Source organism: Diadema antillarum, unplaced genomic scaffold, assembly GCF_040938485.1.
Source record: "Diadema antillarum isolate AM-2024a unplaced genomic scaffold, OU_Dant_1.0 seq00001779_RagTag, whole genome shotgun sequence".
Lineage (NCBI taxonomy): Eukaryota > Metazoa > Echinodermata > Echinoidea > Diadematoida > Diadematidae > Diadema > Diadema antillarum.
In genome coordinates this window covers 565,979-634,652 of record NW_027272458.1, presented here as the reverse complement: position 1 = coordinate 634,652, position 68,674 = coordinate 565,979, and the positions used below count along the sequence as shown (strand labels likewise).

General features: G+C 39.5%; 3 protein-coding genes across 3 annotated transcripts; 1 reads left to right on the top strand and 2 right to left on the bottom strand.

Annotated features, from left to right (window-relative positions):
• Nucleotides 1–8,452: 8,452 nt before the first annotated feature.
• On the bottom strand, nt 8,453–12,014 carry LOC139712251 (succinate dehydrogenase [ubiquinone] cytochrome b small subunit A, mitochondrial-like). Its single transcript, XM_071624090.1, has 4 exons — nt 11,987–12,014; nt 10,795–10,905; nt 10,086–10,230; nt 8,453–8,681 (listed from the first exon to the last, which is right to left on the bottom strand). Exons 1-4 carry the CDS (start codon nt 12,012–12,014, stop codon nt 8,516–8,518), a joined length of 450 nt encoding a protein of 149 aa, XP_071480191.1. The 3' UTR covers nt 8,453–8,515.
• A 590-nt stretch (nt 12,015–12,604) lies between these two features.
• On the top strand, nt 12,605–58,421 carry LOC139712263 (uncharacterized). Its single transcript, XM_071624102.1, has 19 exons — nt 12,605–12,661; nt 22,030–22,136; nt 23,840–23,884; nt 25,967–26,053; nt 27,033–27,099; nt 28,008–28,079; nt 29,430–29,518; nt 31,777–31,933; nt 33,032–33,109; nt 34,825–34,919; nt 35,865–35,970; nt 36,611–36,759; nt 37,945–38,005; nt 39,668–39,742; nt 40,983–41,250; nt 43,757–43,814; nt 56,048–56,180; nt 57,288–57,359; nt 58,314–58,421. Exons 1-19 carry the CDS (start codon nt 12,605–12,607, stop codon nt 58,419–58,421), a joined length of 1,884 nt encoding a protein of 627 aa, XP_071480203.1.
• Nucleotides 58,422–65,655: 7,234 nt separating this feature from the next.
• On the bottom strand, nt 65,656–66,339 carry LOC139712261 (uncharacterized). Its single transcript, XM_071624101.1, has one exon. The coding sequence runs from the start codon at nt 66,337–66,339 to the stop codon at nt 65,656–65,658; it is 684 nt and encodes a 227-aa protein (XP_071480202.1).
• Nucleotides 66,340–68,674: the final 2,335 nt, after the last annotated feature.

The window sequence follows — 68,674 nt, the reverse complement described above, 5'->3', positions numbered from 1 at the left end:
TGTTTCTTGACCCTGGCCTAATCTAAGCATCAGTCATCGCCACATCGCCACAGGGGGGAGGGGGGGGGGGGGGGGACAACGCGAGAGGAGGAGATTGTTTTGGTTTTGGCATGGGCTATGTATAGCTCCATGGTGCGTGTGTGTGTACGTGTGTGTACGTGTGCATTACACATTGTCAGCACCGGCAAACTGACAATGCTCTCCTTCTTATTCCTGTATTTTCGTTATTTACGGGTCAATTTTTTTCGTTCGAAATGTAAAATGGATGACCATAGAATTTCTCAGTAGAATATAAAATTTAAAACTTTAGAAAGGATAGAGAAGATTGAGTTCACTTTGAATGGTCTGCCACAGGCAGATATCCTTATCATGCTCTTACGTAATACGACAGCTGCTGGAGTCATAAAACCCTGGCTTGGCCTCCAGGTTTGTCACGCCTGAGCAGAAAGTTAATTTGCAATGGACAAGTACTTCGACTCCCAACTCCCAAACGAAAAATCTTTAACGAGGTATAGCACCCCATCAGCTTCGTGGAAGTGGGGTCTCGCCTCAAACGAGGGATTGACGGCATGGACAAGTTGGATTTGCACAGCAGAGTAACAGAACGAAGCAATAAGCAAGTGTGTACTCTCTGGAATGTGTATTATGATCACAAACAAAGAAAGGGGAAAATACAATGTGCATTCTATATCATTATGTTTTTAGGAAAATGTTAAATTAATGATGTTATGTTACGCATTGTATCCAAAAGGGAAAAAACTCTGTCTTTTCAGTTTCAGTAAGTTTTAAATCTCCACTTATTATATAAACGAAATCGATATGGATGATAGAAGATTTTCACAATGAAATATAAAAATAAAAAAATGCTCATTTCAAAGATGAAATTGTATTGTATGAATACGTACGTGTTCCATGGTATTTGTTAAAGTATACAGGTAAAGGAGACCGTTGTCGATAAGCAAATCGTTTGACTTGGACAACGGCCTCTGTATGAACATTATGGTTTGTTATACTTCTCTCATGTCTTTATTAACTGAAAGAACAAAACATGTATCACACAAAATAAACAGCGTAAACAGTCGAGTATTTCCTACGTTATTTGACTGAGAAGAATGACACACTGTCACATTCGTAGCTAGATAGACAACCAGAAAAGAAATCCAATTGAATGATGCATAATTTCTCCACATTTCACCACTCCCCCCCCCCGTCTCTCCCTCTCTCTTCTTGCTTTGTATTTAGTAAAAGTTTATATGATCTCTCGATCTCTCTCTTTATGTGCATATGTTTAAGTGTATAGTAGTAAATAGTGTTTGTATAAAAAGATTTGTGATTGGTCCAATAACGGTACCACTTTATATCTATAGATTTCGTAATTCATTGATTCACGATTGTGAACTTTACTTTTTAATTGCAAGAGGAATGCCTCTATAGCTTAATCAAAGCAATATTATTCATACTTTATATCTACTGTAACAAAATGGTACATGGTCTTTCATGCACTATCAATTTTTAACTAGTATATTATACTCCACACTCATGATTAGCCCTATTGAGCAGTAAAAGTTCAACTAGACCATAAAACTGCATTTGGGGTAAGTATGCATATTTTGTGGTGCGTATAATGCATTCAAGATCATGCATTTATTTTACTATAATCGTGTGTATTCGTACATGACTCGTATAAAGATAAGGAAAGGAGATAAGGGGTAGATACTTATTCATCAAAATTGTATTTTTAGGCATTTGAGGAATCTCAGGCCAATATATTGGAAAAAAAAAGTGAAAATAAAGTTTGAATTTGAATTTGCATTTGAATATTATGTACTAGGAATAATAAAAACGGAGGAAAACTGGACAAAATAAAAGTAGAATAGGATAATAGAAACTATTGTTTTATAGGCGTAAGAATCGAAACCGCGGCATGGACGCCAGTACAGCAAAAAACCATGCATGTGTGTTCACGCAACGAACTAAGCTGCACTGCCATTGACCAGATTGGAGCGAGACGGCAGGAATAATATAACTGATTGTTCTTGTTCACAACTGCATTATTGGAATGCTGTTGGCCCATCTGTAATGTTGTTTGAGTTTGTCAAACATGTTGAAGATTTCCAGTACGAAATTATTGGGAGGGGGATGACTTGCAGGGTGAAAATCATGTGGAAATACATATTTTGCATGCTTGCTTCTAAATACTTGAAGAAAACGGTAACACGGGAGGGTGCTGTATTTCATTTCCAATATACACAGTCATAACAGTAATGAAGGGAAACTTCTAAGCTTAAATTTGCTATTTTAGTGTAATGATATTATGAGGAAATTAACAGTGTACTTGACACTTTTATCATCTTGTGATTATCTTTAAACCGAAAATGGAAAAGCGCCAAGTTGTGAATACCGGATTTGAAAAAAAAAAAAATGAAAGTAGGCTGCGCATCTCATTCTTTCCATCGCATGTGAAGTTTGTTAAGAGAGAGAGGGAGAGAGAGAGGGGGGGGGAGAGAAAAGAACTTTTAACTTCAGATACACACATACATAAACATAGGAACAAACACACACTCAACCTAATACATCAAACTATAGCTCACCATCTGTTTACCTTCTCATCTACTTGGCTGCGTCGTCTCCATCCACCACTTCGTTTCGGATGGTCAGAGGACTTTAATTTAGGGACTTTATTACACCCTGTCTCCCGGTCGTCGTCGCGGAACACGGAGCAACGGTCATGTGTAAAACTCTATTAGAGAGAACTTGTTATTGGCAGGTGTGGAGAACTCTGCTAATATTTGCAAATACCAACACAGACACTGTGCGCATTGCTGTGGCGTCCCTCCGGGTTTTGGTTGACTGGCCAGCCGCCGCCGCTGGGGAGCGGAAGCGAGGTTTTCTTTCTGCGCCACAAAGCTGACCGAGAAAACAGCTGTCATATTGCAATGTTGGTATAATACATGATATATACTTCAGAGTCAATCTTTCTATCCCTCCCTCTCCCTCCCTCTCCCTCCCCCTCTCTCCTCTGTATGTGTGTGTGTATGTGTGTATGTGTGTATGTGTGTCTGTGTTCTCTTCCACTCTCTTTCATATGACATTTTTACACGATACATTATGCTAATCATACAGATACATATTTCATATGTATGGAATATGAATACACACACACACACACACACACACACACACACACACACATGTATATATATACGTATATAGGAGACCTACATATATATACCTAATAAACGCAGAGGTATAGAGAGAGGAGAGATGATATTTAAACCTTCTCCAGTCACATAGTACACATTCAGAAGTCTTGAGTTTATGTGTTTTTTTTTTTCATAGACTTCTTCACTAAATGCTGATTTCATTTATGTATATATGGCAATAAAATAAGGTGATGATATCACGGTGTCACAAGAATTGCATTTGCATAAACACATATTCATATAATGTTATTCACCTTTTTTCCGATACAATTTTGTGATGACTAATTGAACAATGTTGAACGGTCAAGGGTAATATACTTCTTCCTGATTGTAAGATTGTAAGATTGTAAGATTTTATTGACTCTATCGACCCCCTCTCGGGGTATGAGAGTACAAACATATTTACAATATATGAATACAAAAGTATAAGTGATAATGTACATGTACATGTGAAAATAATAGATATAAATAAGTATGTTTACAAAACAAGGCGTAAAGGACGTTTAACTACTCTACCACTGAAGGAATATAATTATATTTATACTAGTTATATTATATTTGTTTTAGCACAGATCCTCCCTCTATTTACACACACACACACACACACACACAAACAAACAAACAAACAATCATTCTTTCATTTTAATCTGAAACAATCGAACAGGATTGTGCATCAGCTATCCACTATATCCTGCAATCCCTCATCAGTCCACAACCCAACCCCACCCAGCATTGTGCTCACCAGGCATTATGACTAATGACCTGCGTTTTCGACCATCCCGCCCTTCGTTTACCATACTTTTGTCCCTGTGGTGTAGAGTATAGGAATCTTGACTTTAGAACGCAGGTATACGGAGTTCCGAGTCCTTTAGAGTTCTTAAAGGAGATACATAATATAATACATAATATACAATATATAATATATAATATATATAATATATAATATATTATATATAGATATATAAATTATGTGGATGGAAGCACTGAAACTTTAAAAATTCTTTACGTTTTAAAGGGTGTGTACAGTTCTGGTCGGGGTGAGGATTTAGCTTTTAACATCTTGCGAGATATTCAGAAACCACTCTATGAGATGTCAAAGAGCATGCAATTCTAAGGGGTATCAAAAGTTTATTTGATGAAAATCGGTTTTGAAATGGCTGAGATATCCAAAAACAAGGTGAAACAAAGAGATCCTAATAAAGGTGGGGCATGTCGCCTTTTATTATTATCACTTTTGGGGATATCTCAGCCATTTGAAAACCAATTTTCATCAAATAAACGTTGAATCCTTCTTAAAATCACATGCTCTTTCATATTTCATAAGATGTTTCTCATTATCTCTCTTAGGAATGTTCAAAACATGAATCCCCACCTCAACCACTACTGTACAGTCCCTTTAAGTTGTCAAGGGATTATCTAATTTTCCTGACTTTGCTGACGTGTTCTACTCTACATTCTCTGCCTTCATAATAGAATATAATTACCATAATTGTTAAACTGTTATCATCACCATTAGATGGACAAAGAGGGCAAAAACGTCTGTAGTCAAAGGGGAATGAAAGTCAAGTATCATGAGGAATGAGTGAATGCAGAGAGATTTCTCTTAATACTTGGCTTTCATTTCCCTTTGATTACATACATTTTTGCCCTTTTTGTCCATCTAATAATAATTACAATAGCAATATTATAGCAATTATAATAAACCTATTGTCATTATCATTATTGTAATTATAATTACAATTATAATTATAACAATTTTATTACAGTATCATCATATTACTACTGTATCAGTTTTAGGTAGTAGCAGTAGTAGTAGTAGTAGTAGCAGCAGTAGCAGTAGTAGTAGTAGCTGTAGCAGAGCATCATTAGGCATTTTCACATCAGCCCGCTAAAAATCCAAGCTCGAGATATTTTCTTTATTTCCCCAAGTCAGAAAATAGCGCGCTATTTCGAAACATCGGGCTGATGTGAAAACGCCTATTGTCATCATTAATCATCAGCTTGAGCATCATCATCATAATCATCATTGATTAACAAGCAGGAGGCACATGTGACGCAATGAATGCACCAGTGGTAAAACCACAAATAATATCATACTGACCCCCAAGGACCAGTTTATTGGGATATATTGGCAATATATCACACGGCAGCATGCCGCCGTATCGCTGCCTCTTTAAAAATGTCATACATCATGAAAAATAACACACAACTGATACAAATACACACACACACACTCAGGTCTGTTCACCTTGTCATTCTTCAACCAATCTTTGCAAGATGAATTAAGATTGCCACAGGATGATACAAACAGTTCAACGTCCATGCCATGGCATAACAATAAATCATTCCGCTCGAAAAACCCTTTTCTTTCTTAAAAATGTGAGATAGCAGACTGTTTGCTAGAAAAGACATAAAGTTAAGATGTGCTGTGCCATTTGCTTTAATACCAACAGCCACACCCCACAGAATGGCACCGAACTAATGCCTAAATACAAATATTGTAAGGTCATACAGAGAAGAACCGTGAAACACAACCTTGATACCACCTGGAATCAAGCCCTTAACCATACCTCCCTATTCAAGGAAACAAAAGGTCAAAAGGTTGATTATTTCAGGCTGCTGTTGTACACCAATTATCAAATAATCACTGTTTTCATTATGACTTCAACTGATCAGACATTTTGAGTGATTCCACCTTGAACATCTGCAAACAATAAATGAACACAGACTTGGCCAATATGATGGCTGGATAGTAGGGAAATATACTCTAATCATTCATCAACAAAAGCAAGAATCAGACAAGATTTTTGCAATTCTCAGTGAGTTTGACAGTCATACAGACTTCTGGAAAAGTATTTTTCATCATTTTCCATTCCTTGCAAACACGTCCACTGTCTCATCGGTACCTAACATCATAATAAACTCATTTACATTATCCTGTACAGCTATTTGAAATCTTTTCCAAAAGTTTAAATTTGACTGTGCATAATGAACACAAAAAATGCTGCTAGGAGGTATATATACTTGTTATTTGCTGTAAGCTTGCAATTTCAAACATTTCAAAAGGAAAAAAAAAAGCTTATCAATGTCCATACAAGATTACACATCTTCCACAATAGCACAAACTTGTCCTTCAATTTTGAGTTTATGAAGCTTTCCCTTACATACTTTGATGGGTGATGTTTTGTAAGCCTCACATAATTTGGTCATTGGCCTGCAAAAGGATACAACTCGTTTCAGTATCATTAAACCAGCTGTAGTACATCTTTGCGAGGTGGTGGTAATCAGGAAATCAAACACAGACGTTGAGAAGAATACATGTTGCAATCATTTGTATGACATCACTATAATCTCTATTACATCACAGTCATTTACATTGTATGACACATACAAAAACATACATCATGGTGCTTGTGCCCCATACATTAGGTAACTTATTTAATAGTTTCCATTTCTATATTTTTGCAGATGCACCAACAGCTTTTCCTCTTTTTTTTTGTCCATCTTCCTTTCTTAATGTAAGCAAAACCAACATAGTGACTAACAACCTTTGAGTCTGTTTGGCTTCCCACAGTGTAATGTTTTCCACTGTAGACTCTAACTGACAGCAGACACACATAGGCCAAAAACTGTAGGATCACTGCTTTCATTCAGCAGTTCATTACGACAGTAATTAAGGACCATCGCTCATATACAAAATACATGCCTCACCCGCTCACATTCGCATTGTTATTTCTGTTTTTGTTTAAATACGTTCACACTGGGCTCCCCACTGGCTTATGGTTATATGACCTGTGTAAGCTTCTTAGATTGAAAGTGCGGAGTTAAAAGAGAAAATACAAGTACATGTCAGGAGACACAGATTTGACTGAATTAAATCTGTGTTTGCCCACATCCAGAGTATGCTAACAGACTTAACACCAATCTGTGATAATGTAGTTACAACGGGACTGTACAGTTTGAATATGCGCTGAAGATACTGCTTACAGGCTTGGAAGATGGGTGAAGAAATCAAAAGGTGATCTAAAAGCGAAGTTCTTCACAGAGTTCATGAAAGCTACGAGAACAATAAGATGAAGGGCTTGTCACAAACAGGGGTCAAACTACACCACATGTGTATTTGTGCCTGCATGCTCCAACCTAATACAGTAGTTTTCACCAAGACTGGGAAACTGGATAGAACATGATATTGTTGTCATTGTTTACTAACAGTATGTATTATACCACAAAATTATAAGAATTGATCTTACATGCTGATAAAAGCAGACTTCCCAACTTTTCTGACTGAAAAATTGTGATGATTTGGTTCAAAAGTAGGAAAGAAAGAGCAGTTCCCATAGGAGTGTGCAGTAAAACTATCCCGAAAAATAGGAAATTCATGTAGAAACAAGAGCTGGGATTGGTCAAAATTCAGATTCTTTCCTCCAAATTCAGGATGGGTGCGAAATCTGTAAAAGGCAAGATCATATTTATCCATTTTCTTCTCCTCATATTAGCACAGATATTATAAGGCATAAAAAACTGGGGTAATTTGGAAGAGTTCCCATCTTTGTTTAGCCCATATTTTCTACTGACAGATTACAATACATTTGTGATGATTTTGAGTCCATTTAACTGACAAATGGCATATGCAAAGGTATAATTAAAGTAAATCAGTAGCAGAAAGTCTGACTACTTTTCAGTATCAAAATCACTAGATAACAGTACTGAGGACTGCATTTCATTGCATCTGCCAGTACATTGTGCATTTTATAGTGAAATTCTGAATATAGGAATGAGTTCTGTGAAATGGGCCTCAATGGGAAAAAAACACTGAATAGGTATGCTATCAGGTTTAAATAGGCGAGAAGCTCTGTATATATGAGGGACGCATAGCCTTTAGAATGGAAAGAATCCAACAGTAATAGAGGTCATCAACAATCATGGACCTCACAATTGTCAGATAAAGAAAAGAAAATCCTCTACAACAAGTGAGCCAAGAATCTTTACTAGCGCAATCAACGCTGTCTATTTTCTTGCTAAAGGCATGGCGTGGAAAAGCAGACTTTCCAAAGGGCCAAGTGTCTTGTATCTCCATGTGTTCTCAAACTTGAAGTTGCAAGAAGAACGAGTCTTCACACGTACATACATCCTTCCACAGACCGACAGATCGAACCAATGGGGATTCCAGGGGGCAGCAGTCTCTTTTTAACTCATCCACACAAGAGCACAAAAGCACGCTGGGTAATGTCTACAAAATAATCTGGGTAATAATGCCAGTGGGGAGCCCTGCGCTGCAGCATCTGGGCATGGGAGGGAGGAAGACCACGTCACTATGACGACCAGAGCATCATGACGGCCTTCGTCAGCCCAACGTCGTTGTAGTTGAAGTAGCAGAGGCCGGCGAAGGAGAGGGCGGAGATGGCGACCAGGGAGTAGTTGGCAACCTTGGATATCGTGTCGCCGTGGACGTAGTCGATCAGAACTTGTTCCACTCCCCTGGAAGTTCAAAACAAAAGTCTTTTTAAACAGTACACGTGTACTTTAATATTTAACTCGTAAATGAAACTTTGGAATTGCATATCTTCTCTTAATAATGGATTTTAGTCTGGCACTTGTCTATTAAAGCACTTTGTGGAACTACAGATTGAAGATTATGAGAGTAGATGCCATCATTTGCAATCCCTCACACTTTCAACAAAATTTCAGGTAAATATATACAATGCATAACCTAAATTAGGATAGCTGTGGTGATACAGTAGTTTGGCTTAAAACTTCTGCTACATGGATTCATTGGTAAAGGACTAATATGCTCCCCAAGTTTACTTTTACAAGTACTTCCGAATTATCAGGATCTTCCAGCTGTCATGTCATCAAAATCATAGGCGGAAGCAAGTCACATGACTTGAGATTTGACATGTGACCATACATTCATTTTAACTCCCTACTTTGAATTTATTAGCAATCACCAGTCACTTCTGTAAAATCAACATATCAAACACAGCATGAGAGTTGGATGAAATGAGCACATGTCACAATATTTTGATAACATTAGATCTGAACTAAAGCAATACATCATATAATCAAATGAAGATACAATGAAATAAGATGAAATGAAATGAGAATACAGTTGTACATTAATGTGGGTTAAATTGCTTTTTATCTTGTTTTTTTGTTTTTGTTTTTTTGTGTTTTGTGTTGTTTTTTTTTTTTTTTTTTTTTTTTTTTTTTTTTTTTTGGGGGGGGGGGGGGGGGGTAAATCTAGTATCTTATGCACATACAACTCCATCGAGGCACACCAATTTCACACACCAGGTTCAACAAGATTCATTTGTTGTAATTTTTTTTGGATGTTTTGTTCATCTTTATTTTTGTTGGAAATTAAGAAGAAAAAAAAAAACAACCCTGAAATAAAATGTAATCAAAATTATGCTCTTTACTCTACCATGAAAGGAATTCTTGAATGATATAAAAGAAAGATTAACTTCAAATCATACTTTCATCATGCAGCACAGAAAAAGCCACAGAAAAAATAGTTCATGATCTTATATCGTCCCGACTTGATTTTGGTAATGCACTCCTATTTCAGCTACTTCAGCTATTTCTACTGCGCCTTGAGCACGTTAGTTATGTGGAATTGGCGCATTATAAGTACCCTGTATTATTATCATTATTATTATTATCATTATTATTATTATCATTAGTATTATTATCATTATTATTATTATCATTATTATTATTATTATTATTATTATTATTATTATTATTATTATTATTATTATCATAATGAGTAGAATGTAGAGAATCCTCATGAAAATACACTTCAATTCATCTTGAAGAAGGATGAGCCACTCCTGTGAGTGCTCCTACCAAGATTCACCAGACCCCTGAATCAAGACTTACCAGTGACCATGGAGAACGAGGCTGGCAGCGAGGGCATAGTCCATGGCAGGGTTCTGGATCATGAAAGCAGCTGGGATGATGCCCATGAGACCCACTGACAGCAACCTCTCTGCATTCCAGTGCTTAGAGGGCAGCAGACCAGCACCTGAAAAAAAAAAAAAAAAAAAAACACATACAGTGTATATATATATATATATATATATAAACAATATAAAAATATACATATCATATATATATAAAAATCAAGGAAAGACCAAACTTCTGTGAAACAAACAAACAAACAAAAAAGAAGTTACAACTTCAAAATGAAAGTATACATAAAGGTGAAATCCACCTCAGTTGAAATTAAAGTGAAAACTTACAGTGTAGTAAAAGATATACAATGTATATTTCTTTTAGTAGCTCATATCAAAACATAAAACTCTTTTCTTTAATCAAGGTCAAAATCTGGACACAAGAATGTGTTACAGTGTATGTACTTGGATTGCCAACATGCATAAATAAATGTGTAGTATTGCACACGTTTATGTGTGTATGTGTGTATGTACAGATGTGTGCATTTTTGCACAAGAAACAACCTGATTATCAATTTTCAAATTCTTTTGTATAGAAATTGTTTTTTCTAATTCATGCTTCACTTCCCACAAAAACACACAAAGAAACAATGAAAAAAAAAAAAAAAACGAGGTTGGCATGTTTAAAAACTCACTCTGCTGGTTCTGTTGGGTGGTGTGAAGGGCATTCAGCATGGCGGGTGAGTGAGCCTGGTAGGGCGACTTGAGGAAAGTACTCGTCATGAGACGAGGACCGCTCAGAAGAACTTTAGGGCGGGAGACAGAACATAAGATACACAAATTACAGTAAAAACTCTACCGGAACGGTAAAGTTGAAGAAATATAAATCAAAGGCTTTTTGTTGGACATAGACCCTAGTAAAAAACCTTGCGAAGCAGCTACTGTACATCACTACATAATAATTTTAATATCTTGTGCACACTAATAGTACATTGTACAACCAGACCATGTGTACATTGTAGATGTCTAGGGGTAAATTTCAGAATGTAAAACCTTATAAAATGAACCTTCCTCACCTTTAGAAAATTCTATATCTATCCTTTGTGTTAACAAACAGAATCCTGATGGCTTTAGACCCTATACTATTGGTATAGCGATCGAAATAGGGTTTCTATGTGCAGCTGCATACTACAATAATGTACACACTTTACGTGCTTTAAAAAGGTTGTTTTCCAGCTTTGTTGAACAGTTACCAAGTCCTTTCGCTTAGGGCCTACTGACTTGTTGTAGTACAGGATGTACATGTAGACCTCTACCCTAGACTATATCACTTGTAATAAAGTTGTACATCATAACTTGTTAGACAATAATTATGTTTTCCAACCAATTCCAGCTCAATGAGCTTTGATTGTTAAACAGTCATCAACATACAACTAGTATAGCCAATCAATAGCCATGCATTGCACAAACATCTTCTTCTGTAAGACTATAAAGTCAGTGACCACTATCAACTTGCTGATTATTCTGTCACTTTCGTTACTAATTACATGTAGATAATATAGAAACCTACCACAAGTTGCTCTCGGTTTCACCAGTTAGCAAATTAGGCCCATAAGTATAGCAAACAACGTTGCACTAGCGCTAAAACTACATTGTGCAATCGTGTTGTGTTCTTGTGTATCGTGACACACTGTGCTGTGGGGACCACACACACACTGTATGGACGGATATGAATGACGCTTGTATAGATTGTAGGGCTGGCTAGGACCTCTAATACTGTATTGTAGAACCTACGTAGCGTAGTACACGTACGTGGGGCTACGAAAAACATGGACACTCGTTTCAGAAAGAATACAGCGATGGTGATATTTAATCAAGTAAACGTACCTCTAGAACGGAGCAGATTCATTGTCATAGTGCTAATCTGCTATAGTAAGTGCAATAAAAGAAGAATGTAGAAAATAACGAAGCACTTTAACACGGCACCGTCGGTGATTCCTTCTCGAAAACGACCACGAAGCCTGGCTAAAAGTTTGTTGAACCGGGCATGTGAAGAAATCGTTCCTCTTATAGACTCATATTCGCACTATTATCATCACATTGAAAATTATCTTTACCTTGATAGCAATAAGACATCGTCAAATTCACAATTTTTATTGATCAGTATTTCTTAATTTCTTATTTTTTCATTCATTGTTTTTTTTATTGGCAACTCAAAAAAAATATTTTTCTGATATTAATTAAACACTTTGAAAATAAGTCTATCATTTTGTGTATGAAAATAGGAGCGAGGCCAAGCATCGCACCGTGTATGTAACGTGTGTGTACGTACAATGAAGGAGCACAGTGACGGAGGCTCGACTCCGATCCGCCGATACAACACCTAGTGCGATAGATGCATGCTTTTATGACTGACCCAGTTAATAAACCCTCCCTGGAAAAGGAGACCTTTGGGCCATAATGTACACCTGTCCTGGATGAGCTCAACAGCGACCGACATTTACGATGATTTGCATTATTCTTGTAGCAGGGCATGGTACCATCTTAGAAAATGAGATCAAGGTATTGTTTGCACTGATTTTTTTAATATTTCCGTTTTATTGCTTGCAAAATATTGACATATTGAGCTTATGTACGCGGTAGGCTTCCTATTAAAACTGACATAGCCTATGTCTTGTGTTGATCTAGCTTTCAACGTAAATTGTGCCTGTTCGCTCCCGAAGCTCTGGCGGGAAGATGCCACCACGCGCCGCCGCTACCACACGTACACTGTGGTGGAACGAGCACAGCGTACTATCTTTTCCCACGCCACTACGGTACCACATCTAGCCGGAATTTGATTTAATTTTCTATCCAGTTATGAATCAGTCTGTTGCCTGGCTTGTGATGTGTTCTGATGTTGATGGCTGTTTAGGTTGACCATTTGATTATAGTAGTAGATCGTGACAAGGCCGCAAGACTAGAGCACAAGTCTTTGTAAAAAAAGAAAAAAAAAATGTTGCGCTCGTGGATGGGGAGCAATTTAGGACAGGTTCTAATAAGGCTGTAGTCTTTATAGGGCGTTCTAACAGTTAGCAGGGAGGTGAGACCTCCCTGCAGTTAGTGAGTGTCTACGCAATATACTACACCACAGACCAGTCAGTGTGGTTTCTAGACCTAGTCACTTCTTTTACCTATTAATTAGGCTATTACCTGGTTGTAGTTGAATTCCGTTAAGACTATGGAGGGTGACTCAACCAAGGCAGTGACTAGAGTGGGGGCACTGCCACTGATCTGTTTTTATCATTTTACCTTTTTTTAGATTTGTACATCTTTAATTTGATTTTGAATACTTTTACACTATTGGAAGTTGCAATTTCTTTTGGGATGCTGTTCCATGCAGTGTGTTGTTTGTTTGTTTGTTTGTTTGTTTGGGTTTGTTCTGTTATCTGCTGACTGGTCTTGTTAGTCTTTGAAATCTGGCTAGTCTCTCAATTGCTATTCATTTTTTACGACCAACAGAGAGAGAAAAAAGAAACAAACAACAACCCCAATACCAAACAAAGAAGTACAAATATTTATTCATACACCTGCATCTGTGCACATTGTTTTTTCTCTCCCTCTCTCTCTCTCTCTCTCTGTCTCTCTCCCTCTCAGACCCAAGAAGATAGTTTGGAGTGAAGAATACAAAATCTTTGAAAATATTTTGTTATCAAGCCTATAAGGGCTTTCTGTGTAAAGCTGTAATCATGATAATAATGATAATAATAATAATACCAATACTGGTAATGATAATAATGATAATCTACAATGATAAACATATGCAATTAATGTCTTTTGACTCCTTGAGCTGGGGTATCACACTGTCTGTGTTTGGTTTCTGCTATCTACCACAGCTCTATTCTTTAATATTTAAATCAGTTACCAACCTTACCATATAATCATAATTAATAGTTTATTTTTTGATACACATGAATATATCTTGACCCTTCTCCACGGGCTAAACCACCAACATTTGTGATTCTTTGTCTTTAAAAAACAGATCACACAATTCGACATTGATAAGCACGACCCTTGTCACTGAATACAAATCGTCAAAAGGTTATAATGTCATTCCATGAATTCTGTATGCAGGGCCTGACACTAACTTTTATTTTTGGTGGCCCGATCGGGCCACCAAAATCATTAATTTTTATTTTTTGGTGGCCCGAAAGTAAAATCTGGTGGCCCGATAAAAAAAATCAAGAAAAACATAAGAAATACTAAATCGGTCTTACTGAACATATAAATGAAATATCAAGTATTACTGAAGTGATACATGTACCCATGTCTAAAATAAATGAAGAGAAAATTCAATCATCTTACCGTTATTCTGAGTTCTAAGATTTAGCAAATAGGCTTACAGATTAAGGTATTATTATAAAAGTTGATGCCTATTTAGGTGGTCAAAACTTACGTTTGAAACGATAGAGTGGGAGCATTTGCAGACATGTGTGAACATCCGACATCTGTTTTGGCATTATAAAGAGCTGGAAGTTACCGTTATTCATTTCTGATTGTAAAAGCAATTATCCAACATTTACTAGTATTTTAACACCGTACGGAGCCGAATGTTACTATTAATTTTTTTTCATGAATGTAAAAGCAAAGAACTGACATTCATTTTAGCATCTTACGGAGCTGAATGTTATCCTTATTCATTTCTGAACGTGAAAGCAAACATCCCCAATTTATTTTTGCATCTAACTGAGCCGATTGATACCGATAATCGTTTCCAAATGTAAAAGCAATAATCTGTTATTCATTTTAGCATCGTACGGAGCAGAATATTACCGTTATTCATTTTAAAATTTCAAAAGCAAACACCCAACATTTGTTTTATTATCGTACGGAGCCGAATGTTACTGCTGTCCACTTCCGAAAGTGAAATGAATTATCTGACAATTTGGCATTGTACGGAGCCGAATTTTACTGTTTTTCATTTTTGAACGTCAAAGCAGACATCAGACATCAGACATTAAATATTTTACCATCAAACGCAGCTGAAAGTTACTGTTATTCATTTCGAAATGTAATAGCAAATATCCGACATTCATTTTAGCATCGTATGGAGCTGAATATGATACTGCTATTCACTTCCGAACGTAAAAGCAATCATCTGACATTTATTTTAGCATCTTCCTTAGCCGAATGTTATTGCTATTTACTTTCGAAAGTAAAAGCAAACAACCGACATTTATTTAATCGTCAATAGGGGTTGAATATCATTGTTATTCATTTCCGAACGTCAAAGGGCAAGGGATCATTCGACATTTATTTTAGCATCTTCCGCAGCTGATCTGTTATTGCTATTTACTTCAAACCTGAACGTGAACATCCGATATTTATTTTACTATCTATATGGAGTTGAATATTATTGTTCATTTCCGAACGTCAGAGCAAAATTGATATCCGACATCTATTTTAGCATCTTCCGGAGCTGAATGTTGTTGCTATGTACATTCGAACATAAAAGCAAACATGAGACATTAGGTCAATTCCAGCGTAACGGACATGACATTCAGACCACTTTTTTGTGATTCAAACCATCACACAGTGAAATTGGGAGTCTCCAAAAGATTCTGATTTAGTTTATCAGACACATTTAAGTATATGTAATGTACACAGAAAATTTCATGGAAATTTGTCAAGTGGTTGTTGAGAAATTGCATTTTTAGCGAGCATAACGGACATGACACTAAATGGACAAGGCATTTTGATCTACTTACCATTATGAAAATTCCTGTGAATTTTTGGATAAGATTCAGCTGGTTTTGGTCTTGATTAAACCTTTAGGTCATGCTTTACTCATAAAGTCCTAATTTAGAGTAGTTTTACTGTTCATTCTTTTTTAATAGTTTAAAATATTGTGTAACGGACATGACACTTCGAGTGTAACGGACATGACAGTTTTGTCCACTTTTTGTAAGCTAAGAGAATTTTTTTATTACAAGGTATAGCAGATATTCAATTGTTGGCATAGTAAGGTTAGAAGATAGGGACACACATCATAACTGCAATCATGTAATATTTCTTATATTTATATCATTTAAGGGGGGTTAGTCTTTGTTTATATTTACAAAACAAACAAATATAAAACAAATTCGCTCCTGCACCAGCTAGCTACAATTAGTGACAAATTTCAAGTTACTACCACCCACCATAGCAAAACAGGACATACAACGTGTATTACTATTTTATACTATGGTTATTTTTTTTCTTAGTGGCCTAATATTTGATACTTAGTATTATACACTAGCGTAACGGACATGACACCCTTGTAAGGTGAACCATATTTTCACTTCTTTGTTTCAGAATAAAAAGATTAAAATAACTGCACACTGCTAACTACATTATATTGTTGAACAAAACATCAAAAAGTCCATTTATTGCAGGTTTCAGTGATCTAACAGCTACTCTCAAGCACATGGAGTACAATGCCAAGAGTACCACAATGGCATACACTTTGTACATGTACAACACAGAAGACCATGTCTCCATATCTGCGGATAGGCAAAGAAAACAGAACGAACCAGATCTGTATGAGATAGAAAGTTTGAATACAGCATCATTAAAATGCACTCAGGATTGCATCAGGGCAATTCCGCGGTTAGTAACGTTACATTTTAGGGACATTCTCAAGATTTAGATTAGACTCATTTCTCTATCTGTGGATGTGAAGTCTCATTAATGTCACCAGAGATCATTCTAGTGTAGACCTAGAACAGAGCAAAGAATGAAATCATTTCATGGATTATTTTAGAAGAAAGGTCTGCTTTTAATGCTGGTTAGTAACGTTACAAAAAAAGGACATAAAAAATTGATGAGCATCTTTGAACAAAAAGTTTGCTAAAACTGGTATAGCTTGAAATATATCAACACTTATTTTTCATTTCTAGCTTTAAGGGCAATATCTACCCCAAATATCCTTTCTCATTGTAACTTTGTTTGAAAATTAAGTACAAAAATCATGGTTAGTAACGTTACAGTTAGTAACATTACGGTTTGTCCAGTGATTACAGAATTGTGTGTTAACTCAAATCATTACATGTTTCCTCATGAGAATGCAAAGTTAAAGCTAAGAAACATCAGATAAGACATGAAACTCTTATTTCAATCATCAAACTCATGCAGTATAGTACCATTGTACTTGTACTATGTGTTAAAAAAGACTAGAAAAAAGTTTGCATAAATTACAAACTACTAAAAAGTACCACTTTTAAAGACTAGGTCAAGTGATATCCACAGTTTCAAAACTTTGCCAATCACTGTTGTTCATCATGACTCACAGTAATTCACAAAAGCAGCCTGTTTTATTGAGCAAAACAGTTATGTGTTCCTTATCAAGAGTAACTTTTATAAAGGGGAAAGAAATCAAAGAGCAAAAACTAATGTACCGGTATGTACAAATGTAGTATGTACAGTGTATGACCAATTGTGGTGTGCGTAGTCATTGCACAATAGGAATCCAGCATAATGCAATGTTTTATATTATTGTGAAAGTGGTTTAAGTCATCTGATGTTAACTCAAATAATACAGTGTATTAGTTGACTTCATGTTTATTCAAGTCTAGAGACATGTATTTTTTTTTCTTTTAGACCAGTTTGAATGTCTAATCTTTGCACTGTTCTGTAAACAAAAGTCTGTTCGCTGTACCTGAAGCGTAATTAACCCCAACAAACCATTGTATGATAATTTCAAATTGGGACAGAAAATTTGAAATGATGGCCTTAATTGTTTTTAACACTACTTTCCACACAAAATGCTCTACTGGCCCACAGATTCCATCAATAGCCCCTTCCCATGGGAAGTGGTTAAAAAAAAAAAAAAGATCGCTCAACGTGCACCTTGTGAGCCTTCTGTAGTGATGCGAATGCTGCAGACCCCCCCCCCCAACATTTCCTGCCACAATTCCGCAACACGCAAAGATTTTGCCGCATCGTTTCATGACTTTTTTCATTGAAGTCTCCCGCATATTTTGAGACCAAATTTGCGACATCCGGGTACACCATTCTGCAGTTATGTAATGTTTTGCATAAATCCATGTCGACCTGAAAACAGCTCAAATTCATGATATCGTGTTAAAATCCAATGCAAATTGTGTTTTTTCGTTAATTTGATAATAATTAGATTGTTTCAACCTTTGATCAGTAAAACTAATCAATTGTAATGTAGATAAGCTTGAAAAAGTGCCTGAAACAAATTTTGGCCAAAAAAACCCCAATAGAAAACAAAAGGTAAAAAAACATTAAAATACATAAGAAATTAACAAAATAAAAAACAAAAGAAACTGATTTTGATTTTGCTATTTTTTTGCAACAAAATGATTTGATGTGTCTTGAGGAACTCTTACACAAAAATTTAGCAATCCTTCAGTCTTTTTTATGGAGTTATAGGTGAAAATATGATTTCCTGTATAAATTTGTATATTTAATTTACTAAAAAAAAAAGCCAATATCTTTTTACTGTATGATCACATAATCTTGTAGTTGACATCTGGCTCTATCATCAGGCAAAATTTTGCCAGACCAGGACCTGTCCATTGGAGTCTTATTCACTTATTTCATGGTTAGTAACGTTACAATACACACAGGCTGTGGTTAGTAACGTTACGTGGTTAGTAACGTTACACATTTTGACTGCCGTTATTTCTAACTTCTATAATGATTAGTAATACTTATTTTTATATTTCAATTAGTCATTGGACACAGCAGGAAAAATTGAAATATTATCATTCATAGACACTTTATACTCTCTGGAGGTAAATAATTTCACTTTTTGGTTAGTAACGTTACATGACTGTCTGATGGTTGGGGAAATGCACACATGTTTGCATTTCGAAGACATGTAAGTTGATTTTACTTAATCTATCCATGAAAGCACTGCATTGCCTCTATGAATTCAATATTTGTGGCTAGAAAATGGCATTTGACTTGACTAGCTATCTTCTTTGCCATTATGGAGATTTTGCTGATGAAATTCAATCTGAAAGATTACTTGTTCAAAATTGGTGAATTCGATACCTAAAACTATCAAGATACCCTGAAAAATAGTTTTCCCTGAATTATCAATGTGTTCTTTCCGAAGTCAAACACAAAAATCAAGGAAAAAAACAAATTGAAATTTTATGGTCATGTCCCTCTAATTGCGGAATTGCCCATCAACTTTTATGCAATGAAACAGGACCACAAAACTGTTTGGTACCATTATCAAATTAGTGTTATCATCTGAAAGAAATAAGGTATGTAAATTTCATTTCGGCAAAGTTCTTTCATTTGGCATTAATGTCATCCTTGGAGTAGAATCATCCTCTGATATCCAATCTTAGATAGACTATTGTAAAAACTTCCACTGCTAGTACCAGTACTTTATCATTGTCAACAAATGCTTTCTTTTCTTGGCTAGAAGTGAATGATGAAGCCCCCTTTTTTTTTTGAGAATTTTCACAACGTAATCCATTTCCATGTAGAGTGGTCACCTGGGCAACAAAGTATTTCTTGTTTTCTTCACGGCAAATTCAACTTGTACAAATTGTATAATCAACTTATTGCTTGCTTAGGCACTTCTTAAGGCTTGCCAGAGTGGTGTACTGGTTACATTATTCTCACCAGCTTGTGAGTAGGACTTGTTGAAATACTGGATGCTTTCCCTACCAACTGGTTGTAACTGATTATACAGTGTACCTTTCAGTGGATAAACATTTTCTCATAACATCTCAAAATTGTGCTTTTTGTACAATGCTGTGCGCTGTCATATGGTCGGTATATCCCTTGGCATAGAGGTACATCTAGTTTAGTTGTATTGATGAAATGGATAGGAAGCATTCAGGCCGACTTCCTCTGACGATAGAGCTACAGCACTGTACATGTACTGTCAACATGCTTGAAAGCAAACAATTCCATTCTCAGCCCTCTTGGCAAGTGATATCTCATTAACGTGCCACTGAAGGTGTGGATTTATAGTCATAGAGATGAGGGAGGTACATGCATGGATGCAGCACAAACATTTTTTTTTTTTAAATTATGAGGCAACACCATCATTGAAGACATTGATGCTGGTGACATATGGATTCTTTGTTGTTGTATCATCAGTGATCATCGGATGCACGAGGATCCATTTGTGCAGGAGTTCCAGGCTGTTGTGTTGACTCCATGGCAAATATGTGTTTAATAATGTGGTCTACAATGTACTTAGTGCTCATTTTAAGTATTGAAGGGAAGGCCAACAGTGAAAACTCCATTGTCTAAATACTCCTTGGAATGACAGCTGCTGTTTATCAGTCAGGATTACAAGAGGTGGGAATGGATCAAACCGGTGTAACAGGGTAGCAAGATCATCTAAAATCAACAGTCTTCCAGTGGCAGAAAGCAAAGTCTGCTAGTTTTTGTTTTATTGAGTGATGTGCAGACTTAATTATTTACTCAAGCATAGAAATGTCCTACTATCCTCAAGCAATTAAAACTGATCACCACCCTGTTTCACTGGGCCACAGTGTTATTTCTGCCATTACTAATATGAGGTGTCATGTCCGTTACGCAAAGTGTCATGTCCGTTACGCCATTTACAGGAAAACTAGAAGTGGTATAGAAAAGTGGTTTCCACACATGCAAGGGGATTCAATCCTAACATAGAAAATGAATTTACAGCAATTTTACACTAATTTCCTCATGGCTATGAAAACTTATAGTAAAAAACGTAACGGACATGACGCTCCAAATGTTATAGAAATCACACAACTTTGAGGATCAATGGGTCAAAAACTGATGAATGCTAAGGAAGTTGGTTGTGATTTTCCGTTGATATACACACTGGACTATGATTTAAAAGTTGAACAAGGCCTCTAGGACATATCTGGCCTTCTTTAAAGACAGGAACACTAAACTCTTTAAAAATAGCCAAATTTTTGCATCATTGCAAGATATCATACAGTATTTTCATTGACTGAGAAAAATACAAAATTTTGTAATGACAAAGATGCGACTAGTGAAAAATGAAAATATATATGTTGCTTTTTTAGAATATTTGAGAACTTAAGTGAAACTCAAAACTTCATTTTTTCACCAAAGTGAACATTTCTCATGGAATTGCCCATTATTCTTATCATTCACCTGAACGTGAACATCCGGTATTTATTTTACTATCTATATGGAGTTGAATATCATATTTATTCATTTCCGAACGTCAAAGGGATCATTCGACACTTACTTTAGCATCTTCTGGAGCTGAATGTTGTTGTTATTTACTTTCCAACGTAAAAGCAAACATCCGGCATTTATTTTCTCATCGTACGGAGTTGAATATTATTAGTATTCATTTCCGAACATCAAAGCTAACATTCCACATTTATTTCAGCATCTTCTGGAGCCGAATGTTATCCTTATTCATTTCCGAATGCAAAACCAAACATCCGACACTTCTTTTAGTATCATACGGAGCCGAATATTACCGTTATTCATTTCCAAAATAAAAAGCAAACATCCGGCATGTATTTTCTCATCGTACGGAGTTGAATATTATTTTAATAGTATTCATTTCCGAACGTCAAAGCTAACATTCCACATTTATTTCATCATCTTCTGGAGCCGAATGTTATCCTTATTCATTTCCGAACGCAAAATCAAACATCCGACACTTATTTTAGTATCATACGGAGTGGAATATTACCGTTATTCATTTCCAAAATAAAAAGCAAACATCTGACATTTGTTTTAGCATCTTACCAAGCCGATTGTTACCGCTGTCCATCTACAGAAGTAAAGGCAATTATCCGACTTTTTGGTGGCCCGATTGGGCCACCAAAATCTTCATTTCTGAAATTTTGGTGGCCCCGGGCCACCGTTAGTGTCGAGCCCTGCTGTATGTCAGGAAATGACTTCATTATAATCCATTCCTTGAACTCCTATTTCTATAGACAGACCTCTCGGGCAAATATTCATCCCTGGAAGGTGTTCCCAAGGCACTGCTCCCCGGTGTTGGGGGAAGGAAGATTTTGGATTTCTGGTGGGACGCCATCAACATGTAAGTCAGCTTTTATCGCCTGCATGTGCCCACCTCATTACTGCATTACCCTGATAGTGATAGGGTCACAAGTTATTGATAATGTGAGAAAAAAAAATTTACTTGCTAGAGTATGCTTAAAAATGATAATGATTACAAAAATAGTAAAATAATAGTGATAATAATTCATTGCATCTGATAAATTCTTCTTACACACAAATATTTCAAAATTACGTCATCAATGTAATGTTACATCAATGTTACATCTGATACACCAAAAAAAAAAATGAAATTATCCATAATTATTACAACCAATTGATACCTTACCCAGATATCAATTGGTTGTAATAATTATGGATAATTTCATTTTTTTTTTTTGGTGTATCAGATGTAACATTGATGTAACATTACATTGATGACGTAATTTTGAAATATTTGTGTGTAAGAAGAATTTACTCACACAAACACACACACACACGCGCACCCATACACACACTCACACATACAAAATACATACCACCCTTACTCACACTATGTCTCATATTACTCTCAAATGCTATTGCACACACATACATCTCACCATGTTTATTTTCGTAACTTAAACTCACATGTTGTAATTAAAGATCATATTATATTGTTTTTTTTTCTTTAAATGAAAACATTATATGAGCAATTATTGAAAGTTTTCTTTTTATGACTTATATGATACAGAATTTTTTGGTTAAAATTGATTTACAAGACAGTTGTATATTATCCATACTTGGTCTATTTCATATGCTATCCTTATGTATACATTGGGCAAGCAGAATTATATGTTATGCAATATGTACCTTTGAACTATGATGAATTTGTCAAATTGTAATATGTAATTGTAATTTTTTGTCTTGTTCACTATGTGGACTACATGTAAAAAAACCAGTGAAAAGAGAATTTCCTTTATGGACAATAAAGCAATTCATTCATTCATTCATTCATTCATTCATTGCATTAATATGGTGCCTTATACATAATATTATAATGTTCGGGCATTTTTAAGCACACTGGTGCCATTTATGTGAGAAAATTAGTATTTTGTAAGCACAATAACACAAGGACAATGCAAAACCAAAGTAACAGTAACAAAACAAGATCATACAAAAATTACAAATGCACATGTATTGATACTGTAATCTGAACATGATATCATTAAAGTATCCCCTATTCTGGTGTTATTACTGTAGTTATTCAGTGATCCTGCTTCTATTTGTCGTCCCTATAGTGTCTCATAAACACCAATAGCTCTTTCATAAATGCTGGAGATACAGGAAAATGATCTGCATCTTACAATATTTTTATGAGTATTCAAATCATGACTGAAAACACAGTTTATCGTTTAACTGTGCATTATTGTCCAGCATATCAGAAGCTTTTGAGCACAGAAGAAAATATCTACTTAAGTTTTAGGCTTTATAAATTGATATTATTTTCATTTGATATTATTGATATAATAATAATAATAATAATATGAACACTTGTAGTGCGCCGGTATCCATCATGAAAAGATGCTCATGGCGCAAGAAAGAGAGGCAGAGAGAAAAAAACCAGTGAAAAGGAGGTATGAGAAAAGGAATTGGAAATGTTTACGAAAAAAGCTTGTCTAAATAACCAAGTTTTAAGTGAGCTCTAAACTCACTTTAAGAGAGGACAGATTGCATAATTTGTTTTGTTTTGTTTTATTTTTCCAGGAGGCAACTTTTCAAAGAAGTGTATCTGGTAACGAATGCAGACAAGTGAGTTCATGAACAAAATTGCCAAACAATACATCTTTTCAAGGACAAGAAGGGTTTGGAATGTTCTCTCATCCAGCACTTTGATATTTCATATCATCATCATGGTTTCTAATAGTATGATAGATCACAAGAAGTTCAAGTCTGAATCCTCCATCTCAACCAAAACTATACCATCCCATTTTAGTAACATTTGTTGTTGGTGTTGATGTTGATGTTCCCTCAGCCTTTTCTTGAATGTTTGTCGTGTTCAGGCTTTTTGTGAATGTGTATTAAAGCTGAAGCCAAAGGGGGTTAGATTTCTCTAGAAAACTCAAGCTAATGATATCCAACTCAGTGATTAGAATTCTCACAACTTTTCTTCCTTTTATGTGATTGCTGTCCCTGCCTGTTTGTCATTTTGCCTCTGACGAAGATTCTGCTAGGGTAGAAAGCTCAGTCCCCTTTTGACTCCATTTCACTCCATTGATTTGCCACTTTTGGATAAGCAGTTGTCAGCAGCTGTTTTTGCTCAACTTTTCTTCCATTTACTCTTTTTAGCTCACCTGAGCCAAAGGCTCAAGTGAGCTATTGCGATCGCCCTTCGTCCGGCGTCCGTCGTGCGTCGTGCGTCGTGCGTCGTCCGTCGTCCGTCGTCCGTCGTCCGTCGTGCGTCGTCCGTCGTGCGTCGTGCGTAAACTTTTTACATTTTCATCTTCTTCTTGAAAACCCCAAGACCGATTTTCATCAAACTTGGCAGGTAGCATCCCTAGGGGGTTAGGAACTCAATTTGTTAAAATGGGCACCATGCCCCACCCAGGGGGCCCCCAGGGGGGCCCAAACCCCCCAAAATTAAGGAATCTGTAAAAATCTTCTTCTCTAGAACCAGAAGTGATAGAGCTAAGTTAATACTATGAGTTAGTACATTGATGACTGTAGTTTCAAGTTTGTTCATGGCAGAATCAGGGGTGCCCCCCTTGGGACCCAGGGGAGGGGGGTGGGGAAGGGTTCAAATGGGGCCTAAATTGTACATTTTCATCTTCTTCTTGAGAACCCCATGACCCATTTTCACCAAACTTGGCAGGTAGCATCCCTAGGGGGTTAGGAACTCAATTTGTTAAAATGGGCACCATGCCCCATCTAGGGGGCCCCCAGGGGGCCCAAACCCCCCAAAATTAAGGAATCCGCAAAAATCTTCTTCTCTAGAACCAGAAGTGATAGAGCTAAGTTAATACTATGAGTTAGTACATTGATGACTGTAGTTTCAAGTTTGTTCATGGCAGAATCAGGGGTGCCCCCCTTGGGACCCAGGGGAGGGGGTGAGGAGGGGTCCTAATGGGGCCTAAATTGTACATTTTTATCTTCTTCTTGAAAACCCCATGACCCATTTTCACCAAACTTGGCAGGTAGCATCCCTAGGGGGTTAGGATCTCAATTTGTTAAAATGGGCACCATGCCCAACCCAGGGGGCCCCCAGGGGTCCCAACCCCCCCCCCCCCCCCCCCCCCATGAAGGAATCTTTATAAATCTCTAGAATCAGAAGTTATAGAGCTGAGATAATATCATGAGTGAGTACATTAATGACTGTAGTTTCAAGTTTGTTCATAGGAGATCCAGGGGTGCCCCTCTTGGGTAGGGGGGGGGGGGGGGGGGGGTGGGTGGTTGGAAGGGTCCAAATGGGGGCCTGAATTGTACATTTTCATCTTCTTCCTGAAAACCTCATGATGGATTTTTGTCAAACTTGGCAGGTAGCATCCCTAGGGGGTCAGGATCTCAATTTATCAAAATGGGCACCATGCCCCACCCAGAGGGCCCCAGGGGGCCCCAATCCCCCCAAATTAAGGAATCTTAAAAAAATTGGGCCCTTATTGTACATTTTCATCTTCTACTTGAGAATGCCTGGTCAAATTTTAATTTAGATTAGTGACTGCGTGAAAGGTGAACTTGCGATACTCAGGTGAGCGCTAGACCCGCGGGTCTCTTGTTTTTTTAACGTATGAAAACTCGCTAAAGTGATGATATATCAGCGATTCAATAGCCTATTGTATGAGTGCAGAACGTAAACTACATGTGTCATATTTAATGTTTCTTGTTACAATCTGTCAGATACAAGCACTATGAAAGATGGGCCACTGCCAGTGATTTTCCTGTCGACAATATCATCAATGATGGCACAACAACATTCAGTGGAAGGTACCGTTTATATTTTGCCTGTTTGTCTGTCTGTTGCCCTGCGGTCGTATGTTTGTGATGAAAGAGAGGGTGAGGCAATTACTCTTTTGAGTAAATTTTATGGCAGTCTGTGTTTACTCTGAGTATGTGCCGATACAGTGTCAACTGTATGCAAACAATGAACAAAACAAACAGTAAAAAGAAAGTAAACAGAAGCACAAAATGTAACCTCTTGAATAGTTATGGCACTCAGACAGCTAGAGTTTAGATCTCTCTCAAAACTATTAATATTCTGTTTTATTGATACTTTTGTTTTAAATCCATTTCATTATCTTATGACAATATTTAAGAGCACTGTGTTAGCTACCTCAGAAAAATTGCTTTATTTGTATTCATTATTCGCTGACACCTTTTTGTTTTGTTTTTTACTTGCTGAGCCACTTATTTATATAAATTTTAGGAACTTTAGCTCTGTGAGCAATGTGATTTCTTTCATTGTTTGAAAATCACTGAGTTTTCATCAGCATTGAACTTGCATCAATCTACTGGGCTAATATATTCCCTTTACTCTAGATTATGCACTTTATCAATTATCTTTTGGTCCTGTATTTGATCACCGTGATGCTCTGTGTGATAATTACAGAAGTAGATCAAATCATTGAATCCCTTCATTGTGCAACAGTGGTCGAACCTGTCCTGACATCTACCTGTCTATAAAGGCCACCTGTTTATATGACCATTTAATCTGTCAACCTTTGTAGCATCAAACATGTTTTGAACTGGTCCACAAATATTACCAGCCGTCCATTTACAATGTAAGACCACTTAATGTGTCAAAGGGCATTGCACTTGTTAATGAGACTTTATTTCATATGTTCATGTAGACAATCAATTTAATACCTCGGAAGATTTTCTGCCTCCTTGTATGTGTAATTTAAATTTATATGAATATATTCTGTTTTATCATGTACCATGGTGCCACGTTCTCTACATCAACCAGATTGGGTTCTGTTGGAGATCTGGACCTGGCTCTCAGGCATAAGCAGATTCAAGATGACATTCTGGTTGTAAGTATCTTTATGCAATTATCTTTTATCATGCACATACACTGTATTTAAAGGCAACAGATACTTAGCAACAGCAACAGCAACATCAACAACAACAACATCAACAAGTCTTCTGGCAATAGGCAAAATTTATCACCAAACACAGGCAAGCACTAAGGACGTATTAGTGGCCACTATGAAAATTTAATGGATGCTTTGGGGATGTCAGCTGTAGTTTCACAATTTGTCCAACATTGTGAATGCATGGGTATGTCAATGGCTGTATACAGTGTGTAGCTGTATGTCTATTGAATTCAGATGGAGCTATTCCATAATGATGATAAAAACATCTTTATTCTTGTGTTGCCAATATTAGGTTTTGAGTTGTCCTAGGCACAGTCCAAAATACTCAATGTAGACATGAATCAGGGATTGATATATGTACATAACGAGAGATTGTTAGTTTGGTATTCATGAGAATGATTAAAAGCTGGCTTAAAGAGAATGAAGCTCACATACAGTACATGTGGATTAAGTAAATTTAGCAATATTAGTAGAAAGTTTTAGGAAAATCAGACAATCTACTCAAAAGTTTTACATTTTTACAGATTTAGTGATGCCATAGCTGGATGAGAAGACTAGAACAGTTTGTGATGTTACTGCTTGACAGTGATGTAGAGGAAATAAAATTCAACATATTTTCATATTTCTAGCAAAATAAAAGAGCACAAAGAAGTATACTTCTTTTAGAAAGCAAGAAAAACAATATTATCCTTGAAGTGTATCAGTAACAAGTCTAGGGGATGTGTACTTTTTTCTTTTTTTTTAAAAAAATAACATTTGTGGAATTGTGGATATTTTATCTGTGTACACTGTATTTTCTTTAGCAATTGTCTTATGATTTTCTATATGTTGATTTCTTGTTTCAGGTGGCTGGTGACATGCTCTTTCAAGACCACAAGTTTGATGTGACCCAGGTCATTCACTACTTTAAAAAGAAGGTAGGAAAGATAATTCTCCAGCAAATATTCACACACAGGAGTATTCGGTTCTTCCACCGCAATGCGAAAATTGAGTTTATTTGACACTGTTCACACATGCTTCTCCCCCACCACCCCCCCCCCCCCCCTAAAAAAAAAAAAAAAAATGAATAAATGAATAAATTGCTTGACTGTAAAATGAAGCACTTTCAGGTGGCTGGTGACATGCTCTTTCAAGACCACAAGTTTGATGTGACCCAGGTCATTCACTACTTTAAAAAGAAGGTAGGAAAGATAATTCTCCAGCAAATATTCACACACAGGAGTATTCGGTTCTTCCACCGCAATGCGAAAATTGAGTTTATTTGACACTGTTCACACATGCCCCTCCCCCACCCCCCCCCCCCCCATAAAAAAAAAAAAAAAATGAATAAATGAATAAATTGCTTGACTGTAAAATAAAGCACTTTGAATCTCCAAACTGCACAGTCTAGATAATGAATCAAGCACAATGCTGGGCACCCAAGTGTGTGGACTTGGGTGTTGAGAGTTGCATTATAGGATGAAAAAAAAGAAGATTTATTTGCTTGCCTTTCACCTACTCTATGAATGCAAGTATAGATTCAAGAAAAAGGAGAATAAGCTGGACCAATTTGTGCCTCATAATGCATATTGTGAAAGTTAACTGCTTTGTTGATATGTCAACACATGAAGATTTACAATATTTGCAGCGTGTTGCAAAGATCGATTTTCAAAACGGTTAAATTTTGGATGAGTGTTAATGGGACTATGGATGCAGTCGTCGATGGATGCCTTTTTCTTTGCACCCAGCAGGAGCTATAACACGTTGTGATCATGGAGTTCAAGTTACTGTGTAGCCCACAATGCTCACAAATTTCTTATTTGTTTCCACATCACATTTTAATATATCATGTACAAAACAGGCAGGGTTGATTGCAACATAAACAGGAGCTGAAGAAAGCAAGATACAGCACAGTACTTCAGTGAGGATGGTAGAGAGCTAATCTTGCCTTTCAAACTCAATGGCACTCAGTAGACCATGTTTTGACTTAGACAGTCAGTGTTTATTGGACAGAGAAAACCTTTGTGTCGCTATTGTTGAATTTTGCTGCAGTGCACTCCTATTATAAGGAACATGGTGATAATGAAATTCTGGTTATAACGAAGTAAAAATTCAGACCGCAACAGCATCTGCTCTATGTTTCTTTTTTTAATTATTGTTTATTTGTTCGGTTATAACAAAATTTCGATATAACGAAAGAAAACTGCCTGTCCGAGGACTTCGTTGTAATGGGAGTCCGCTGTACATACATTATATTTTACATACACAATTTCTTCTTTTTATACCAGAAAGGTGAGTTGGCCATATACTACGACATGGAACCGACTGAGAACATCACCAGCCGTGGCATTGTGGAAGTTTGTCCTCAAACTAACAGGTAGGTATTTCCATATGCAGGGCTCGACACTCACAGTTTTCTGTTGTGGCCCATCCGGGCTACTAAACTCTTGAATAACCCATTGAGGACGAGTCCCGAATATACTCAGGGAAGTGTCTGTGGGAAATGTGTGTTGTAGCAAAATCAGTCTGTCCTCAACGGGTTAATTTTAGTTTTGGTGGCCCGCAGTAGAAGTGTATTGGCCCGAAAGAAGAGGAAACATAACAATCTATTTTGAATCTCAGTTGCCCGATCGGGACACCAAAATATACATGCAGCCTTTTTTGCAAATTTGGTGGTCAGACATAAATTTTAAGTGGCCCCAGGCCACTGCTAATATCGCGCCGAGCCATATAGCCTATACAATATGTCCCAAAAAAAATTACAATCAGATTTTCGCGTTGATAACACCCAGTATGACTAAATTGTCTGAATGCTACTTTAGGGTCTTAAAATATAACATCTTGGCTCTATTTTGCAGAAAATACCATTCATTTCGGTTAAGCGGTCACAGAGAAATGTGGATTTTTGTATTCAAAAGGACGTCGTGAGTCTGATTCTTCCAAGTCTAGCACTTGAAAATGGATGCTCTTGTGTGTGAACACAATAGACAGAACTTGGAGGGAAGAGATTCCTGACACGCCCTACAAAATTCCTAATTTCTCTTTGACCACTGAAGCAAATCGAATGTGGTTTTCTGTATTAACCCTAACTAGGCCGGGCTATTTAGGTAGTTGATAGAGCCGGGGGGGGCCTCCCAGGCCCCCCCTCCGGATCTCGGCCGTCGACCGCGCGATCGCGACGAAAATTGGCACACACATTGCCTATGATGTAATCTAAAATACCATGAAGTTAATTTTTTTTAAAATGATCATTTATGCTAAATTATGCTAATTTATGCATAATGATGCATGAAATCAGACTATTTGGTATAAATCACAAAATAAAGCTCAAAACAGGCACATTTTTTGTGTAAATATTCTTTTTAGTGTCCTTAGCAAATGTAATTAAAAAATTTGTGATATCAGAAAAAATTCTGAAGTATTTTATTGTTTTTTTGAATTTCTTACGTATTTCTTTGTTTTTTCGACTTTATGTTTTTCATTGTTTTTTCGATGGAATTTGTTCGCGACATCGCTCCGAACAAGAAAATATGTTATTCATTGATTGAAATCAATAAAACACCAAAATAATCATGCTTTTATGAAATTTGCCTGCAAGCACAGTGTGCATTGAAATTGTACACGAATTCACGTTTTTGAGCAATTTTTGGTCTGACATGCATGTACATATCTATGTGTAACTTCGGAACCACGCGCCCGGGCGTCGCAAATTTGGTGTCAAAAGATGCGGGAGACTCGAAAGAATAAAGTCATGAAACGTCACGGCGATAGCTTTTTGCGATTGCGATACATCGCGCGGAACGTCGAGGGGGGGGGCCTCGGAGGCCCCCCCCCGGCCTAGTTAGGGTTAAAAAAAGAAAAGAAAAAAAAATCTGCTCTTCCAAATACCTGTTATAATCTGTCGTGATTAATGGTGAAGTTAATATGTAGTTGTGCCTCGTGGAGAAATGGTAATGTGAAAATTTTGAATTGTGCTATGCAGAAGTGATCTTTAACCTGTTGAAGACTAGTCCCAAGTATACTCATGCAGGTGTCTATATAGGAAATGTGTGCTACAGCAAAATCAGCTCATCCTAATAATAGTGGGTTAACTCTTTATGTACCTTGTTCGCACATCCAGACTCAGTCGATGGCGTGCCAAGTTCACATATTCTGCTCAAACGCACAAACATGCCCAAACCGATCGATAAACCGCCAGATGCCATACAGTGTAGTACATTGAAAGCGTTTCTCGGGATTCCATTCCTCTCACATATGTATAGCTTTCATTTTATGTGGTGATTGACTATCAAGCGGTGTTTCCTAGTAGACTTGCGAGTAAAATCTCAGTTTCTGTCACTGTTTTGTGTTGCAAAATTAGTGCCTCTGCATATAACGCAGCTACTAGTCATTTGAAAGAAAAACGATCATAGATTGAATATTTTTCATACAATTTACGTCAAAGCTAAGCTTGGCATTTTTCTACAACAGTTACTTTGCTCATTGCATGTCCAGCGTAACAAAGTCTATAAAAGTTACACAGATTTGAAAACAGAATGTTTCCCGAAGTGTGACCACGTTGCTCTGTTAGAATAATATGACACACAGGGGGTTTACACCATGGCACGTAGAGAGTTATATGTGCAATATTTGCAGGATCACCAAGTTCCTTGAGAAGCCAAGAGAAGACGAGACACAGTCCCGCCTCGCCAGCGTGGTGTTCTACTGCTTCAGGAGAGAGACGCTGCCAACAATCCAGACATTTCTTGAAAAGAACAGAGACGTCGAAAGCAGGACATTCGGCCAGTATATGGTAAGATTTATGATTATCATAAAATTTATAATGGTCGTAATGCCAAATTATTCTCTTTTTTTTGTGTCTTATTTGTAGTGAGAGGGAGGGGAAGGATTTCTGCAAGCCACTCATATTTTGCAATGTGGCAAATGTTAGCAAATTTTGCACTCTTTATTTGGCATTAAAAAAAGGACATGTGAGTATGTTTTGAGAACTGTTGGTGTATATATGTAAGAAAAACACTCGCATCCACATGATCAAAGATTTAAGTAGGTGATCTTCACTAAATATTGGCTTAGTGCAGGACAAGAAAGAAAGACAGACAGTGATTATTGAAATAATTGAATGAAAGTGTGTGTCTTTTTAATACAGAAACTAGAAGACTCCTGCACACACAATGGATGAAACACATGCTTTGGCATATGTTAGAAGTAACAATGGTCTGTGTACTTATTTTCAGTTCGTTATATCCAGTTAGATGTTTCATTCCAGTGCTTGTGACATATTAAAATGCCAATGCATGTCAAAATTCCAATACCACTTTATAGCTCTAATACAATGATTCTTTATTTTAGTTTGATTAGTTAAATTTCTAAATGTATTCTTTACATCCATGCAGTTAAAAATATAGCAGTTGAGATTTGTGCCTTGCCATACAGCATACACAAGTTTCAAGACCTTTAATAGTCAGTATTTTGGTGATTTACGTATGTGTACGTAGGTTAGGGAAGATTGTTACCTTGTCATTTACCTTAAATATACCTTACTTGTGTGTCTACATTCATTAGTTAGTTTTTAATGCCCTGAAAACATAATATTCGAAAAATGTAATTGCATTTGTCATCTTGATGAAATGAGAAAATTAACATTAACCCGTTGAGGACGAGCCCCGAGTATACTCGGGCAAGCGTCTATGGGAAATGCGTGTTGTAGCAAAATCAAACCATCCTCAACGGGTTAACTTGATAGCTGTTATTATCTTAGCCAACCAACAATGCTCAGATAATGAGAGTTCTGTTGAATACTTCTATGCTTATTTGTCTAATGTGTGTTTTCCTTGGGTTTTTTTTCTGCATTTTTCTTTTGTTTTTGACACTTCTTCATCTGTGTGTACAGCAATGGCTGATCAACGAAACAGAAAATGTCATCTATGGCATGAAACTACCTACTGGCTTTCAGCTCATAGGCCAGATTGTGAGTACTCTGTAGCCCTATATTACATTCTTGCTCAATGTTTCATCCTGAGTAAAAGCAAATAATTATTTTGCATAGGATTTCATGATCTCCTCTTTGTTGTTGTTGTTGTTGTTGTTGTTGTTGTTGTTGTTGTTGTTGTGGTGGTTGAAGTGATGGTATTGTTTTGTGTGGGGGGTTCCCCTATTTTTTTTATGCCTCCGCCACGAAGTGGTGCCGGAGGCATTATGTTTTCGGGTTGTCCGTCCGTCCGTCCTTCCATCCGTCCTTCCGTCCGTCCGTCCTTCTGTCCGTCCTTCCGTCCGTCCGTAATGAATTTTGTGGACAGGGTAACTATCAAAACCTTTTGAGGTATCCTAATGAAACTTGGCATGTATGTGTATTAGGGGGGGAAGTTGTGCCTATCAACTTTTGGCTGCACATGCTCAAGGTCAAAGGTCAAAAGGTCAAGGTCAAATGCTTAAAATTTCACTATTTCCCCCATATCTATGCAATGCCTGAAGATATTTTCTTGAAACTTAGTGTATAAATGTATTACGCAATTAAGATTCTCTGGTGAAAGTTTGGGGTCATGAGGTCAAAAGGTCAATGGTCAAAAGGTCAAGTAAAATGTTAAAATTTCACTTTTTTCTCTGTATCTTGGAAATTGTTCAAGGTATCTTTATGGAACAAAGTATATATGCATGTACTGACTGGCAGTGGTTATCTAGGGAATTTGGGGTTCATGGGGTCAAAGGTCAGGGGTCAAAGGTCAAGGGCAATACTTCAAGATGTTACTATTTTCCTTATATTTATGCAATGCCAGCAGGATTATTTTTTTTTAAACTTGATGTATGCATGTATAACCCACTAGAGATTCTCAGGGATTTTTTATTTTTTTTGCCAAAACGGTCAAAGGTCAAAAGGTCAAAGATCAAGTGAAAGTGCTGAACTTACTTTTTTTCCATATCTCGGAAGTGGCTCAAGTTATCTTTAAACTTAGTATATATTTATGTGTGTTCTGCCTGACAGTGATTCTCTTATGAATCAAAGGCCAGATGAAAATGATAACAATTTACTGTTCAATACAGAAATTGCACTTTTTCTCCATACCTTGAAAATTACTCAAGTGTGTAAACTTATGAAAGGGTCAAAGTCGAAGTTAAAGTTCTTAAATCCCCAAATACATGCTCTCCTATTCATCCAATTAAACATAGGTCAAGGAAGGTGAACATTCGATACATTTGTGACAAATATGTCATTTTAATATTTTGCCAATTTTGTGAAAATGTAATCACACAATGTCCACATGTACTATAGACCTATTAGGAGAATCATGCATTATGGCGGAGGCATACCAGTCGCCATAGCGACATTTCTAGTTTTACTCTAACTCATGTAGCCTCAATACAAGTCTCAAACATAACCCCTTTGATATGATGTGTCCATTTCACACAAACGAATGTCTGTCTTGAGATAATGGTTACAGAACTTCTCTCAAAGCATGTTACAATTTTCAGTAAAATTTTTGAAATTTTGACAGCTGAAGTTCATGCTATTTATACTGAGGGCCTGTTGTGCAATGACACAGTGTACACTGGCAGATTGGTTTGGTGTGCCTCGTAGTCAAGTTTATCTTATTTGTTCTTGTCCTCATTCGACCCCCACAAAAGTACAAGTAGCTTGATTTTACCTGTTTGCACTATGATGTCAGATTTTCTCCTGTGTTGTTTCAGGGCTTAGCAGACTATGAGAAATGGCTATCTTTCTTCTCAGACAAGCAGACCGAACAGAGGTATATGAAACCATACACTGCCAAGGCATATGCAAGGTAGGAGTGTGGACCTTTTGTGTGGTAAATTCATAACTTATTCTTGAATTTGCCTAATTTTTTGTGTGAAGTTGTTTATGATTTTGTGCAAGTGTAAGCTATTGAATACCTAAAAATAAGAATGTCCTGCTTGTAGGTCTAAATTTGGCTATCATTTTTGGAGACAGCTTACAAAGTAAACACTAATTCAATATAGGTAATCACATAAATGACTGTTTTACATTTCAATTTGTCTACATAACAATATTGGGATGTTCTTTTGTATTTTTGAATTCTTTACCAGTTTCTTATATCAGGGATTCAGTTTAGTCAGTTACATGTTATAGTTCTCCAGTGTAAGATGTACAGGATAAAACCTGGAGTGACCAATTTTAATACTAAAGATATTTTCTACATCAAAATTACTTCAGGATTTTGATTGGTTAAGGAGGAGAAAGGCTCATCGACTGTCCCCTTCTAAATTTTAAAAATTCTACTGAAAATTGTGACATGCTTTGAGATAACAAGTTCTTTAACCATTATCTCAAGACTGACTTTAGCTGTCAACTATTAAACCATGTGAGTACTTTGAATGCCAATTAGCACAGAAAGCCGCATAGTGCATTGTCCGTACTCCCCAAAATCCCTTGCACACAAATCAATGGGTTAAACGGTGGTCGCTATCTATCTATCCACCTATCTATCCATCTACTGTAAAAGTGGATATTTTCGCGCGACTAATTTTTCGCGCTTGGCCGCGTCAGAAGAGTTTTGCGTGATTTTAATTCCGCGGAATCAAGACATCGCTCTCAGGAACGTATGGCGAGCAAAAATATTCGCGTGCTTTTATTTTCGCGCTAGTTTTTGGTTGCGTGAAATGCGCGAAAATTTCAACACCCCGAAAATTTCCACTTTTACAGTATCCATTTATCTATCTATCCATCTATCTATCTCCTCTTCCTGCAGGATTGGTTTGATGGGGAATCCTTCTGATGGTTTCCATGGTAAGACTATATCTGTGTCAATCAAGAACTTCTGGGCTGAGGTCACGATATCAGAGAGCCAAAAGCTGGTGAGCATCTCCTTCCTTGAAACCACATAGTATGCAAATTAGATGATGTCATTACCTCACAATTCTTTGAATTGCTTTTACCAAACACACACACAAGAAAAAATCTGCTTAATTGTATATCATATTGTAGTCACAGATTTGAGCTTGCAGCAGCTACACTCCTTTATACTGCCTGAAAGTCATAGAATTTCAAAGTTTATGCAACACAGCAGTGAGTACATGCTAAAGATATCATTCACCCTTTTTCCTTGATTTCATTTCAAAGAAGGAAAGTTAGGGGAAAATTTTGAGCAGGTCACTGGACGAGGTGTCCAAATATAATTTGCATTTGCGGTTGTAGCTGTTTTTATCTTTTCTTTCAACATGTTCATCTTAAGATTCGACAAATTTCTTATTCTAATGACTAATCTTGATGTAGTTTCAATTATTCTGTTTGTCTTTTGTGTAGTCTGTTAGTTAAATTCAACACTAACATGCAGGGCATCAAGATAGCAGTATCATACCTGACCTTTCAACCCTACCATTCTGCGATAGAGGCTCTTGTGGTCTGTTCATAAACTTCTTACAAAGTTCTCCTCAATGTGGGATGCTTGGACGTTTGCCAATTCCCATCACGAAATTTGACTTAACACAATTTCAGATCCTAGTGCCACACCCGCTGAATGATCCGACAGAGTTTGGAAGTCTCGGTGACCTCCACGGCATCAGCCGAAAGGAGGGGTATCTCGGCGGTTTGCGGTTGCTACAGGCAACATGCAAGAAGTTCTATGAGTATTGCTCGGAACAAGGGTAAGCGTATGCATGGTGTTTGGATGCTTGTGCTAGGAAACTGTAGCAAAACACTTTTGCACATCTGTAAAACGTCCCATGTCTGTTGAGATTTGACTGCCTCTTCTTGCAGTGAAATAAACACATAGTCAGTATCAATCTATAGCCTTGCGTTTGCAGAAAAACACAAGTTGTTTGATTTGCATCGTAATTATGTGTACATGTATAACTACTTGTATTATGAAACAGTCTCATGGAGTTTCTGGGGAATAAACTTGTGGCCCATTAAATGGTATATGAATAGTGAATGGTCACGAGTGCAATGATACGAGATTTCGCACGAGGTGAAAGATAGAGGCACTCTATTCAGCGAGGCGAAGCCGAGTTGAATAGTGCGCCTCATCTTTCACCGAGTGCAAAATCTGGTTCCGTTGCACGAGCAAAGACCATACAGTATTTGTTTTATACAACACCTCGAACATCAACAGATTTGGTACTCACAGATTCTTGAATTTAGCACAGAAATGGCAACCTGAAAGACGAATGAGTAGCCTCACAGTCGCAGTCACCGTGTATGTACATGTACGTATGCGAAACGAAGTTGTTTGCAAAAATGAGTGACAAAAGTACGCGCTTGTATTCAAGCGCGCTTGTAATTGTTGAGTGCACGCGGCACATGTTTGTTTATTGTGACATCAGAGCGCGTGCAATGGAACATTTTGGTCAAACAAAGTTGCACTGCTGACAGCCAGAGCATGCAATGGAACTTTTCCCTAAATTTCACATGATGGGCAATCAACCAATCGGATGGCTGCATTCTAAATAGGTTTTGTATAAAAAGTTTACATTATAACCTAATACCCTTATGATGTATTGCTTTGTGCTCTACTGAGAAAAGTACAGATTCCCTGAATGTTCACTTGTGATATACAGTGTGTAACAGTGGCAGTTAAATTTGTATTCTTTTTGTTCAGGACCTTCATGATTGAATGCCAAGTTGAAGGAAACAAAAACTGTTAATCCAAACTACGTTTATAATTTACTTTCCAGGAATTTTCTGTTATGTTTGGTATTCAATTAGTGTTGTAAAATTATTGTCATGAGACTTTGCCCTTTGGTAAGGTTGATTTTGGAAGTGTTTGGTCCTGTCGGTGTCTTTATTCTGTTTCTTTGATTGTTTCTCTGTTGTTATTGTTGCTGTTACAGTCTTGCTCTGCCAAAGAGAAATTTCAAGCTGAAATACGATACCAACATTCCACGTCAAGTAGTGAGTATGCAATGTAGAATGGTGGAGTGATTGTTATGAGTAGCATTCCATAGTCTTTTTGTAATGAGAGAGCAAGTAGCATTCCATGCAAGGGAGATGGTAATGGCATCGGGAAGAAAACGAACCATGACCAATGGAGGACTGAGATCATTTCTAGGAGTAAGTGGTGCAGAAATTATATGTGACCCGCTACAACAAAAGGATCCGAAAGTCGGGGAAGGACAATTTTCTTAAAATGGCATTACATTATTCCCTTACTCTTCTACAATTGTACTTTAATTTCGTATATAGCACAACTCATAAAAGTACTCGGTTGCGGAGATATCGATGTTTTTATCAGCACATGTGAAGGGGTTGTGGAAATCGGAGTTTCAAAAAAAAACACCTTCAAAGTTTTCCTTCCAACGCTATCATGGTCAAGGGGAGGCGAGACAGTTTTAACCGCTTGACAATAGAAGGCATGCTCCTAACGACCTCCGCGATGTTCGTTCAAGCTTAGCGCCAGCGGTCTACGCATGACCAATCAGTAATCAGGATGCCACGCACTGACCAATAAGATCACTCCCTCATTGCTAGGGGCGGAGTCTAGCTACGGCGCTAAATCCAAATCTTAGGACACATTTCTGTTACGTTTAAAGTCGGAAAATCATGGCCCAGAAAAACGCTGATTTCTTGCCTTTCCTTTGATCATTTAGCTTCGAAATTTCGGCAGATGATAGATAAAACATTAGACTACAAAATTATGCCAAAAACAGAAATCCGATTGTTTTGAACAATTTTGATGATGTGACTTCAAACTCGATTTTCTCGGCTCAGCCATCAGCGACTTTAGGATCCTTTTGTTGTAGCGGGTCACATACATGTATGTATATGTGGAGATGTTTCCATTTCTTGTGTTGTCAAGATTGAAATGTGTGACAATGATCTCTCACCCAAAGCATTTCATATCACACAGCTGTATGTGATTTTTTATTTTCATGCAACCATGAGGTTTTTATGCAGGAAGGACAAGATTCAAAGTGTTGAGAAATCAGATATTTAGTGGTATTTCTTTATTCACAATTTTCAGAAGTCAGTTCAGTTCAATTCAATATATGGTCTAGCCGGAAATGTATTGCATTTGAAGTCTTAGACATGAACCATTTAAAAATAATATCATAACATGTGTTAAAAGTTCAAACACTTGAATATTACCTGAAAATCTGACTCTTTGCTTAACTCGAAATGAATAAACATCTCCAAACATGAAAAGACCATCTAACATCTCATCCGATGAAATTGTGAGATGAATTGTGTGGTCAATCATAAAATTGTTATCAAGAGCAGAACAAGCTATAGGGCATTACCACCAATACTTGCAAGAGATAAGATTTCTCAATAACTATACAAAAAAATAATAAGTTTGTCTTAATCGAAGACAGCATGGCATCACCCATCAGCCATTAGATTGAGGTGGTAGATTCCAGTTTCAAGAGACAGAAGTGAATAAAGTACCAAAGTGAAGATGCCACATTCTTTTGTCATAGCTTGGGTTAGAACCAGGTGCAAGCATGGTTAGCATCAGACCAGATGAGTTTGTTCAGGGCCAGTTTCCGTGGCAATGTATAGCTATGACATCACACTTAATAATTGGTCCTCTGTTATTTTCAACGCTCTCACTAGGGTCTTGCCGGAAGCAGCGCCATAGTAACAGCAACACTGAGATGTCTGATGCATTTCTTTGACCTCAACAACTCGGTGAGTGGAAAAGATTTTTATGATCGTACCTCATCCAGTCAACCAAGTTAAGTGTCATGATCAATGATATGTGTGGTCTCTTATTTGTGTTTACCAAGATGTTGCAGGGTGATGTTGAAACTCAGCATGCAGTGTCCTGTAGACTGCGAAATTGTATTCATTTCTTTTTTTACAGGTATGCTGTATTACCATTAGCCGAAAAAAAAATGAAATTATAAAGGAGTTGTCTTTGTATGTTTGCTTTGTTTTCTTCCCTAGTCGAACCGAAGGCATTTAGATATTTTTTTTTTCCCCTTTGGTTGTCAGATTTCTTTATTCAAAGTCTCCACAATAGAAGTTGGACGAAGATTTTATGTAAAACAAACGTTGTGCCAGACTTCAAGAAATATCTCCTGTAGTTTCCCTTGAATTTGATTCCTGTAAAGAGAGTTCCATGTTGTATTTCATCTGTGCCAGGGATGTGCCATGTATATTTCGACCATTGCTTTCAGGGTGATGAGACATAGCATCAGTGTATACCAGGTTCCCGAAATGTAGACAAGAGTGCCTGCATTCTGGGCTAAAGTCATGTTTATTTGTGTCATGCTGCCCTGTAAAATGGCTTTGATAGAAAGCTTTGAGTTTCTTCTATCAATATCAGTTTTCTTTCTGTATGAAGACCGCTTGTATGGCAGTATTATATGCCTTTTTTTTCCAATGTAGTGTGCGCTTATTTTGATGTAAAACTCGTATGCAGATGTACATGTACATAGCAATCACGGCTGAAGTCAGTGGAAATTTGTTTTCACAGACCCCATTCAGGTGCCTACTTTGTGTAGAACAAAACAGTTTTTGAGCCCATCAGTACAGTCCCCGTTCATACCTCGCAACCAATCGATATTTCCGTTGTTCGATGACCACATGTAGTTGACCACGAAAAGGGGATACATGTACAGCTTGACTGCTTTTGCACAGGTGGATTACCAACCTGTCCGTTCTCCGTTGACCTGCAAAAAAGAATATTGTTTTAAATAGGGCATTGAAGGCTCTCGGAGAATTGCGGCAGGAACAGGTTAAATAGTACAAGGAGAACCTAAAAATCATTACAATTATGTTGTTCTTTTATGTTTCTCACTATATCGGAATAAAGAAATGATCCAGGAGTTGGGACTTGCAAAATCACTGAGTTATTATCATCATTATTGTATTGATTGTTAATTCGTATTGGCAACAATTTCATGATCTGCCTCCCACCCATAAGGACCTGCCCAAACAACTCCAGCCACAGTTCATCCTCAACGTCGAGATCGATGAGCTCTTCATCAACGCCGGGCTCCAGGACCGGGTGATCCAGGTCTACCAGGGGGCTGTCTACATGGACTTCTCCCGGGCCAAGCTTGAGGCCCTGGGCCATGGGGAGTACCAGTACCTGGACCTGGATCTGGTGCCCCAGCTCTGGCTGGCCTACATCAGGAACCCCAGTGACTCGGGCAGGATACACAATACAGTGAGAGAAAGGTGGAATGCAGGTAAGTCCACACGCCCCTTTTCAAAAAATGAATTTTAGCAATAAATGATGTTCATGAGGTGTGAGTTTTCTTCAGTTTGTCGCGGTCTACAAATGAAATTTGTAAGATCGCACCAGCTGATCAATGATTTAACAAACATGTCAGAAAAAGGAACCACGGGACTGAAACCTATCATCTACTGCTTTCCAGGCAGCGACACTACCACCAGGCTATCCCTGGTTGCTGGCAGTGACACGATGAACTTGGAACAAATACCCAAGCTCCGAAAATCCGACATTGTTATAATATTAAGTAGTCCAAGGTGGACAAGGCATTAATGAAAGCAAGAAAGCAAGCAGTAGATGACAGGTTTGAGTCCCGTGGTTCCTTATTCTGACATGTTTGTTAACCCTATAAAGCCCAAGCTATTTTGACCCCTTCCAGGCCCAAGGGGGGGCACATTGTGCCCCCCCACATAACTTCTTTATTATATGATGTATGACCGTCATATTTGGCACATGGATAGAGCAACTCATACCCTACATGACGCAACATTTGAAATTTCTCAAGGTCATCCACTAAGGGCGCTATTTGCCAAAATATAAAGAAATACATAGGAAATACGCTAAAATCATGGTTTTTTTTTTTTGTATTTCTTTATCCTGAGCATATATGTTTTTATTTCATATCAATCATTTTAATATTTACCACAAAGGTAAAGCAAATCAACCTTCACTATTTGTTACGGTTTAAATTTCTCAAGGTCAACATATGGGGGTGCTATTCATTACAATATAAAGCAATATATGAAACCTATGATGTATTGCTTGGAATGGATACATATATTGGTATCACATTTCATATTTCCAAAATATTGAAATTTTGAGTTTGCAGATTGATAATATGAAAAACAAATGATATTACAGGTAAAGCTGGTGTGAAGATAACACAAAATAAAAGGGTAGTCTTTGGAAAATGCCGTATTTTCAATTATTTCTATTGTATCTATTGTTTGATGCCTATGTCATATAAAAATAAAAGAAATAATAAGAAAACCATTTCAGAGTAATTCACAACCATAATTACTTCACCATTTGGTCCTTCAGCTAATTACAGCCAAGAAAACTCCCATTTCATTAATTATTATATTGTTAACTGCAATTAGAACAGAAAATCATGTAAAATCTGACGAACATGGTTGTCAGTTTACGGTTGCCATGGCAACCAGCAATATCTTACATAGCTAAATTATACATCAAAATGTTCGCAATAAGATTTTAGGAAAAGTCACCAAATTTGGTTGAAATCGGGTAAAGGGTGTAGAAGTGGCAAACGAAAATATGGTAGGGGGGCACAATGTGCCCCCCCCCTTGGGCTTTATAGGGTTAAATTACAGATCAGCAGTTGCGATCTAACAAATTTCATTTGCAGAGGGAGACAAACTGAAGAATACTCTCACCTCAGTCTTCACCCTTTTGCTTGATAATCTCTTGCTTTGAAATGTGTTCCTATCACAACTACAAGAAGAAACCTATATTGTCCGTGTAATGACAGTACAAATTTTATGAATATCCACTTCAGTGTAAGACCCATTCTTCCTAGAGGATCAACTGGTATACATTTCTACAGTTTTTGTGTAGTATCCACATTTACGTAGATCTGGGACAGCAGTAATAATGAGTGATTGCTTTGTTGCTGGATGCCTGGTACATCTAACTATTCTGTGTGTTACAGGGCCCAGTCACAGTCATTTGAGGGGTAATAGATATTCCATACGCCTCACATGGTGATCTCCTGTTCCATTTTTTTTTTTTTGTTCTCGTTTTTTATTCCAGGTTTTAGCTCCTACCAAACTCAATCGACGGCTTGCCAATTTGGCATATTTTGCTCAAGTGCAGAACTGCACAAAAAATTTCAAAAAAAAAAATAAAAAATTTTAAAGGGATGAAGTGGCTTCAGGTAATATATCCCCATCATGTTTGTGTGCGTTGCATTCCTGGGGATATCTCATAAAAGTGCGATCACAGTCTTTCTTTTTTTGCTTGGATATAAAAGGCCCATTGGTGAAGCACAGGAAATTCCATATATTTGATGAGTTCTTGGAATAACAGTAATTATTTTAAAGAACCTACTATATGGAATTTAGATTCATTTGAAAAACTGTTTTCGTTCTTGAACTTCAATCGCAATTCTGCCCAGGTGGACTTTTGGATTAAGCGCCTGTGGTCATACGCCACACTTCATGTTTTCATTTCCACATATATGCAAGTTATGATATTTGACAAATGACATGATGTATGTGGCATCATTTACGATTGCCATGATGTATGTTTTGTAATGGTGTGATTTTGGTACAATATTGATGCATGATACATGTATGGCAGTATAAATTGATATGATTTGACATGATGTATTATTTGATGTAATAGGATTTCATGTCATTTCATGTGATTTGATACAATAAAGAGACAGTGACATTTAGTACAATAGAATACAAGCATCTTCACCTCCCTCTCCCACTGTGTAGGGGACCCAGAAGTCGTGGCTGGAATGCAGAAGTTTGCTGAACTGACAGATCAGTGTAGGTAAGGCAATACTGCCCTCTGTTGACAGGAATTATCTCAAGTAAAGGTTCTCTTGGAACTAATCCATGTACATTTTATTACCTCTTCTAGAGCTTGTCATTAGACAGTCAGAAGATATTTGAGAATATACTGAAATAACAGAATGAGTGATGCTGCAATAGGAACTCTTTGATCCTGTCAGATGGTGGTGATGATGGTGGTTACTTATAATGATAGTGGTGGTGATGGTGGTGATGATAATGGTGGTGGTGGTGGTGATGATGGTGATGATGATGGTGAAGGTGGTGGTGGTGGTGATGGTGATGGTGATGGTGATGGTGGTGGTGATGGTGATGGTGATGGTGATGGTGATGGTGATGGTGATGGTGATGGTGGTGGTGATGGTGATGGTGATGGTGATGGTGATGGTGGTGGTGATGGTGATGGTGATGGTGATGGTGATGGTGATGGTGATGGTGATGGTGATGGTGATGGTGATGGTGATGGTGATGGTGATGGTGATGGTGACGGTGATGGTGATGGGGGTGGTGATGGCGATGATGGTGGTGGTGGTGATGCTGCATTAGGGATAATGATGATGGTGGTGATGATCATGATGGTGGTGTTGGTAGCGGTGATGATGATAGCAGTTACAATGTATGATGATGATGATGAGGATGATGATGATGATGATGGTAGTGACGATTGCTATAGTGGTGATGATGATGTTGATGGTGATTGGTGGTGATTATGATGGTGAGGATAATGGTGATGGTGATAGTAATAGTGATTATGATAACGGTGGTGATAGTGTTGGTGATGATAATGATGTTGATGATGGTCATGATGATACTGATGGAGGTGTGATGATGGTGGTAGTGATGATTATAATAATGCGCGACGGAGATGATGCTAGTGATCATGGTAACATTAATTGCAGGGCTGCCAGTATTCATCCATCTACAAAAATTTAGGAAGATTACAGAATGCTTCCAGGGAGACATTCATACATTGTATGTTACAAACATCTTGGTAGACAAAAGAAAATCCTGAAGTCTTGGAGACTGTCATTTTCCTTCATCAGGGCATGAAGAGATAATAATGTATTTTCAGGCAGCCTCCTATGGAGTCAAGCAGACTTGACTATAGTCATTTCCATGATGCGTACAGCAGCTGAGATTCTGGTATGGATGATGATGACGATGACATTGATCGGTGTACAGAAGTGACTGTGAGCATGATGCAATGAAGCCATTGACTGCAATGAGGTTAAACAGAATGATGGGAAAATTGCATCTATGGTTGTTTGTTTGTTTCATTTCCATCTGAGAAGATGGCTGGATAGCCCATATTCAGCTGCACTAGCTAGTCTTCCGTGGGGTCCAGTTGGATGTTAGACTACAACCATTTCACCGGGTTAAACACCCTGCTCTTTGTGATGAATAAATGAAGCGGGATCTTTCACGTGCATGAGTTGTGACTCTCCCACACACAGAACCTCCATTTTATGTCCAATCCGAGGGACAGAGTGTTGTGCCTTTCTATAGAGGGGATGGTATGATTACACACTACATTGCTCAGTGGGACTCGGGAATCGAACCCAGCTCCTTTGGGTCGTGAGGCAGACACGCTACCAGCTATAAAGCAACTCATAGTGATTGTGATGATGATTACAACATGAGTAATTGCATACGTGTATTAAAATGTAAGTGAAAATTTTGGGCTCCTTGGCACAGATGACTAGAACATTGACGCCTACAGTGTATCACAAGGCTGCTAGTTAAAGGCATTGTTTTAGTCAAGAAAAACTTCTTTGCTTACAGGCAAGTTTTCCCTAACTTTCCATTTTGAAATGAATTTGAGAAGAACAGATCATATCCTTCACATATAATTGTTTGTGAGTTCCTATGGCAGTGTTGACCATAAAGTTGCTGAATTATTGATGAAAGGTGTAGTTATATTTATATCTTTAATGCAAGGCAATAATATAAACATCTTGTGTTTCTTATATCATATGTGACAAATTATCACTGTTTTGTCTTTAAAAAAAAAAATCTTCATAATAATGCTTTACTTGAAAATTCCATAATAGCCCTATTTTAGTCTGATTTTAATGAAACTGTTTCTGTTCTGCTGGACCTTTTTTTTTTTGTCAGGAACACATAGTAGAAATGTTTATTGTTTTCATTTAGGGTTTTTCAACCACTTCAGGGAATATCTGAAAGGAAAAATATCTAGAATCATGTATAGCAGAGAGGAACTACATTTCCTTCTTTTTCTCCTTCTTCTTTAATATTTCGTGATCCTCGCAAATATGAAATTATGATGCCACCTGTTCAGTTTTCATTTCTCAAAAGACAAAAAATAGCTCTGAGGCAAAATAGAAAGGAGGATACATGTGCGTGAAGGTCATGTATGAAATGACAGGGTGCCTAGTTAATTTTTCAGAGATCTGTACTAGTTTATCATCTATTGTGTTGTTGAGGGCACACATTTTGCTCAATTAGTGCCACATCCTGTATGTGCCACTTGTTGTGCAAATCGGGTTTAGTCAGCTGGCCGACCGCTGTGTGAACTCCAGTACAATGTAAGATTTAGTGTTCTATTATGCGCTATTATGAAAATAATAGACATCATTAGTGATGGGAGCGTTAGTAAGAATTACCCACACATGGTACCTTTGGAAGAGTCTAGTTAACTTGTATAGTACGAGCTGATTTTGATATAACACACATTTCCCATAGACACCCGCCCGAGTAGACGTACTCACGACTAGTCTACAACGGGTTAAACATGCTGGAGGCGTCAGCTGAGGGTGTTTGGATTCTTTTGTAGGTATCGAGTGTGGGTATTTGTACTAATGCCCAAACAAAATGATGTGCATTATTTGTTTTATAAAATGAAAAAGTGGATCCTTGTTGTTTGATAAATTTCTACTGTGCACCAACCATTCTTGCGAGTCAACAAATCAATGAAATCTTGCCCATTCATGTAAGGCCTTTACTCCTTCCAAGTCAACTGAATTAACAGGGATATGTATTTGAGCAATGATACAAGTGTAGCTCTTAGTGGTCATTGGTACCGGTCATTAGTAAAATCTTATGCCCGCTGGGCATGGTAGGCCAAACGAAAGACTAGTCATGTTATTGCTCCCAACCATTAATGTCCACTGTTTGCACCCTCTCCCCCCCCCCAAAAAAAAAAATAAATAAATAAATAAATGAATAAAAAGAAAGAAATGTGTTGGTATCATTTTGGTATTTGAACACTGCATTGAAGTAGTGTCCTCTAAAAGTTTGGACTTTTGTTCGAATTTTATCTTGTATTTGTTTGCCTTGTTTATGTTTATGCAGAGACTCCAACTCTCCCGTTTTCGACAGGAGATCTCCCGCCGAAAACCCATTTTTGCAAAATCTCCCGTTCTCCCGTTTGAGATTTAATTTCTCCCGCCCTGGCTCTTTGTCTCCCGTTGGAAGGGATTTCTTACTTATTTCTATCGTATGTTGAAAAAATAAGCCTCAGATAGCACAAGAGAGCATCTAGAACCCTAGGAACTTCGCGCTTCGCACACATCAACTTGGAGTCTCTCGTTTGCTAGGGGTTTCAGGCGGGAGAATCTCCAGATCAGAAGGTGCTTGGGGTTGGAGTCTCTGTTTATGTTTTGTTTTGATGATTTTCTTTTTTTTTCGGGGGGGGGGGGGGACATTGTCTATCAGTACAAAAGTAGAGTTGAGGGGTAGAATCAAAAACTTGGAAAGAAAAACAATATTAGTATAATATCTACAGTTGTCTTTTTGCCAACAGTTTGGTATCGGTACTTTTCCATGAATTAAATGATTTCTTTTAACATTGAAAAGTCTTTTCCTGCTAAATATCGTATATATTAAACGAAAACAGACCACAACTGTCTGTCTTTAGTCAGGATTGCAGGCAAGTATGTAATGCCAGCGAATGTTTGATGACCAAGTACAATCTAAGAGACAACACAACTGCTTGCAGAATTTCAATTTATGTTTTGTGTATCACATCATCAGTTTCTAAACTGCAAATGATCGGAAAAGGTGTGAGTCTGTTTCGAAAGAGCACACGTCTATGATCCCATGCCATTCTTCTTTTAAGTCATTTTTAGAAGATGATGATACTATTTCTGTCCCTCTCTAGCACACAACATCTGCATCCTCTCTTTAAAGCTCTAGTTTACCCTGTAGAGCATAGTATCATTGTCTGTAGAGAGTGACGCTGGAAGGGGAAATGGCTAATGATGGTAATCCAAAGTTTGCCAGGGGGAAACCGCATTGTTCTCTTTCATTGAAACACGTTGTACCTGGCAGTATCCGGCTCCCCATTTTACCATGACGGATGACATGTGCCTTGTATGTTTGTCAGTTGCTGTTGCCTTGATAGAAAATCATCACAGGAAGTGAGATTGAGTGGAGATTAAACAAAGATGGAAGGAAAGAATCTTTGATATTAGAGTAAAAATAATTGTGTTGTCTCAGTGCAATTTGGGGCTATTTATTCCCTGATAATTACACAACTACTGTATAAGCTGTTATTTTCATGAGGGTTTAATTTTCACGAATTTCTCGAAGCAAAGTTGGATCGCAAATTTAACAACACCTGAATATGTCTCCATGCACTTGGGTCATAGTGCATTTACGTCAGCGGTGGCGTCAATTCGCGAAAAGCAACATCGCACGAAAATGTCTATGATCTCCTCATTTGCGAAAAATATCTGTACGCGAAAATAACAGCATATACAGTAGTAGTTCTTACAAGTGTGTGTACATTGTTGTTTCTACACTAGTTATAAACTACATGTACACTACTTATCCTCTTCTTACTACTGTAAAGAGTAACTTAAGTTCAGAATCTTCTACTTTTGCAATTAACTACAACTACTTTTTACTATGACTGATGTTGCCAGTGCATCTATCACAGCCCCACCGGTACCACTTTTGCTGCCTCTACTTAGCTTTACCCCTATTTCTACTCAGACTGCTAGTACTTTTTAGCTCACCTGAGCCAAAGGCTCAAGTGAGCTATTGCGATCGCCCTTCGTCCGTCGTCCGTCGTCCGTCGTCCGTCGTCCGTCGTCCGTCGTCCATCGTCCGTCGTCCGTCGTGCGTCGTGCGTCGTGCGTAAACTTTTTACATTTTCATCTTCTTCTTGAAAACCCCAGGACCGATTTTCATCAAACTTGGCAGGTAGCATCCCTAGGGGGTTAGGAACTAAATTTGTTAAAATGGGCACCATGCCCCACCCAGGGGGCCCCCAGGGGGGCCTAAACCCCCAAAATTAAGGAATCTGTAAAAATCTTCTTCTCTAGAACCAGAAGTGATAGAGCTAAGTTAATACTATGAGTTAGTACATTGATGACTGTAGTTTCAAGTTTGTTCATGGCAGAATCAGGGGTGCCCCCTTGGGACCCAGGGGAGGGGGGTGGGGAAGGGTTCTAATGGGGCCTAAATTGTACATTTTCATCTTCTTCTTGAGAACCCCATGACCCATTTTCACCAAACTTGGCAGGTAGCATCCCTAGGGGGTTAAGAACTCAATTTGTTAAAATGGGCACCATGCCCCACCCAGGGGGCCCCAGGGGGGCCCAAACCCCCCCAAAATGAAGGAATCCGCAAAAATCTTCTTCTCTAGAACCAGAAGTGATAGAGCTAAGTTAATACTATGAGTTAGTACATTGATGACTGTAGTTTCAAGTTTGTTCATGGCAGAATCAGGGGTGCCCCCTTGGGACCCAGGGGAGGGGGTGAGGAGGGGTCCTAATGGGGCCTAAATTGTACATTTTTATCTTCTTCTTGAGAACCCCATGACCCATTTTCACCAAACTTGGCAGGTAGCATCCCTAGGGGGTTAGGATCTCAATTTGTTAAAATGGGCACCATGCTACACCCAGGGGGCCCCCAGGGGTCCCAAACCCCCCAAATGAAGGAATCTTTATAAATCTTCTCTAGAATCAAAAGTTATAGAGCTGAGATAATACTACAAGTTTGTTCATAGGAGATCCAGGGGTGCCCCTCTTGGGTAGGGGGGGGGGGAGGGGGGGGGGGGGGGGTGGTTGGAAGGGTCCAAATGGGGGCCTGAATTGTACATTTTCATCTTCTTCCTGAAAACCTCATGATGGATTTTTGTCAAACTTGGCAGGTAGCATCCCTAGGGGTCAATATCTCAATTTATCAAAATGGGCACCATGCCCCACCCAGAGGGCCCCAGGGGGCCCCAATCCCCCCAAATTAAGGAATCTTAAAAAAATGGGCCCTTGATATTGTACATTTTCATCTTCTACTTGAGAATGCCTGGTCAAATTTTTGGTAGAGCTGTGAATGATTTAGATTAGTGACTGCGTGAAAGGTGAACTTGCGATACTCAGGTGAGCGCTAGACCCGCGGGTCTCTTGTTACTTTTAAAATTACAACTACAATAGCTACAGTATTAGCACTACTACTTCTAACTGCTACAACCTCCTTCTCAGCCAACCTAACTAGCTGTGATTGGAACTCTTGTTATTACTAGATGCCTGCCTATGACTGTTTAGTCCATGTGCACCTGCAGCTGATGAGTACCAAGAAGAGTGAGTGTCATTATTCCTTTGCTCCTTGTTGGGGTCCCTCGCCGTTCATCTCCTGCGTGACTCACCAGCCACAAGTTGCCACTTTAAAGTCGTGAACGTGGAAATCGAGCGGGGGGGAGGGGGCGGTTGAGAGATACTCATGCCTCCCTGTAATGCGCATTGTGAGGCAAGCACAGTCAGCATCAAAACCCCACCATTGTCCCTCGGAGCATGTGTCTTGGCTAAGGACAGAAGGCTGGGGGGGAGAGAGTGTGTGTGTGTCGTTGCGGTGAGACAAGCACGCCGCCGCCGGCCCCGCGAAGGCGTCGCGGGGATGTCGCCGCGTCCCGCATATGACAACTCTCATTTCCCATTCCCGTGCATCACGCCGCGAGTTGGCGACAGAAATAGGCCACATGTTCCCATTGCACCTCTTCACAGTTGTTTCGCTACACAATTAGCCCTTTGTTTCATGAGGTACTCGGCTTCGATTGACGTAGATGATCCAGAAGTGTGAACACTTGATTCTCATTACCTGTAACTCGGTAGAGACACCTTTCTAGGCCTTTATGTGATGATGCAGATTACTGTATTTATAAACACATAAATAGACATACAAACTTGGGTCATACACATCTCCAGAGACAGAGAATGTCAGAACAAATTAGCCGTAAATGCCGCACACTCATTTGTCACATTACAAAGACAGGTGACAGTCTGCAGTTATGAGTTTGGCACCCGTTTCAGACCTTTCCCAGATTTCTAATTCTGGCCATTTTTGTGTTTCCATAAATCCACTATCTGAACAGGTCCAACACCTTAGCCGTCAGCTGCTGCTGTGTTGTCACCTGTGCCTGTGTGTTACTGACTTTTGGCAAGCATCCTCAAAACTGAACTCATTGTTCTACAATATTGTATACAAATGTGATTTGCATTATTAAAGTTGTAGGCCCCATCCTCCATATCATACACATGGCCGTCTTTTACAAGGTGATTTCAGATACAGAGAATTAATAAATAAATCAGATCAAATCAAATCAAATCAAATTTCAATGGTATTATATCCTGTAACAGTCTTGGCGTATCTCTTAGAGTGTATCTCTTAGATTTGAGCCAGCATACCATGACTGGAATGCATTTTCATTTTTAAGTGTGTTATTTGGGCCAGTGTCCCTACAACCAAATTGTCACCATTTGTAGTTTGACTCAGACAAGCCTGTCCTTAGTCACCCACAATTCATCATCTTTACCTTGTGATTTTTATAAGCTCTGTCATGACCATTGTGGTCGTACATGATATTAGTAGCCAAACATTTTTTAAAGACATACCGTCATCTCTCTCACTGGGATTTTGGCTAGCGTTTAGGGTAGAATTTACTCTTCACAATCCTTTTACAAAGTGTGACTGGGGGATACGTCTTCACAATCGAACACACATTTTCCTGTGTACAGTGAGATGGGGAAGCATCTTCATTACCCAAGCACTTAACCCTAAAAAGACTGGGGGGGGGGGACCTAAAAGGCCCCCCCTCGACATTATGCGCGATTACTCTGCAACACGCAATGCTCTCGCCGCGATGCTCAATGACTTTTTTCTTTCTAGTTTCCCGCACATTTTGACACCAAATTTGTGACGCCCGGGGGTACGGTTCTGAAGTTACATAACTTTTTGTACATGCACGTGAGGCCGAAAATGGCCCAAAAATGTGATTTTGTGTACAAAGTCAATGCAAATTGAGTTTTTTCACATGGTTCATACAAATATGCTTATTTTTACTCTAAAATGGCTAAAATTAATTTTTTTTAGGAGTATTATGCTTCAAAAAGTGTCTGCCACAAATTTTGTTGAAAAAACAACAAAAACAAAAGGTCAAAAAAACACAGAAATACATAAGAAATTCATAAAACAATAAAATAAATAATAAATTAATTTTGATACCAAATTTTTTTTCAAGTACATTTGCTAAGAATGCCACAAAGAATAATTATTTACTGATTTAGATCAAAGAGTCTGATTTCTTGCATAAATTAGCATAATTAATCAAAATAAAATAAAAGAAGACAATTTTGGAAAATTTAAATATACGATCTTGTAGATTACATCGCACACTACCATTGTGCAAATTTCCGCGGCGATCGCGCGATCCACGGCCAAGATCTTAAGGGGGGCCCTTTATGCCCCCCCCCCCCCCAGTCTTTCGAGCTACCAAAATAGCCCAGTCTTTTTAGGGTTAAGTATGACATGTACGTAGTGTGATTTGGGCAGAATCTTTAACCCGTTTAGGACGGTTTGATTTTGCTACAACACGCATTTTCCATAGACACCTGCCCGAGTATACTCGGGACTCGTCCTCAACGGGTTAATACTATACACATTATCATATTTTACAGTGTGAATCGGGTTAGCATTGTCATGACTGTACTCGTTGTCATAGCGTACCCTTCCTTGTCATAGCGTACCCCTCATTTTTTTTCTACTTCTTTTTCTACTTTTTTTTTGTGATGCCCTCATGTAGCAAACATAAATGTGCAGTGTAGAGGTGAGAGATTGTCTTTGTAATGATGCATTTTCTATTTCAAATCTACAAGGCAAAAACTAGCAGGACTGCCATTGGCAAGTTCTCATGGCTGCTACACCTGGGCCCTGTTTCACAAACATGGGAACTATATCGAGCCAAACAAGGATAAGCCCTGTGCCAGATATTGAACCAGTTCCTTATTTCTGAGAACTGATTGAATCCAAAAATTATCCTGAAGATTAGTTAAATTGAACTTACGTAGGATTCAATTTTATTGTAGTGTTTAAGGACTGAAGCAGCCCCTAGGTAGTTTTGTCGACATACTACAGGGGCGGATCCAGGAATTCTGTAAAGGGGGGGCGCAACTGATATTTCTGGTGCCACTTTTGGGTTTCATTTCATTTTTTTTCCCCCTTTTTATTTCTTTTGTTTTTAGCGAAAAATAAAGGGGGGCGTGCGCGCCAGTTGCGCCCCCCTCTGGATCCGCCACTGATACAAGGTTGGGTTGATTCTGTCCTCTCTTTTTCAACTCCAGCGATCATGTCAGACACTAGCTTGGCAAGCTATCTGCCCCCAGAGGGCAGGTAGTGGGCGTATGAGCTCTAAAATTAGCTTTGATAGATTGTTAGTACATTTGGATGGCAGACTAAGCAGAAATTTGAATTTGGAGGGAAGATTAACCAGAAATGGGGGGGGGGGGGGTGAATGGGTCATTGCGGATCTCCGTTTAAGGTGCAGATTGAATGCCTGGATGTCCTTGAAAGCTACTCGGAAGCGATACCTTATCGACAAAGAGAATGGCGGATACAAGGAAAAGGGAAGTCAGAGATTACAGCCAAGCACCTACTACACTGAGCTTCACCATGCCTTTATACGGTACCTGTAGTAGTAAGGTCGTATGACCTCTAGGCGTATGATAAGCTCTTGGCAGCGAAGACACGATTCATGACAGTGACTACAGTCCACGTTCATGTAGGCTTCCTTTTAAAGAAGGTGATGATTGAAACAACAGTGTGCGTCTCAATGAAGTAGTTCATAGAGAAAAAAATTAGTATTTCAAATCTTGACTTTTTGAGAAATAAGAAATATCAAATCAAAATTGCATTTTCCTACACAGTAAATTGTACATAATGAATGTAAGAAAGCATACTTGTGTCATTAATTGAGTCAACTATTGTAACTAATTTTGTTTCTAGAACATCATGCTTTTGAAATGATTTGATAAAAGTACCGGTACAATAGCTCTTTCTGGAATTTAATACAAGCAAAAAAAAAATATAATGATATATGAGCAAATAAAACTTCCATTCATAATGACCTTTTCATCAATTATTTGTATATAGATTGATTGGGAATTTTGTCTGCATTTCATAACATGCAACCTTTGTTAAAATTCCATCGGTAACATTGTTGATAAATATCCATATCAATGGAACATACACTTCTCTGTTTGTTTGACTTTTCTTTTTTGTTAGGAATCAATGTAACCCCTTGAGTATTTTGAGTTCTGATTGGCACAGATTACTCCTTACTTAAGCATTGTACACATTGTCCAAAGTCCTGGCGCAGAGAGAGTTTAATACATGTATGCATACAGCCATAGAATGGATTTTCCCCTCTTAGATGGGACTGTGACAGTTTGATGGTAGGGTCTGTCATCGCAGCTCAAGAATAATTTGATAGAGAGTGATTTATCTTTTTTAATAACTCCCTAAAAGAAAGAAACTTGGTGAAGAATTGTGTGCTGGTCAGTGTGAATATTTGTGAGAGGATGGTTGATATGACTGTATCTTAATATTTGCTTGTGATGGTGGCCTACGTTTGCTGTTTCGTGGTACAGTAAATGCAGTTTTAGCTCTCATGATCAGCTACAGATTTGTTTGTATAGATATTTGCTAGTATGTTTCTATGTATGTATGTATGTTTGTTTTGTTTAATTGTTTACTAAGTCCACATCAATTTCACTTCACATATGAAAATCTACAGCACTGACAAATCAAGTTCAGTGGGCATTGTGAACTCTGAATGACCGCAACGGGGCAACTTTAACCCGTTGAAGATGAGTCCCGAGTATACCCGGGCAGGTGTCTATGGGAAATGCGTGTTATAGCAAAATCAGTCTGTCCTCAACGGGTTAAAATGCATTTATGATTATTGCAAACAGTTTCTTTAGTCATAGTCAGTACCTATTGTTATTATTCCCTGAGCTGCCCTGGGGCTCCAAATTACCTCTGTTGGTGCAGTGCAGGATGCAGTGAAAATGTTTTTCCCCCCTTCCCCGTCCCACCCCACCTCTTTTTCCGTTTCCCTTGTTTCCCGGCATCTTTTTTTTTTTTCTCGTTTCACCCCTCGTGAAACATTGCCCATGATTCAGCAGAGATCGGGGAAGTTACATTAAATGATTTCTAATGAGTTTTGTGCGATCACATGGTACGGTATGTCAGCGACATTAATTCATGACAGACTTTCGGTTCGATGTGTCAACTGATTTGCTGCAGTGGTCTTGGTTCAAGGCCTACGTCCACGTTTACTGCAGTTGGCCCATCTAGGGCTCAGGGTCATGTGTGTGGAGAATCGCTTGAGAGGTTTTACACTTGCAGGAGATTCTGCACAAGTAATAGTGTTTGCGCTGTCTGTTTGTTTTATCAGCCTTGTTTCCGTCAATGTATGCAGACCTATGTACCAATTCTCACTCATAGTTGTGATACTCACGCCTTGAGGGTCTTTCTCATGCTCACAAGCCTGTCAAGCTTTTTTTTTTATGCCTTACAACATAACTCCCCCAAAATAATTCACCCAATACATTAGAAAAAAGAAATATTGATTTTCCACCCAAAGTATGTTACGCCTAGAACCATTTTTTAAAATTCAGAATAAGCCAAAATATTACATTTATATGCACCAGATTGCATGATTTACATCTTAGAGATGCTAAAACTCCTCTTTAACCTGTTGAAAACAAGTCCCGAGTATGCTCGGGCAGGTGTCGATGGAAAATGTGTGTTGTAGCAAAATCAGCCTGTCCTCAACGGGTTACTGTAGGAAGGGGAAGGACAACATCCTCCCACACCCACCCACCCCCCACCTATTGTGATGTAGAACTCCAACCACTCTGCTTTTTGAATTTTTTTTTTTCTTCAAATTTTCTTTGTTATTGTCTTTACGCTCAGGGCAGCACTTGAATCAGGCAACCACACTGAACTCGTGCGACTGATGAATGCCAACTTTGACCTCCGACGACAGATGTACGGCGACAAGGTCATCGGACCGGAAAACCTGAGGATGGTGGAACTCGCAAAACAGGTAGGAAGTATGCATAATTATGATGATGATGATGAAGATGATGATGATGATGATTGATGATGATGGTAATGAAATTTTATTAGTGCCTCTCTTCCATAAGCCATTTCACATTTAATAGCTCATGTGCACACGTTGGTACCAATGACCTTTCTTTTTTTTTCCTCAGTTGGTTTAGGCGCTTCCTTCATGTTCAGATTGGCATAATGCATTCGCTTGTCTGACGTAACAGTTTATTGAATTCATATTCAAAGAAAAAAATGATCTTTTGTGTAGACCATCAGTAGGGTCTGTCAGTTGACATTCAGCAAGCATCTGTCTCTCTTGTTTTATATTGAATGCATTCACAGCCTTTTTTTTATTTTGCCAAATAACATGCAGGCTTGCTGTCGGGTTAATGTGCTAGCAAGCACCCTTATGTATAAGGATTACAGCTGTACGTGAATAATTATTACATCACGAATGCTTATCTAAGTGAATTTAAAAACCAACATGCCTGATTGTACAAATGACCTTTTTCCCCTCATACGGAATGGAACTGTGAACTGGCTTATTATAGCAGATTTTGGAAACAATGATTTGCACAATTTATGAATAATGCAGTCTTGTTTACAACTTGCTGACGGCACAGACCTATTAAAGAAAATACAGGTGTTTTGAATCAGCTTTTGTTCAATTTCATGCCATGTTTGTACAGACTGTAATCTTGGAGACGCACCCACCAACACAGCATGCATAATGTCTGTCATTTGCGTAATCTATCCACATGACCCACAAGGTGAATTGCTGTGCAGACATGCCTTCCTGGCCCTCTTGTGCCATACAGAATGGCAGGAGCCGTTTCATTAAAAATCAGACCATAACTCTGGAAGGTAATCATTATTCTTTAATTTGTGTCCTTCATTTTTTTATGAAAGTTACTGAATCAAAGACAGTGAAATCACAGGGGTTTTTTGTACATGTGTGTTTGTGTGTATGAGTGTGTGGGTTGAGTATAAGTTGTTGTTGATGTTGTTGTGTTGTTGTTGTTGAGGTTTTCATGTCTTGCAGCTTTAAATCAGTTAATATTTCATGTACACTATTGTATTTGATTTGATTCTACCCATTCAGTATGGTTCCTCAGCCAAGTTCTCTGGCAGTGGTGGCGCTGTAATAGGCATGTGTCCAGACGGCGATAAATTGGTGAGTCTTTACCATCGCATTTCACTTGATATTCTGTTATACTTAGTGATGAAAAGTAATAGGTTGCAACATTTCATCATAGTCATTTGATCAACTATGTCTGGTAGAGGGTAAAGCGCTTACTTTCTGTTTCTTATTTAAAGTTTGTTGAATCATTAACAAACATGTCAGAAAAAAAGGAACCAGTTGAAATAAAACCTGTCGTTTACGGCTGACATTACCATGAGGCTCTCCCTAGTTGCATTCAGTGACACAAAGAACTTGGAATAAATACCCAAGCTCCAAAATTCTGACCATGTAATGTTATACGTAGTAGATGACAAGTTCAATTCCCACTGGTTTCTTTTTTCCAACATGTTCCTTATGTATAGTGTAGATCAGCAGTTGCGATCGTACAAATTTCATTTGTGCAGAGGGCATATGATTGAAGAACACTTTTCCCTCATACAAGATCTTGTCTCCCCAGGGATGATAGTCTTGAATAACCGTTGAGGACGAGTCCCGAGTTTACTTGGGCAAGTGTCTATGGGAAATGCGTGTTGTAGCAAAATCAGTCCATCCTCAACGGGTTAAAAAAAAACAAAAAGCAAAACAAAACAAAGCAAAAACGGATGCCCTGGCCATTATTGCAGTGGATGATGCGCTTAGAAACACCAGTATAAAGTGTCATTTAAATGCAATTATTGTTAACATTATTATTATTATTATTATTATTATTATTATTATTATAATTATTATCATTAATATTAGCATTATTATTATTATTATTATTATCATTATTATTATTATTATTATTATTATTATTATTATTATTATTATTAATTTTTTTTTTAATTATTACTATTATCATTAGAAAGAAATATGCCATTGCCCCTGTCCATTGTGTTTCTCAGCTTGTATAGCACACAGCAGTCATTGGATCTTGTCTTTCCTTCCTATTAATTCTGTCCTCAGGCTGAGCTAAAGAGTGCATTCCAGGCAGAAGGCTTTGTCATCTGTGACATCATTCCAAATCCACCAATCACGGGCAGTGCTGGTAACGGGACTGTGAAGAACTGGTAGCAGGAACATCATTTCCCCCTTTGATTACTTTTATCTATTTTCCTGTCGAGTGGCATACCACATGGTGTCCTCGCAACATTGGAGAATAGAGTTTCAAGTGTTGTTTGAGTGTATGGTATTTTCATCCAGAATGAATGATACATGCCAAAATGTTTTGAATATGTTTTACAGCTTTTTGTATGATTTTATTTGAGAAAAACAAAAACAAAAACGGATTCATGATTTTGACAATCTTATGACTGTATCACTCACATTTCTGTCTATATTATACTGTATATTCATGTGATATTTACTCTTGTACTCACTGGCAAGTGGCTTTCCCACCCTTACCCCTTGTTGGCCTTTAGCCTACTTACGTACAAGTGGTCAAGCAGGTAAACTGGTCCAGTTATTGATGTATTTTTTGGCCAGTTTCGCTCAGTACATTGAGTGTTCATATAAAAAGCTGGCACAGTCTTGGCTAATCCCTTACCCAGACAGGATGAACGAAAACCTGGGCCCAAATGAATAAAACTATGGTAATGTTACAATTAAAGGTATCTCTGAAATCAATGGTAACTACCATAGCAACACTATTCCACAGCCAATCACAGCCAAGAAATCACTGATGGTTACCATTGATTGCAAACTTATCATTGATTTTTATGAGAAACTTTGTAACCGGGGTTAGAGTTCATTCTCCATAGATTTTACACGAGAAATTTTGCTTAGTGTCAACAGGTACCACTCTTTTGGTGTAATTCAAAGAATTTTACTCAGGTGCACGTTGGTATGGTTTGATCAGTATCATGAGTAGCACCCGTGTTTCATGACATGTTTGCTTTAGTAAAAAGGCTGAAATACTTTGGTTAACAGTGTACACTTCGTTGGAATTTCCATGCCGTACTTCCATACTAGACAGTCGTTGATACACGACAATCTTCCATAAATGTACTTTTAACTATTTGTCTGCCCCTATTACTCAATTCGTCCTAAAAACAATTAATCGATTGTTGTTTTTTTTTTGTTTTTTTTTTTGTTTTGTTTTGTTTTTTTGGGGGGGGAGTTGTGTGTGTGTGTGTGTGTGTGGTTTTTTATTAGTAGCCACACTTCAGAAAAGGAGATCTGTACATTGGTTCATGAAAGTTGTCAGCCGCGATAAGTTGTCAGTCTCTGACAATTTCAGTAAAATCCTTGGTTTTGATTGGCTGAGAAGCTCTGGTCACTGACTGTTACTGTCATCATTGTCAGAGACTGACAACTTGTCAGGGCCAACAACGTTCATGAAGGGGTGCCTTGAAATGGAGGTGAAAAAAAAATAGAAAATTTGCACGACCAAAACGTAAACACCTCATGAACATACTGTAGCCTTCTCTCCTTCTGTCGCTAGTGTATATGTTTGTATACGCTGTGTGCCATCCGGCCCCCAGCAACTAGCTGGAGAAGGGTCAGGATGGTCCGAGCTAGGCTGGGGTCCGTTTGGTTGAAATATACAACCAGGCGTGGAGAACGGCGTTGAAATGTACCATATTGCTGGGTTACTTACTACCAGTCTATTCCCATTACTTGCTTACTACCAGAATACTACCAGTCACAATTCATCCAACGAAGATACCAGTACCAGTGCAGCTCATCCAACGCAGATACCAATATCAGATACCACCACAGTGCACTCGCATACCATTTCATCAGTTCCAAAATTGCACTGCACCACTCACCGATACTTCTGTTATACTGCAGCAGACTTCAAAGGAAACGGTCCAGGCAGTAGTGTCCACTTCAATCAACGCTTTATTAACACTAAACAACACTAATCATCCACACCTTGGCCCGTATCCAGGCCCACCCAGCTGGCTTATCCACACTTTGGCCCGTATCTAGGCCCACCCAGCTGTTTCGATACATATTCGACCTCTTATTATTCTCCGACCGCTATATTTCCGAAACAGTTACGCATTTTACTTACTAACCTTTTCCTCAAATACTAACGCTTATTAACCTTCCTCATCATACGGAAATGATTAGATAACGAAGCAATAATTGTATGGAAGATTATTACTGAACATAATCGCATCTCCAACAATTATTACCCCTCTTAAATTTCTAACAAAACAATCCATAATCGTCAGTTTCCTTGTAACTGATCGATTCATGATCGATTGTTCAAACAATCGATCGATTATGTAATCTATCACGGAACTTCCAATATTGGGCTAATTTTCACCCGTTTTCTTACTAATACACTAATCTACCAATTCTTCATTGGTTACACGACACCCCTCCCTCGCTAAGCTCGGTCCCCGAGCTGACAAATAACAACTCGACAACTTGAACAGGTAAGTATAAAATGCAACAAAATGCAACACTCGATAAAAATCTTGCTACTATCTCAACGTCTTGATAGCATTTTCCTCAAACATCCAACCACATAACGTTTTATACCAAACATCTGTACGTTCTAACTTCCGCACGAATGGAAACCTTATGAGCACTGCTCAAATCACAAAATCCTACCGGGTCTCGCGTCCTATAAACATGAACATGAACATGCTGTAATCTGTCTGCTAACACATTATGCTGAATGAGCAAAACATGGCACTTCCCATTATAATGGGCCTTCACTGTTTGATTTTCATCCTAGTAAATCAAGTAAATGATACCAGCCTAATCAAACATACATCATCCAAGATTACTGCTAAAATCTCCTTAAATAGACCACGGTCTCTACCACTTTTGTCCTATTTCTTCTTGAAAGAGAGACAAAACATAACTCGGTGTGATTACTCCAAAACAACCCGGTTTTATCTTAACCGCAACTAGTATAAAAAAAAATCCACAGTCTGCACTGTTAATCCCAATATGATAACAAAAAGGATACATCTCTGGTAGTATGGTCTTTGCTAAACATCGTTATCTTCCATCACTACCAATTAAGTGAATACCTACTTGGTATAAACTAAACTGCTTATGGTTACCTATGACACAAACTGCTAGTACATGTATAAACAACCGACTTGTTCACCTTATGCCAGCCACTGCTACCAATTACACATTGATAACTGACACTCGAAAACCAAAACCCTACATTTGACATATGTGAATAGTTGAAATAACAACTAGGTGCATGGAAATTGTACCATTTTCACACCATTTTATACCATATGTGAGCACAACATAGAATCTTAGCATGAGAAACCAAGTCCAGTGCGATACTTAATGTCCAATGATTACAGCTCATAAATCGGCAAAGCGTCCATCATGCTCATCCCGGTTTCCGTCCTTTCATTTATTTATTGTCCATAAATGTTTCAAAATTTAAACCAAATTAAAAAAAACACTGGTTGCTACGTTAAACTGGTTCCCTTGCTCAATCGTCGGCCACGATATCTGTCTGCACCTCCAGCCACTCCCCGGCTGTAGTGATGTACCGCTCAATACGCCTTGTCCACACACGGCCTGGCCGCAACACCCGCCTGGTAGTGTGATCGATGCTGTCCGTCAGACTAGTGGCCTGCTCGCACTGGCGCAGCTGCGACAGTCTGTCCCTGATGATGGTCCCGTCCAGATCCGCTGGCCTCACCTGTACCTCGGCATCAACAGCCATCTTAACCTCTGACCCTCTGGAGGCGGAGGCGACCGGGGACCTTGGAACCTCCCTCTTTCTACCCCCAGTCAGGTCCAATAGCTCACACTCGCTGTCTTGCTCCAGACACGCCTCGTCAATTAAAGGCGTCTCACCCCGTGACGGTGAAACGCGCCGAGCGGGTGACATGCTGCTAGGTGGGACCCTCTTACGTCCCACTGCCACAGGTGACCGGCTCCTACTTCTGTCTTTGTTGGGCTTGCTTGGGGCCTTATTCTTAATCGGTGCGGAGACGGGGGTCTTGGTGTGTACCCTGGTTGGAGCGCAATTAGAGGCATGCTCCCCATAATGTCTTTCCAGTTCCTTACGGTACGTGGTCCTACATGAACAACGGTCGCAGTAGTACTTTGGAGAATGTACGTCCTGCTCGTGTCTCTTCACCGAAGTCCGCGAGGCATAGACTCGCGAACATACCGGGCAGCGGTATGTTTTCTTGGGGTCCTTTTCGTCTCTTCTCTCCTCGGTGGGCATGGTCTTAAAAATAATGATAACAAAACACATACAAAAAGAAGGCATCATTGAATTGTCCGATTTGGCACTGGCGTGTATGCTAAATTTATCCAGTCACTCCACATACAACGACAATCACTGTTCCGGCACTGATATCACTTGCAGAATCCGAAACACCAACAATCTGCGCAACCAGTTTCTGGCCTAGCCCATACCGGCTCCTGAACTAGATGGGGGTAGCACTCGTGAGTCCCACATGGCGTATGCAGTTTATGTCAGTAACAGTCTACGATGGATCTGCTACCACGCAAGAAGTCAAGGCCCAATATACCTTCATGGCGTATGTCAGCAACAATTACGTCTGCCGTGTACGATAGAAGTCCCAATTGTAAAGCGACTGTTGCCTTCCCATCCATTGCCAATAGCGATCCATCCGCCATCATCATCGGCTCATCCAGTGGGCTTAACGGTGGCTTACTGCTCGAGTCAATCGTGTCGTAAATCCTCCTGGCTATGAAGGAATGGGTTGAGCCGGTGTCCACCAACGCTTCAACTCGTGCCCCATTTACTGTGGCTTTTATAAACAGTCCGTGCCAAGTCCCATCGAGAACTGTCCTTTGCTCACTTTCAGCAACATTACTGCCCCCAGCGGACCACTGTTCACCCCTCTGGTTCCTCGCCATGTCGAAAATGTCCTGCATGAATGCGAATACCAAAATGAAATATCATGAGAGTTCAGTCCCAAAACAGTGAGAGTTCGACATGCCGATATGTGCATGCCTAGAAGTATCTGGGGGGACGTCTGTTCCGTCTCGGGTATGGGTGCGGTTCATAGCTGGAATCTCTTCCAGGCTCATCACCCTCCAACGGCAGCTGTGTTGATACAGCCTCATCAACTTGATTTGGGTGGGCATCTGAACCTCCAGTAGAAGACTCCTCGTCATCTGTAGCCGGTTCTGGTACAGCCTCCTCTACTTGTTTCGGTCTGAACTCCCACGTTGGCCTCTGCACCCCTGTATATGGCTTCAGGCGGTCCACATGAACCACCAGCGGCCTGGTCCTTGGTGAAAGCTGCAGCCGTAGCGTAACATCTGATAGTTTCGTGACGATCAAGTATGGCCCCAACCATTTCGTCTGCAACTTGGGACTGCAGCCCTTCTTCCGCATCTTTCTCCGGAGCCACGCATACTGCCCAACATTGTATGCTGCGACATGGGCCCTCTGATCGTAAAACTGCTTCTGTTTTCTGCAGGCCAGCCCCAATCTAGCTCGTGCACTCTGATGTGCTCGTCTCATCCTTGTACGCAGACCCTCTGCATAATCTGTGCAGACCTCCTCCTGGTGGTCAGCATCATCTGGTCCAGCGACATCGCCTGGCATCAGCACCTCTCTTTCCATTGGGAAGCCGCTGATTCTCTGTTGCAGTGGGGCACGCGGTGTTCTACCAACACCCTTTCTCCTTGCACAGATGTCACATTCACGCAGAGCAGACCGGAAATCTGCTGCCATCCCAATCCAGTAGTATCGTAGCTGAGCACGAGCTAGCGACTTGCCCATTCCAAAATGGCCACCAGTCATAGAAGTGTGAACCGCCCAAATCACATCTCTCACAAGGACTCTTGGTAGGATAATCTGCCTCCTCACAGTGCTACCATCTGCTGCCTCCCAGCGACGAACAAGGACCCCGCTGCTAACCTCCAGCGCTTCCCAGTGATCCAAGAGCTGTCTTGCCTTAGCAGACCATGATGCTGCTTTTTCATCAGACGGTCGCTCAGCCGCCAGTTTAGCGGCACGTACCGGATTGATGTCCTCGTCTTGTTCCTGTAAACTGCCGATATCGGGAGCCTCATCTGCTTCTTGCTCTACCAGTACCCTGGCTTGGTCTGCTGGTATCTCCTCATCACAACCGCATTGTCTACACGGTCGGCGTGACAACCCGTCTGCATTGCCATGACTTCGCCCTTGCCTATGACGGATCTCAAAATCATATTCCGAGATCAATTCCAACCACCTTGCCAGCTGACCCCTGGGGTCCTTGAATCTGACAAGCCATTGCAGCGAGCCATGATCTGTCCGTATCACCACATGACGGCCATATAGGTACTGACGAAACTGCTTCAGAGAGACCACCACTGCTAGGAGCTCCTTCCTCGTCACGCAGTAATTTCTCTCCGCTCTCCGCAGTGTGCGGCTTGCATATGCCACCACCCTCTCAGCACCATCTTGGACTTGGGAGAGCACGGCCCCAACACCAATGTCGCTGGCATCAGTATCGAGGATATAACTGCCATCTGGGCGTGGATAGGCCAGGATAGGAGGCGATGATAATCTCCCCTTCAGCTCATCGAATGCCTCTTGGCATTCTTTCGTCCAGAAGAACTTGTGATTTTTCTCCATTAGCTGGTGGAGCGGTTTGGCGATGGAGGCGAAGCCTGCAACAAACCTGCGGTAGTACGATACCAGCCCCACAAAGCTCCTCACTTCCTTGGTGGTCCTCGGTGTTGGCCATTGTTGAATGGCGGATGTCTTGTCTGGATCTGTTGTCACTCCATCCTTCGACACGATATGCCCCAGGTACCTAACGCTGGTGTGAAATAGTGAGCACTTCGACGGCTTAAGCTTCAAGCCAGCCTCACGGAGTCGCTGGAAAACCACTTGAAGTCGTGACAGCTCATCTTCCACTGTCTTGCCAAAGACAATCACGTCGTCCAAGTACACAAGCAACATTTCCCAGGTAAGGCCTGCCATCACTCTATCCATCAGACGCTCGAAGGTGGCTGGCGCATTACAGAGCCCGAAGGGCATAACGCGCCAGGCATACAACCCGCCATTAGCGATGAAGGCTGATTTCTGCTTAGCCTGGTCGTCAAGCTGCACTTGCCAATACCCACTGGCAAGATCGAGGGTTGAGAACCACTTTGCCCCGCTGAGTGCATCCAGCGTGTCATCTATTCTGGGCAGCGGATAAGCGTCTTTCAGTGTTGCAACATTCAGTTGGCGGTAGTCTATGCACATCCTCTTGCTCCCATCCTTCTTTGTGACCAAGACCACGTTGGAAGACCAAGGACTGCTTACTTGCTCAATCAGCCCCTGAGATAGTAGCTGATCTATCTGTCTATCAATCTCCGCCCTCTGCTCCGCTGGATATCGTCTTGGTGCTTGTCACACTGGTCTCGCATCACCAGTATCAATGCTGTGCTGGACTAGGTCAGTTCTGCCCAGATCTGTTGGTCCATGTGAGAAGACATCTGCAAAATCTTGCAGCAGCTCTGCTACTTGCGTGTGGTACTGCTCTGGGACATCTTCAATGCTTCGCTCGTACAGCTCTGCTACATGTGATGGCATGCCATCACCACCGTTCACGTCACGTGGAATTACCTCGACCTGTTCAGCGTTTTGGAGCTGAGTCAGACAGGCCACCATCGTGCCCTGCTTCACCACTCTCTCTTCCTTTGTGGGGTTGTAAACTCTGATAGGGAGTACCTCAGCATTCGCCTCAACGACAGCCCTTGCTATCAGCAAGCCCTTACTGAGGGTCTCAGCCTGGTTGGTAGGAGCTTCCAGCAGACCAACTCCTGCGATTGGTTGTGGCCTTCCACCTGCCACCATGCCTTTCAATATTGCCTCGTGCCCTGGAGGTACTGAACTGGTCTCGCTTGCTATGATTCTGCGGCAGAAAGGCTGACCCCGATGATCTTTGCATTGGATCGTCTCCCATGGCAGCTGCAGCTCCAGTTTGCGGCAATCCAGCACCGACTGTGTTTGCATCAAGAAGTCCAACCCGATGATACCCTCATTGTGAAGATTGGCCACCGTCACCTCAAACACGAACAGCAAATGTCCCATCTGGATTTCAGCCAGTGTTTTACCACTGGTCTCGAGTGGAGAACCGTCTGCTTGGCGCACTGTACGAGTTGCTCGCTGCAATACCGGCTTCCTTGCATCTGCAATCTTGCTGAAGATCGCATTGGACACATACGTCTGCGATGAACCGGTATCAATTAGGAATGTGATGGGCTGACCGTTGATCTTAGACTCAACATGAAGACCATGATATCTGCTATTGCCAACTGGCCGTGCTTGCTCTGCTTGTTCAGCCTGGGGTGCTCACTGTGGTTGTTCTGGTGTCCTTTGTTGCACGCCACCAACATCACTACGAAGTGGAGCTGGTCCCCACTCTGGCTGACTGCGCGCTGGTATCTGCTCGATATTTGATGCTTGGGGGCAGTGCCTCCAACCATGGCCAACTTGATTGCAGTGGTAGCACCTCCTTCTGTCTGCATCGATGCTTGCTGGCATACTTCTAAATGGTTGCTTCACTAGACGTGGGCAATCTCGTTTCCAATGGCCAGCTTGGCCGCAGTTGAAACAATTGTTGCTCTGGTCCCCAGGCAGTGGTGATGCTGGTACCCTTGCAAATTGTGCTGTCGCGTTGGTTCTCGATCGTGTTGGTGGAGAAGATTCCACTCTGGAAATCAGCTCTTCCACTGCTTTCGTCATTCGCCTCATAGCGCCGTCTTTCTCCTTGGTTGGAGGGCTCTTCTGCTCTACATCATCAGTCGCCAGTGCTCTGCTATACCGCTGCGACCGACCATCGGTTCTCTCCGTCTCCATCCTCAGGAAAGCCTCTGTACTCAGTGCTGCTTCAATTGCCTCATCAAGTGTGCAGGGCTGGGCGCGGAAAAGACCTTCTCGTATCTCTGGTCTTACGACCGCGTCCATGAAGTGGCCTCTTGCTAAGCGATCTTGCCCCGCCTCGTCAAATTCTTGGTAGGCTAATGCAGTCAGCTCCCGAATACCCTGTCCCAACTCCTGCAGAGTCTCCTTTGGTTTCCTCCTCCTGGTCCGCAGCTCAGCCAAGAAGACCTCGGATTTGCCTGCTGGGCCGAACCGTTGCTTAAGCCTATTTACCAGCTCGCTGTACGTTAACCTCCTTCCTGTCTGTTGAACAAGGACCTTTACAGCTGGGCCTCGCATGCTGGCAGCCAAGTACTGCAGTGCTTCATCTTCAGACCATCCGTTCACCCCTGCGCAGGCCTCAAAATGACTCAAATAGTCAAGAATCGGCCCCCTGCCGTCGAATCTATCGGGAGTCATCCGCAGCTTATCTCCACCTCTATATCTGCGCTGGTAACTGCCTTCGTTCCACAGTTCTGGTCTTCGCCACGGTGTACCCATTGCTGATGGTGCTGCTGATGAATTACCTCCAGCACCTACCAGAACTTCATTTACTGGTGCTGGCTGGTTGCCCATTGCTGGTGTCTCCCAACTGGTCTGCTGGGGCCGCCTGCCATCCTACCTTCACATGTAGGACCACTCTGCCATTGCTGACTTCCAGTCATCATGCCGACACCAAGCCGTTGCGCTGTAACTGGTTGTTTGCAATACCTGCTGTACCTATCGTTGACTGGTCTGCTTTCAGGTGTTGCAAAACTACTGGGGAACGAATGAGGAATCTCAACGTTTCCACCAGATCGCCTTGCAAAACCAGCAGGAGGAGCTTTACTTCCGGATGACTCTGCTGCAGCATTTGGTGCTGTGGTGAAGCCATCCTGGTCTAGTGGTGTGCTGCTGCTAATTCCTGCCCTTCCTGAACTCATCGTTCCTGAGCTGGGGTAGCTGGTGGTAGCGGGTCCCTGCGATGGAGCTGGAGTTCTTCCGAGTGCTGCACGAAGATCTGTCATCATCGCTTCGACGTCTGCCAGCTCCTGTTCTAGCTGCCACCAAATTTCCGCTGGAGTTTGCTGACGCTCGCCAGCAGTTCTTGCTGAGTGATGCATGTTGCGCTGCTCTGTCTACTGCCAATCCCACTCCTGACACCACGTGTAGCCTTCTCTCCTCTGTGTCGCTAGTGTATATGTTGTTATACGCTGTGTGCCACCCGGCCCCGGCAACTAGCTGGAGAAGGGTCAGGATGGTCCGAGCTAGGCTGGGGTCCGTTTGGTTGAAATATACAACCAGGCGTGGAGAACGGCGTTGAAATGTACCATATTGCTTGGTTACTTACTACCAGTCTATTCCCATTACTTGCTTACTACCAGAATACTACCAGTCACAATTCATCCAACGAAGATACCAGTACCAGAGCAGCTCATCCAATCGCAGATACCAATACCAGTGCAGCTCATCCAACGCAGATACCAATATCAGATACCACCACAGTGCACTCGCATACCATTTC

Excerpts from the sequence above, each read along its gene's own strand:
- LOC139712251 (XM_071624090.1), bottom strand. The coding sequence starts at position 12,014 with ATGACAATGAATCTGCTCCGTTCTAGAG. Across the intron at positions 10,231-10,794 it reads CACCCAACAGAACCAGCAGA|GTGCTGGTCTGCTGCCCTCT; the intron begins GTGAGTTTTTAA and ends TTTTTTTTTCAG. Across the intron at positions 8,682-10,085 it reads CTCGTTCTCCATGGTCACTG|GGGAGTGGAACAAGTTCTGA; the intron begins GTAAGTCTTGAT and ends TTGAACTTCCAG.
- LOC139712263 (XM_071624102.1), top strand. The coding sequence starts at position 12,605 with ATGATTTGCATTATTCTTGTAGCAGGGCATGGTACCATCTTAGAAAAT. Across the intron at positions 26,054-27,032 it reads ACAACAACATTCAGTGGAAG|ATTGGGTTCTGTTGGAGATC; the intron begins GTACCGTTTATA and ends TACATCAACCAG. Across the intron at positions 56,181-57,287 it reads TGGTGGAACTCGCAAAACAG|TATGGTTCCTCAGCCAAGTT; the intron begins GTAGGAAGTATG and ends CTACCCATTCAG.
- LOC139712261 (XM_071624101.1), bottom strand. The coding sequence starts at position 66,339 with ATGGGACATTTGCTGTTCGTGTTTGAGGTGACGGTGGCCAATCTTCAC.